General features: G+C 38.7%; 5 protein-coding genes across 5 annotated transcripts; 1 reads left to right on the top strand and 4 right to left on the bottom strand.

Moving 5' to 3' along the window:
• Positions 1-14,849: 14,849 nt before the first annotated feature.
• Positions 14,850-21,789, bottom strand: LOC131605225 (uncharacterized). The gene is made up of 2 exons (XM_058877607.1): positions 18,578-21,789; positions 14,850-18,321 (listed from the first exon to the last, which is right to left on the bottom strand). The coding sequence occupies exons 1-2, from the start codon at positions 21,787-21,789 to the stop codon at positions 14,850-14,852; spliced, it is 6,684 nt and encodes a 2,227-aa protein (XP_058733590.1).
• Positions 21,790-21,863: 74 nt separating this feature from the next.
• On the bottom strand, positions 21,864-24,070 carry LOC131605226 (uncharacterized). Its single transcript, XM_058877608.1, has 2 exons — positions 22,778-24,070; positions 21,864-21,893 (listed from the first exon to the last, which is right to left on the bottom strand). Exons 1-2 carry the CDS (start codon positions 24,068-24,070, stop codon positions 21,864-21,866), a joined length of 1,323 nt encoding a protein of 440 aa, XP_058733591.1.
• A 7,225-nt stretch (positions 24,071-31,295) lies between these two features.
• Positions 31,296-33,344, bottom strand: LOC131602125 (amidophosphoribosyltransferase, chloroplastic-like). Its single transcript, XM_058874130.1, has one exon. It carries the CDS (start codon positions 33,223-33,225, stop codon positions 31,519-31,521), a length of 1,707 nt encoding a protein of 568 aa, XP_058730113.1. The 5' UTR covers positions 33,226-33,344; the 3' UTR covers positions 31,296-31,518.
• A 5,754-nt stretch (positions 33,345-39,098) lies between these two features.
• Positions 39,099-40,272, bottom strand: LOC131605227 (serine/threonine-protein phosphatase 7 long form homolog). The gene is made up of 4 exons (XM_058877609.1): positions 39,791-40,272; positions 39,605-39,742; positions 39,435-39,525; positions 39,099-39,344 (listed from the first exon to the last, which is right to left on the bottom strand). The coding sequence occupies exons 1-4, from the start codon at positions 40,270-40,272 to the stop codon at positions 39,099-39,101; spliced, it is 957 nt and encodes a 318-aa protein (XP_058733592.1).
• Positions 40,273-40,464: 192 nt separating this feature from the next.
• LOC131605228 (uncharacterized) lies at positions 40,465-42,880 on the top strand. The gene is made up of 3 exons (XM_058877610.1): positions 40,465-40,717; positions 40,780-41,958; positions 42,051-42,880. Exons 1-3 carry the CDS (start codon positions 40,465-40,467, stop codon positions 42,878-42,880), a joined length of 2,262 nt encoding a protein of 753 aa, XP_058733593.1.
• The last annotated feature ends 29,209 nt before the right edge of the window (positions 42,881-72,089 follow it).

Raw genomic sequence — 72,089 nt, forward strand, 5'->3', positions numbered from 1 at the left:
GGACTAGATGAGATTGCCAAGAAGTATTTTGTGGATATATTCACGTGCAGCCCCAGCAGTGAGTATGATCCGGTTTTGAATGGTATTTCGCAAAGGGTTTCGGCAGAGGACAACAACAAGTTGACATCTCCCATCTCCAGGGCTGAGTTATATGTGGCTGTTATGGATATGCATCCGGATAAATCTCCCGGACCTGATGGTTTTAATCCGGGTTTTTATCAACACTTCTGGGAGGTTTGTGGTGAAGATATTTTCAAGGCAGCTTCGGAATGGTTAGAACGAGGCTACTTTCCAGATGCTATCAATGACACGAATCTTTGTTTGATTCCGAAGTGTGGGCAGCCAAGTAGAATGTAAGATTATCGCCCCATTTCGCTGTGTAACTTTATTTACAAAGTGGTTTCTAAAGCATTGGCTAATAGAATGAAGCCTCTCCTTGATAAGTGTGTCTTAGAGGAGCAATCAGCTTTTGTGGAGGGTCGTTCTATTTTGCATAATGCCATGATTGCGACCGAAATTATTCACTCTCTTAAAAAGAAGACGAAAGGAAGGAGAGCTCATATGGCCCTTAAGATAGATATCAGTAAAGCGTATGATAGGGTGGATTGGGGTTTTCTTAGAAATGTGATGTTGAAGATGGGTTTTGATTCGAGATGGGTTCATTGGATTATGATGTGTGTTACTTCGGTCCACTATTCTGTACTGGTTAACTCGGACACAGTAGGACCTATTGTGCCTGGAAGAGGACTCAGACAAGGCGACCCACTGTCGCCTTATCTTTTTATTCTTATCTCTGAAGGACTTTCTACTCTCATCAAGGGGGCCGTTGCTCGGGGAGATATCCATGGAATCCAAATTTGCAGAGGGGCACCTAGTGTGTCGCACCTGCTTTTTGCTGACTGTCGCACGCTCGCGAAAAATGAACAGAGTCGCCACCAATATATTTATCCCATAAGGGAAAGGAATATCAGAAAACCTAACAAAGGGTAAGAACAAGGTCTTGCGACCAGAGAATCAAGGTACGGGAGTCGGTTACGCAAGGGGAAGGTATTAGCACCCCTCGCGCCCATCGTACTCGATGGTATCCACCTATGTTTGTTTCTATCTAAAGGGTGTGTATTATGTCTATGTCTACATGCGAATGAATGCAAAAGAAATACGGGGAAAAGAAGGAATATTTACAAATGTGCTCGTTCAAGCCCCGCGACTTGATGCCTACGTATCCTTTTCAGGAATCAGAGCATCGTAGTTCGGCTCCATAGTTTTGTTTGTTTTTGTGTTTTTTTAGTTGGGCGGCGTTAACGTTCACGCTCTTGCACAAGGGGACAGCCTAGGATGCAATGGAGCGGAAATAACGGTGCCCTTAAGAAAGCGAGAGAAGAAAGAGAGAGTTTGAGTGTTTCGAGGAAATCCCTTAAGCAAGGTAAACTCGAGTTACTCTTTGGTTTGTGTTTTTTAGAGGTTGGGAACTTACGCCTGAATGGAACCCTTAAGCAAGGGAGCCCCAAGCACTCGAACATCCCTTAAGCAAGGGAAGTTACAAGCTTCCATTCCCTTTTTATTAGTCAAAGTATTTATTAGTCATTTTTATGAGTTTTCTTGGTGTTTTTTAAGGGGATTTTATTCAAGTATTTATTAATGCTTTATGGTTGAAAAATGAGAAGAAACTAGCCTAAGTATGAAGGGAATTTCTACCTAATGTTATCATGGTTTCTACCTAAGGTTAGGAATAAAAGAAACATGAAAAATGAAGCGCTAAATAGAATATCGAGAATAGCATAAGAACATGAAAAAGAGCAAGTTAAAAATATAGCACAAAGGTGAATTAAAAGTACTATTATTTTTTATAGATTTTTATGAAAGAAATTGAATTACAACAAGTAAAAGGACTAAAAGAAATAGCCTAAAATTACTATTTTTAGTGATTATTTTTATGAACATTTTTGTGAAGGAAATGAGTTCAAAATGATCAAAAGAATTAAATGAAATTAGTCTAAACTAGTATTTTTAATGCGCATTTTTATGTCGTTTTTACTCCCTAAAATCTAACAAAAGTAAGTGATTTTTATCATGTTTTTATTATCTAAAAAATAATAGGAAAAACTATGTACAAAAACTAATCCTACACATGGAATAATGGAGTCAGGGGGGGAATGTTAAAATTGGTGGTGAGATTATCAATAAGGGCGCAGGCCCTTTGGGAATGGCCCAATACACTTTTTTGTTTCAGATTTATCTTAGCCAAAACGTGTGGTATCAGGCCTTAGGGGGTGTGAATGCAAAATTGGCCCAAGATATTAATTCAGATTAACATGGCCAAACCAGATTTTGTGATAAAGTAACGTGACGATTCAGATTCAATTCCCCTCAACCTTCCCTCTCTCGTTCACTCTCACTCTCGCCGGATATCGCCTCCCGGCGGCGACCACGGCGGAGACACCTCCAAACACCAAAACCTGGCCTATTCCTGTTCACATCTTTCTCCCAATTCCGAATTTATCATCATCTTCCTCGATTTCCACCCGATTTACCCCAAAGTTGCAAACCCCAGGTTTAGCTAAGAATAGAATTAATGGCCCACGGAGCAAAATCCGGCCATGGAAGCCTAGGGGAAAGATTCACGAAGCTCCAATCTACCATACAAGCATAAGAAGATCGAGGGAGAGTTGAAGAAATGACTTACCTGAAGTGCAAGGTGCGCGAGATCGATGGAGCAGAAGACCAGATAGGAGATAATATCTAGCGTCCAGGTAATCTTCTTCCCCCTTGCTTTACTTTTCGTTACGAGCGATTCTCTTCTTCTCTCTTCTTCTTTCCGTTTTGAATTATTCTGGAATTTCTGTGTGTTGCCACTGCTGAGTGATTGTTGTTGTGCGTTGAGAGAGAATACCGAGGGAGATGATAGAAATTAGGCCTAGCACACCTTCATTCAGGGTTCAAAGATGGAACTCTGATGAAGATTGGTGGTTGTGCTTTGGTGAGAATGGAGAAGATGTGGTTGCAGAGAGTGAGAATGTTTGAACTGGGGTTTCACGATCCTTCCCTCAAAGTCTGCAAGCGAGACAATGATGGTGATAGTGCTTAGGTGTTCTTTTCTGAATGGTGGCACTGACTTTTATACAGTAATGATTGGGTAATCATTAGGAGTTCTTAGATGTGGGACTCAGAATTATAGCTTGCAAAGTGTTTTTTTTCAGTTTCTTGAATGTGGGACTTGATAATTGCCTAATTGTTTTTTCTGATTTTTTTGTGTTGGACTTTCAACTTGTGAAGCTGAATTGTGACTCGTGTATTCATTTTGTGCAGAACCAGAACAAACTCCAAAGCTTGTGTTCTTCTTTGGGTGATGTTTTATCAGATTTTCATTTTTTGCTAACTGCTAGCTACTAGTTCGGTTTGGAAGAGAGCTGAAGTCGCTTGAATATGTGTTGGTGGGATGTTAATCCTTGAGGTATCTTACTGCAGGTATGCTGAAAGTTTCATTTGATTTTCTTATTAATCATGTAGAGGTTGTATGGTATGTTAGTGATGACTTGGTTTGGGAAGTTTGATAAACTGTTAGTTACAAATAACAAGGGTGGGAAATGGTTACTGAACTGTGTTAGGGGGTTTCTCTTTTGTGAATATATACATGGCTGCAGTTTGGTTAATGTTTGGATACTGCAGAATTTATTGTAGCTCTGTTCTGAATGCGAGACGGTGTATCTGATTGTGTCAGAATTAACATAAGCTTGCTTGATTTGAATTGGCACAGGTTTTCTAGAAGGTATTGGCATGATGTCAAACTCTGAAGTGTGTGGCTTGGATGTTGCGAACTGTGAGCTAACCGTGTGATGAAGATGTGTGCATAGCTTAGCTTATGTTGAAGATTCTGATTTTAGGTGTAGATACATGATGTGGGGCTGTTGTCTTTTTCCGTTGGTTTAATAGATACAGGGCTGAGCTAGTTCCGTGTGTATGCTGCAGGATTACCGGCTGATTTTTCTCTGTCAGTGCTTGGTTAAATGCTAGGATCGGTTCCCGAAATTGCTAGAAACTAGAGGTGTTAGCTTGACGTTCTGTCGGTGAGTTGGCAGCTATTATGGTTAGGAATTGGAAAGAGGGTTAGAAATAGGTTTTCTCAACTGATGTTGCAGGGCTGCATTGGACTAGAAGGTGAATATTGGTTCTCTTTTGAATTTGCTAGGCTGCTGCAGATTTATATGTTAGAGAATTCGATGCCCTGTGGTTGCGTTGCCTTTTTCTTGTACTGAGCTGGGCATTTTCCGAATCATGTTGCTCATCGTATGTTTTACGAATTGCTTTATTGTAGACTGATGTAACTGAGATGTATAACATTTGTGCTTGATTGTATGCATACTCTGTTTGGGATTACACCTGCCAATGTGAACATTTAACTTGCAGTAGCCTTCTCTCATTTTCCTTTGTGTTTTTTTTTTGTCTTGGATCAAGTTGAAAGGGTATGGCTGCAAGTTCTGAATTGTTATGCTTTTCAGGTTTGGATGTGTGTTTGTGTATGCTGCATATAAGAGGCTCAAAAAGGAAAGATGGAATGTGAAGCATGGGATTACTGAATGCAGGTACGGCAGCGTAGTTCTGGGAGTGAAGAAGGATCGGTGGCTTAGAGCTTTGATCATGGGGAAGAAAGTGATGATGATTTTGAAGAGTGATAGGTTTAGGAGAGTCGACTTGTAAAAGAAAGTCAAAGGATCAATTGTATTTTTGTTGTAACTTTCTATGTCTTGGATTTTTGTAGTGGATTTTTGAATGGAACTTGTTTAGAATCCTTTTTTGTGTAATTTCTTTGTAGTGTAATGATGAATTTGGGTGTTGTAATGGATGTATTGGTTTTGGATATGGCTACTGTTAATAGGTTAGAAATTGGTTAAAGGTTAATGATATGGTTTGAGAATTTGTTATGGATCTATTAGGACAGTTGCGGATTTATGATGGTGTATGGCTGAAAGGGTATTCTCTTGCTTCGGTTTAATGTGCAGGATTTGAAATTGCTCCATTGTCTTTTTCTGTTTGGATTGTCTTGATGATAATGTAACGTGAAGGTGTATTTCAACTTTATGATGAATTTGAATGCTTTACTTCATACTTGACTTGTATTCTAAAATGACACATCATTATGGCATTTCTCTACAATTCCTTTGAATTAGACATTCAGAATATGCTTCCTTGAATTTTTACTTTCGCAAATCTTGCATAAGCACGGAAATTGAAGATGAGAACCATCAGCTTAATATGAACTTGGCTTCCAGATTCAGAGATGATTAGTGCTAACACAATGAGTAACTCCATGTCCAAATTCAATTTTTCAAAGGATCTCTAGAGCAATAACTTGCCTCGTGAGTAAAATGAAACCGGACCTCAATTAATGAACAAGCTCAAGTGTTGAGATTATGATTAATGAAGAAGCATCTTCAAGCAAACTTGTGTAAAGATGAAAGTCTCAAAGTACAGAGAAACCTTTGTTTCAAGATTATTGATCCCGTGTCAAACCATTAAATAAATGAATGTATGATGGGTTAGATGACCTAATGGAAGGTATGTACATGAATGCAAAGCCTAAGCCAGTTAGAAATTAAAGGGTAGGACAAATTTGGGGTATGACACTGACGACTGTTTTTTGTTTTGCAGGGCCAATATAGCGGAGGTAACAAATCTTATGGAGGTTCTTAATATTTATGCTAAAGCAACCGGACAGGATATCAATTTGAATAAATCAGAGGTTTTCTTTAGTCGCAATCTCAGCTTGCCGGCTCAGGAAGACCTATCCAAAGTTATGGGAGTCCGACATGTGTTAGGTACAGGGAAGTATCTGGGATTGCCTTCTATGATAGGAAGGAGTAAAAAAGCTACTTTTGCGTTTATCAAAGATCGAATTTGGGATAGAATTAATTCGTGGAAGGGTCGATCTTTGTCTAAGGCGGGCAAAGAAGTTATGATCAAGTCGGTTCTCCAAGCCATACCGGCGTATGTGATGAGTATCTACATACTACCTGAGGCGGTGATTAGTGATATTGAGAAGATGTTGAATGCGTTCTGGTGGTGTGGAGGGTCGAATAGGAATGGTATTCGTTGGATGGCATGGGACAAGTTAGCTTGTCCGAAGAGGGAGGGAGGACTCGGGTTCAGAGATTTTAGAGCTTTTAACATGGCCATGGTTGCTAAACAGGGCTGGTTTCTCATGAATAATCCGCAAGCGCTAGTGTCGAGGTTCTTTAAAGAAAGGTACTTTCCTACAACTACCTTCTTTAATGCTAATCTTGGGTATAATCCTAGCTATGTTTGGCGTAGTATATGGAAAGCTAGGGAGGTGCTAACTATCGGCTGCAGGTGGAGTAAAGGTGATGGTAGCCATATTAAAGTGATGAATGAACCTTGGCTTCGTGGAAGATCAGAAGGTTGTATGCAAGGGCCGCAACAACAAGGTACCTATAATTTGGTTGTTAAAGATCTGCTACTTCCTACCGTTAAACAATGGAATATGTGAGTGATCCGTGATCTTTTTGATTCTGTAGGGGCGGAGGAAATTCTGATGGTTCCGCTTGTGGAGGATGTTTTGGAAGATAGATTGGTTTGGAAAGAAGAACAGGATGGTCAATATAGTGTTCGGTCAGGTTATCGAGTGTGGAAGAGTAAGAAGAAGTATCCATGCCCGGAGCGTCATAAGATTGATTGGCAAGGTTTGTGGTCTATGCTTGCTCCACCCCGTGTGAAACATCTTATATGGCGGATTTGCTCAGGATGCTTGCCTTCCCGGGTTCGGCTTGTCCAACATCATGTTCCGTGCCCTTCTATTTTCCCGTTTTGTGAGGTTGATGAAGAGGATGAATGGCACGTTTTCTTTGGATGTCCGGAAACTATTACTTGTTGGAGGACAGCAGGTTTGCTTGATACTATTGCACCCTTCCTCACTAGATTTAATGATATAAAATTACTTCTTTTGAATATGTGTAGCAAGGTGGATAGGAAGGTGTCAGGTCGTGTTGCGGTTATGATTGAGACCTTATGGCATAATAGAAATAATTTCATTTGGAATAATGAAAAGGAGGAGGCGCCGAGACTTGGTTGGTTAGCTTTCCACAGATGGCAGGAATGGTATATGGCACAAGATAATTCGGATAGTGCGGCTGCCCCCCAGACTTCACACAGTTGGATGCCCCCCCCCCCTTTGGGATGGCTTAAGTGCAATGTTGATGCGGGGTTCAATAGTAGCTACCGAACCACAAATAGAGGGTGGTGTGTTCGAGATAATGTGGGGAACTTTATCCAAGCCGGTGTTGCTTGGGATAATGGTTACTTATCTGTTGATGAGGCAGAAGCGTTGGCAACGAAAGAAGCTATCCATGGTTCCTTAAATTATAATCTTGATCATGTCGTCTTTGAGAGTGATTCACAACGAGTGGTGCAGGCTATAAATTCCAATGTTATCGGAGTATCTGATTTTCATCTCATTATTCGTTCTATTCAGCTTTTATTACATAATTTTCAAAACTTTGAGGTAAAGTTTGTTAAGCGTCAAGCGAATATGGCTGCTCATTGTCTAGCAAAGGCGGCCAATTCCTGGTCTCGACGTAGTTACGTTAATTGTATACCTCCTTGTATTGAACCCATTTTATTGAATGAAAGAAGTTAATTTTGCTTTGGTCAAAAAAAAAAAAAATGCACGGTGTCGCTACCGCGAAAAATGGAATCAGAGTCGCCACTAATATATTCATCCCATCGCGGGAAAGGAATATCAGAAAACCTAACTCAGAACAAGAACAAGGTCTTTCGACCAGAGAACAGGGCACGGGAGTCGGTTACGCGAGGGGAAGGTGTTAGCACCCCTCACGCCCATCGTACTCGATGGTATCCACCTATGTTTGTTTCTATCTAAAGGGCGTCTAATGTCTAAATCCTAAATGCGAATGCATGCAAAATAAACACGGGGAAAAGAAGGAATTATTTACAAGTGTGTTCGCTTAGGCCCCGCGACCCAATGCCTACGTATCCTTTTCAGGAATCAGAACGACCGTAGTTCGGCTGCATAGTTTCCATTTGTTTTGTGTTTTTTAGTTGAACAGAGGTTAAGGTCGCAATCCACGATGCTCGACCTTTGGAGACTTACACGCCTACTTTTGGAAAGGACTTAACTTGTTCTTAAGCGCCTAACAAGGCAAAAGAATGAACTTGGGTTTGTGTTTTTTATGTAACTACATGATGAACAAAACTCAATACAAGGTTTCGCACCACTTCGTCACTTTGTTTTAATTTGAGCCTTTATTAAGTGTTTTAAGTGTTTTTGGTTGGGTATTTTTTAAGGGGATTTACTTTGCGATTTGAATCACATAAAATGTATAATGATCGAGAAGCAGATTAGGGAATGAATCCCACTCACTTCTATCCCATTATATAGTGACCGAGAAACAGATTAGAGAATGAATCCCACTCATTTCTATGCCACTAAGTGATTGAGAAACAGATTAGGGAATGAATCCCACTCATTTCTCTATCACTTTCTTAATGTGATTCGCCTCTTTATTTATTAGTGTTTTAAAGTTGAAAAGAAAAAGAATGAACAAGGGAACTAACCTATCCTCTGATCTAAGTTATTCTAATCTAAGTCTAATGACCCTAAGGTCAAGGATAACTATCCTAACCTATCTCAATTCCTCTTAACAAAGAAGGAAGAGTCTAAGGGAACATGGCAAAAGAATGGAGTTACAACTCCAACAAGATGAGAAGAGAGCCCTAGGGCAGTAGCAAACCAAGGAAATAAGTGTCTTAAATCAAACACAAAAGCATCATGACATCACACGAAAATATTCACAAAGAGCTACCAAAGTATCACATAAATCGTCACTTAACAATTAGCGAATAAACATCCACTAATCAAAACAAAAAGCAATTGAAAACATGAACAAAGCTTAAAGTCAGTAGCTATTAGTTCATTTATGGGTCCAAGACCTTATACCAATCTATGTTAGTCAATTAACTTGAAACAAACAAAGTTCTAACAAAACTATGCAAAACTAGGTCAAAACTAGTTAATAGAATTCAAATGGTGAATGAAGTTAGAAGAATGCAATCAAATGATGGAAGTCAGTAGCTAATGACCTCTAGAAGGTGTCTAAGCAATCACAAAACAAGTCAAGAAGTTTCACACAAAATTATGGGTCATTCGGACAAGTTATGGTGCGATCGTTAACCAAAGGTGAGTTATTTACAAGTAAGAAAGAAAAATCAAGTAAAATAAGAAAACATGACTTGAAAAATTCAACTCCAGGTCTTAGGTCCTCTAAACATCCCTACTTATATGTACAAAAAGAAACTAAGTCAATTGCATAAATGCAAAGCAAATTATAGGTCAAATTCACATGGTTATCCGTTTAGGAACGCACATAAATCGGGTATAGAGAACCTAATGAAAACCTAACCAAAACATAGAATTAAACTTTATTTTTTTCACACAATATGGTATATGAGTCTACTGATATCACACAAAAAATGGCAATTAAATTCTACTCCTAAGGTATTAAACAAAATTAATCTGCAAAACCGATCAAACTTAAAAAACACAATGAACACACTAAAGAAAATGATTTATTAAAAACAACAAACTAAGTTCTAAAAATCTAACAAAAATATCAAAAATTTCTACACACATTATTCTATTTAAAACATATTTTTATTCATTTTTTATTTGAGTGAAAACAGATTAATGAATCAAAAATTATGAAGGAAATAAAAATAACAAAATTCTAGAAACCTGTCTTCCAGGGGGTGCATTAGCAATTATACTTGAACTGAAATCCTTTAAAAACGCTTTTGGGCTTAAAACTGAAGGGTGCGGAAAGCGAAATTGGTAAACCCAGGATGAGAGAAACGAGTTCGTGGCCCACAATGAAAACAACACACACCATTTTCATTCTCATTCTATTTTATTCTTCATGTGTCAGCATGTAACATTTATTTATCATATGGGTTTGTATTAAAATGTGACATGAAAATAAATGATGACATATATCAATGGGTCAAGGTGGGTTTTAAGTTATAAAAGACAAAATAAAAGCTAGAGCCAATCATAGAGAGACACCTCACTTCCTAATCATTGTAATAAAACAAAAACACAAGAATAAAAGTATAAAGAAAAAAAGAAATGAGATGCATGCTGACGTGAACAGTACCATGGAGGGTACTGTTCATCGTCTCCTCCGATGAGCTACCGCCCCCCACGGCGGCGCCGGCGACGGCTGATTCCCAGAAACGACGAATGAGACCACTGTTCTCCTTGTTTTTTCGCGTGGATTCCGAATATGGATTCCGTTTTCCTTAATTCCTTCTCTAACACACAAATCGAACCAATCTTTATAAACCCTAACATTCAAAGCTTCCCCTAAATCACACAAAATTGGTACCCAAGCAATCCTCATGACACAAGGGATTCAAACACGCAAATCACACATTCATACAGAGACTATATCTTGCAAACCGAATCTATGTTCAAAGAAAGCATGTTCATGCACCATATGCAACACAATCAATGAAAACATGGTGGTCTAAATCCTAACCCAATCCCTGATGACGGGTTCCAGGCCTATACATGCTTCTAAAGCCATGGAAAGAATCACCTACTTGGAGAGATATTGATCAAGATTTGAGGAGAAATCCGAGTGCTCTTTTGTTCTTTGAAGATGATGATTAGTGCAACCTTTTGGTTCTTTGAAAGAGATGATGAAGATTGTTGGAGTAGTTATGAGTTTGTGGTGGTTGACAGTGGTGGTGATTGAAGGTTGTTATGGTGGAGATGAGATGTAGATGGTGGTTGAAAGGTGATGAAGATTTTGTTAGAGAAATCGGTTGGGAGTGAAGAGTGATGAGAGAGAGAGAGAGCAGAATGATGAGAGAGGGTTCTGTTCTGAAACTCGTTAGAAGAAAATGAAGCGTGGGTCTTTTCTGTGAAGAGTTTTTTTCTTTATATGGGATGTGCTCATGGAGCCTTATGGTAGAGTGAAGCGTAGAGGATTATTTCCTGTAGACTTAATGAACAAGTTGTGTTACTTGTAGTGAACTTTTTCTATGCTTTTTCGTTTTCAGAATTATGCATGGCTTAATATGGTATGATGATACATGGTGTTTTATACTTATGCTGCCGCAATCTCTAGTCTAGTTTTCATGTATGTATTGCAGCCAAACATTGCCCAATAAGCTCACTTTACGCGCTAATATCTCCGACCACAGTTCATCAATTTATTCATATTTATGTTCAACATGTAGAGGGGATGGAATAGAATGACATTGATGTTGGGAGCTTTTAGGAATAATGCTTGGAGCTCACTCAGAATTGCATTGAACCATGGTGTGCCATAGCTACCTTGGGCGTGCGCGCGTGACTTAGTCCTAGGCTGAGGTTTTTCACAACGCGCGTCTTAGCAAAGTCATGACTTTAGAGCTTTAGATCTTACTCCACATATGACAAAACGTCTTGATCTTCGCATCATTTGATAGAAGACATGGAATAGAACACGTTTGCCACGGAAGCAGTTCCAAATTCTCTCCACAATTCTCTAAAAACGGATTTGAATTCTGCATGCCAAGTGCTTGTAAAAATGCATGCCCATGGCCTGGATTCTGGCCCTTATCTTAGGCAGCACATGACTTGGTGAGGCCCTGACTTTGGGGCTTCGTAAACGATTCAAGGCGCATCCCAATGGACTGTTTTTGGTACCAATGAATGAAGGAGGTGGCAAAGAATAGAATGGCCTGAAGTTTGCCTTCAAAAGATCTTTGTAGTTCCTGGAAACTCAGTTTGAAAACAGCGCACCACGTGTTCGATCAAATGACTGCGCTGCCTAGAAGACTTGCCCAGCTTTTTTGCCTTGTATGCAGTGAGATTCTGCCAACTTCTCTCTTCCATAACTTTCAATCCATATGTCATATGAAAAAACTCCCAACTACAACATTGTAGAGGGCCATGAGATGGACATTTTTGGTGTTGAGCTTGTTTTGATTTGAGGCTTGTATCCACGTGTAAATTAGGCTCAAAGTCAGCTGCTTGACTATTTTCAAATCCTCAAATATTTTTCTAAGTGTTTTTTCTTTCTATTTATGGAAGTTTCACATTTCATCTAACTTTCCATATTTGGCAACTTTGGTTATTTTCTTGATTTTATTTATTTCTTTGACTTTCTTTGACCGATTTTCCACCAAAAGTCAACATTTGACCGTTGACTTTGACTTTGACTTTGACCAAAAGTCAACATTTTCTGATTTTTTTTTGATTTCAGATGAATTTTCCGATTAATCCGTTTCGGAACCAATTCTCAATCAACTTCCAACCAAATAAACTCCAGTGAATGATGTTTCTTCAAGACAGCCATATCTCACGTCCACAAACATCTCCTGATTAAATCCTGACCAGAAAGTCAACAGGGTTGAATTTGGTCAAAAACCCTGATCTGAAAGCCCTGATGAACCTGCAATTTGTATCTTTTAACCAGAGCTTTGACTCGGAGAGAATGAAACCCTGATTTTATGAGTATGCCAATGGAGATGATCCTCTTCAATAAGGCCTCAGATCTGATTCTTCTTAACCAAGAATTTCCCCAACCTCGGCCTCTTTTTGTCAATTTTCTTGAGCAGTAACTGTGATATGGATGAATGTGTTAGATGAATGACCTACATGCGGTATGTACATGAATGTGATATGAAAGCCAATTGGATATAAATAAATGGGCAAATTTTGGGGTGCAACAGCTGCCCCTATTCAATCTTCTTGGACCTGAATGTACAAACGATACAAGTTCTGGACATGAGAGGTGTAAGTGGATTGAATACCCGAAAGTACCATCAAAATTTGCATTCTGCGGTAAATCAAAGAGTGTTGACTGTTATCAAAGGATACCAGCCGAAGGTGGACCCTACACATGTTGCTAACCTCAGTTAGACTTCAAAAGGAAACACAATCTGAGAGTGACTTGATAAAGGATGAAACCAGCCGAAGGGGAATCCGATCCTGATTTGCTAACCTCAGTTAGACTTGAAAAAGAGACACAGCCGAAGGGTGACTCAATAAAGGATGAAACCAGCCGAAGGGGAAACCGATCCTAGTTTGCTAACCTCAGTTAGACTTCAAAAAGAGACACAGCCGAAGGGTGACTCGATAAAGGATGTAACCAGCCGAAGGGGAAACCGATCCTTGTTTGCTAACCTCAGTTAGACTTCAAAAAGAGACACAGCCGAAGGGTGACTCGATAAAGGATGTAACCAGCCGAAGGGGAAACCGATCCTTGTTTGCTAACCTCAGTTAGACTTCAAAAAGAGGCACAGCCGAAGGGTGACTCGAGATCTGAAAGAGTATGCCAATAATCATTGGACTTGGCTGAAGTATTGTTATTTATGAAACATAAGAACTACAAAGTCCCTTCAGGCCGGAAAGCGGGGTGTAATTCTACAAGAGTGACAATCATTCGAAATGCCACACACAAAGTGTGAGTTATCTAAATGATTGAGCTCAGCAAACGGGAAATCACCAAAGAAATAATGATCTTTGTGCAGAATGACTTTGTATCCAATCCACACTGGAGAGAGAAAGTGAGGCTGCTTCTGGGGGTATATTACTTTGTGCCTTTGGAGCACATACAGACTTGGTTTATGCATTGATGCATGTTTGAAATTTTTTATGGCGTAATGCTCCATATTCATGGAAATGCTACGCTTTTGAGGATGCAATGCGGATGCAATGATTACTATATGCAAAGTGCCAAATAAAGGCATTCGTGTGAACACCGGAGAAAGTCTTTTGTTTGATGAACTCTGTGGGGATTCTCTTTGTTTTCTTGGCTTTGTAAGGTCACCAGATGGTTTCTAGGACGACCCCCCAGTATGTCACTTCTGTGGGGGAGAACTTACACCGGAGGGGCTTTATCGTCATCTTGTTTGGAAACCTTGAAGATTGCACCTCCCCTTTTTGAACTTCCACATCTTTGTCGAAGAATAAGGGAATCTAATCAACACTGCGGAGCATTTGAACCTTGGGTGAGAGTTCCCCAGAGAAATGAACTCTGGTATTTGTAGGAAAGGAGACCTTTGGGTTCCATATTGACAGAGATGTTTGGTTGATACTTCTTGAAACGTAGGTACTGGCATCCGACTGTGCTGAATGATCGGAGATTCCTGTAAAACAAATCGAGCAAATATGCCCTAGGTACGATGGCTCTACCTCGTCCACCATCCCAAATACTCAAAAAAAAATTTTAAGCAATTCTATCTGCTTTAGATCATGTTCTTTTTGTAGGACTTCGATGTTAGAGATGCAATGCTTACCAAAATAATTGGACGTTTTTGTAAACAAAACGGTAACAGTAAAATGGTGTAAAAACAAAGTTTGAGTGAAATATCTTTTTATTAATGAAGAAATAAATGCCTAACATAGGCGAGTACATCAGGAAGCGGCCTCCTTAAGGAGGTGGGCCACCAAAAAGGAAAAACAAATAGCATTTACAAACATGGCAACGTAAGAAAAGATTCCATTGGGTTCCCATCTTGCTATGCCTTGCAGATCTTCGATATTCCTTCTGCTTTGCTTTCCGAAATGGGTGAATGGATTGATCCTTTGCCCTTGTGAGCCCTCCGATTATAGTGACTAACTATGCTCGAGGATCTAATGCACGACGCAGTCATTCGCTTTTTGTCCCTCTTTTGCCTGGACCGCCCTTTCGGGTTTTCAATCCACCAGGACCCCTTTTTTGCCTAAGTCGCCCTTTCGGGTTTTCAACTTAGCGGGTGTACTTTATTTCTTTTTCATTCTTTTTCCTGATCTTTTCCTTTTCTTTTATTTCTATTTTTGATCAGGTTTATGCGAAGTATTTTTTAACTGCGTCGGCATTCACAGGAAGTGGGAAGTCTTCGCCATCCATAGTTGAGAGGATCATGGCGCCACCTGAGAAGACTTTCTTTACAACATAAGGCCCTTCGTAATTCGGAGTCCACTTTCCCCTAGGATCGTTATGAATAGGCAGGATCTTCTTGAGCACAAGGTCACCAACCTGAAAGTGTCGAGGTCGAATCTTCTTGTCGAAGGCTCTCTTCATCTTCTTTTGATAGGCTTGCCCATGGCATATGGCCGCTAGTCTCTTTTCATCAATGAGGTTCAATTGATCAAATCTGGTCTGGACCCAATCAGCTTCGCTGAGCTTCACATCTGTTAATACCCTTAACGAAGGAATCTCAACCTCAACTGGGAGAATCGCTTCCATGCCATATACCAACGAGAAAGGAGTTGCCCCAGTGGAAGTGCGCACCGAGGTACGATAACCATGTAAAGCAAAGGGCAACATCTCATGCCAATCCTTATAAGTGACCACCATCTTTTGCACAATCTTCTTGATGTTTTTATAGGCCGCCTCAACTGCGCCATTCATCTTTGGCCGATACGGGGAGGAGTTATGATGCGTAATCTTGAAATTCTCGCATAATTCCTTCATCATCTTGTTATTGAGGTTGGATCCATTATCAGTGATAATCCTTTCAGGAACCCCATAACGACAAATTATATGGTGCTTGATGAAGCGAGTCACTACTTGCTTGGAGACATTTGCATAAGACGCAGCTTCAACCCACTTGGTGAAGTAGTCAATAGCAACAAGGATGAAGCGATGTCCGTTAGAGGCGGTGGGCTTAATTTCCCCAATCATATCGATGCCCCACATAGCAAACGGCCAAGGAGATGTCAACACATTCAGAGGAACCGGAGGTACATGAACCTTATCTGCATACACTTGACATTTGTAACATACCACCACATGGTTGAAACAATCATGTTCCAAGGTAGACCAATAATAACCTGCTCTCAATATTTTCCTAGCCATGGTATGTCCACTAGCATGTGTACCAAAGGATCCTTCATGCACCTCTTGCATGATCTTTGCTGCTTCGTGTCTATCCACGCATCTGAGCAACACAGAATCAAAGTTCCTTTTGTACAACACACCTCCAGCAATGAAGAACTTGGCAGATAGTCTCTTCAGAGTTTTCCTATCTATGAGGGAAGCACCCTCAGGATACTCTTGGGTTTCCAGAAATTTCTTAATGTCATAAAACCATGGTTTCTCATCAGGCACATTATCAATGACGCCACAGAATGCAGGTTCATCCAACCTTTTGATCACAATTGACGGCGCTTCATTGTCCCATTTGACTTTGAACATAGATGCTAAAGTGGCCAAAGCGTCAGCCAAGTGATTTTCCTCTCGAGGGATGTGATCGAAGGTGATCTCATCAAAGTATTGAACCAATTTCGCCACATGTTCTCTATAGGGAATCAAGTTGGGGTGGCGTGTTTCCCAATCTCCGTTGATCTGACTAATCACCAAAGCAGAGTCTCCATAAACTGCGAGATTTTTAATCCTCAAATCAATGGCCGCCTCAATACCATATATGCAAGCCTCGTATTCAGCCACATTATTAGTACAATCAAAACAAATCCTGGCCGTAAATGGAATATGAAAACCTGTTGGAGAAGTAAGCACAGCCCCAATACCATTACCCAATGCATTAGAGGCACCATCGAACACGAGCGTCCATCGCGCCCCTGGTTCAGGTCCTTCCTCTTGATCTTGACTTTCGGGAGTTTCTGCCACGCACATTATATCTTCATCGGGAAACTCAAAGTACATAGACTGGTAGTCGTCCACAGGTTGATGTGCAAGATAATCAGCAATTATACTACTTTTAATGGCCTTCTGAGTAGTGTATTGGATGTCATATTCTGTCAAGATCATTTGCCAACGGGCAATCCTCCCTGTCAATGCCGGTTTCTCAAATATGTATTTGATTGGGTCCATCTTTGAAATCAATAGAGTGGTGTGAGTCAACATATACTGTCTCAGTCGGCGAGCAGCCCATGCCAAAGCACAGCAAGTTTTCTCGAGTAGTGAGTATCTCGATTCACAATCGGTAAACTTTTTGCTAAGGTAATAAATTGCGTGCTCTTTTCGACCAGACTCGTCATGCTGACCCAGCACACACCCCATCGAATTCTCGAGAACCGTCAGGTACATAATCAACGGTCTACCTTCCACTGGAGGCATGAGGATTGGAGGCTCTTGCAAATACTCTTTAACCTTATCAAATGCCTTTTGACAATTGTCATCCCACTTTATTGCCTGATTCTTTCTCAATAGCTTGAAGATAGGTTCACACGTGGCGGTAAGGTGTGAGATGAACCTTGCAATATAATTTAACCTTCCCAAGAATCCACGAACCTGTTTCTCAGTTCTCGGCTCAGGCATCTCTTGTATAGCTTTTACCTTGGCGGGATCGACCTCGATACCCCTTTCACTTACGATGAAACCAAGCAGCTTTCCTGATCTCACTCCGAAGGTGCATTTATTGGGATTCAACCTTAACCTGAACTTTCTTAACCTTTCAAACAATTTCTTCAGATGAACCAGGTGCTCTTCTTCAGTATGGGACTTTGCAATCATGTCGTCCACATAGACCTCAATCTCTTTATGAATCATGTCGTGAAACGAAGTCACCATAGCTCTTTGATAGGTTGCCCCAGCATTCTTTAATCCAAACGGCATGACCTTGTAACAAAAGGTGCCCCAAGGCGTAATGAATGTTGTCTTTTCCATGTCCTCGGGCGCCATCTTTATTTGATTGTAACCAGAAAAACCATCCATGAATGAGAAAACTGAGAACTGAGCAGTATTATCTACCAATACATCAATGTGAGGAAGCGGGAAATCATCCTTCGGGCTCGCCCTATTCAGATCTCGATAGTCGACACACATTCGTACCTTCCCATCTTTCTTAGGTACAGGTACAATGTTGGCGACCCATGGTGGATAAACTGTTACGGCAAGAAAACCTGCATCAAACTGCTTCTGAACCTCTTCTTGGATTTTCTTGGACATATCAGGACGTGTTCTCCTGAGCTTCTGTTTGACGGGCGGAGAATTTTCTTTAAGGGGTAGCCTGTGCACAACAATATCCGTATCTAATCCAGGCATATCTTCGTAAGACCATGCGAAGATGTCAGAATACTCCTTCAACATTCCAATCAACTTTTCTTTCACATTCTCATTCAAAGAAGCCCCTATTTTAACCTCCCTTCTCATCTCTTCGGTGCCGAGATTCACCGTCTCAATAGGCTCTTGATGCGGCTCGATCACTTTCTCTTCTTGTTTCAACAATCTGGCCAACTCATCAGGCAATTCACAATCTTCTTCATCCCCTTCTTCAGCGGCGTAGATAGGGTTGTCAAAGTCATAACGAGGCATAGCAAGATCGTTGTCAATAGAATCTGGAGGAGAAGTGGATCTGCATGGATTATGATTTATGCTTTATTTTAGAATGGGGGGATGACGATGGATAAGAAACGTTGCCATTTTTTTTGATTAATTATAAATATAAAAGTAAAAACGAAAGACAGGGAACAAAATATTTGAATGCAAAAACGTCCTTTTATTAATGATTTTAACATTGAAAAACAACAAATGAGGCCCTACATATGTTCACTGTGTCTTGGGCATAACACAGGAATTATTGCATGATAAACAAAAACAAACATTATTACTTTTGATCAAGAGCAATTGAGACGATGTCTTCGGATGACCAGTTGAGAAGCTTCTGTCCCGGGACACACGGCTTGATCCATTCTTCAATGTCATAATCACTATCCACATCATCATCAGCAACACAAATATGATCCTTGACGATGCCAGCACTAGAGAACTTGATCGGAATGAAGGTTCCGGGCTTCTTGAAGGACCCATCAGAAGAACTCTGCCCCAACTGATATCCAATCCCACACTTATCCTGCTTGATTGGTAGATCCAAGACTCGGCCCCATCCTTCAGGATGACCAGATTCAACCACAGCTTTGGCTTCCTTTAGTGAAGACATAGGAGCCTCCAACTTCTTCTTTTCGACATAAGGGATCTTGATAGTCTGGACAGCCTCAAACGCTTGACAAGGTGTTTCGTGGACCTCCCCTTCCACATCAATATATTTGAAAGACGCAAGATGGCTTACCAGATGCTCTTCCTCCCCACATATCGTGACTATCTTCCCCTGAGTGGCGAATTTGAGTTTTTGATGCAGTGTGGAAGTCACGGCCCCAGCAGCATGGATCCATGGACGTCCCAGGAGACAACTGTAAGCCGGGTGGATATCCATCACAAAGAAAGTAATAGTGAAGAGTTGAGGACCTATCATCACTGGTAAATCAACCTCCCCAAACACCGACCTCTTTGAGCCATCAAAGGCTCTCACAGTTAATTCGCTTGGCCTTATCTCAACACCAGAATAGTCTAGCCTCATCAAAGACGACTTTGGTAACACATTCAAAGAAGATCCATTATTAACAAGAACACGAGATAGCATGGTCCCCTTGCACTCCACAGATATGTGCAAAGCTCTATTATGTTTTCTACCTTCAGGAGGCAAATCTGCATCAGTGAATCCCAATCCATTTCCAGCATTGATATTAGACACAACCCCTTCAAGCTGATTTACTGAGATCTCCGGAGGGACAAAGGCAGTGCCTAGGAGTCTCAATAAAGCATTTCGATGGGTCTCGGAGCATAAGAGCAACTGTAAGATCGAGATCTTAGATTGAGTTTGACTCAATTGGTCAACTACTTTATACTCACTTTTCTTGATGATCTTTAGGAACTCTTCCATCTCTTTGGCCACAGTATCTTCAGAATTGGAGCTTTGCCCCCGGCCCACTGTATCCTCTACCACTCTTTTCCCTTTTGCTTGAGCTAGAGCTTCTGCATCGTCATCACGAGTATTCTGGGGAGGGTTGAAAATACGACCACTTCTCGTCATTCTTCCAATGCCCACAACATTATCAACATCTTCTTTCTCAACCGGCGCTTTAACCTCATACTTGGCCCCTTGGTAGAAAACTTCTCCTCCATAATTCCATGGGATTGCTTTTTCACTGTTATATGGGACGGGACCAGGAAGTGTAATAACCAAAGGAGGTGCTCTTGTAGGAATTGGAATCTTGGCAGGAGTATACGGGATAGATGCCACATTAACTGCATTTTCAACCTTTTCAGGACGTCGCACACGCTCAAACTGTAGATACCCACTATCCATCAACTGTTGGATCCCATCTTTCACCTTATCACAAACTGATGAAGTGACCATGCAATTAGGACAGAATTCTCTACAACCAGCGTATAGTCTCATCCTCAACAATTCCTTCTTCAATAATGGCAACAATGAACCCAATTCGATCACATCCTTAACCAGGTGAGTGTCTTCGACAACCTCAATAGCATTTGCCGCATGGGTTCCATGGGGAGGCATAGGATTCTGAACAACATTAGGTCCTTGAGTAGGAGTAAACTCGATGGCTTTGGAGTCGAGAAGATCCTGGACTTTATGCTTCAACGCTTTACAGTTTTCGATATTATGTCCAGGTGACCCAGAGTGGAACTCACATCTTGCATTGGCATCCCAATTGGCAGGCAACTTAGCAGGAGTGGCCAAAGTCCTCAACTGGACAAAGTTCAAATCGAGGAGATATGGCAATACTTGGGCGTATGTCATTGGGATCGGATCAAAAGCTCTTTCTGGCAATTTCGGCCGTTGTTGGTACTGACGTGGCTGATACCCTTGTTGTTGATGTTGGAAGGGAGCATTTGGGATAGTCACAGCGGCTACTTGTTGATGAGCCTGATTTCTGCCACTACCATAGTAGGCAGCACTCGTTTCACCTTCTCTTTTCTTAGCAAACCCATTATATGGCTTCTTTCCACCAGCCCCAGAGGAGGAACTAGCAGCACTTGGATTCTGTATTCTACCAGCCTTAATTCCACTTTCAATTCGCTCACCAATCATAACCAACTCGGCAAAACTTGAGGATGCAGAGCAGGCGGAGTAGTATTGACCCTCCAGAGTGTTGGTGAACAGGTCCATCATTTCTCTTTCCAACATGGGTGGCTGGACCCTAGCCGCCAGCTCGCGCCATTTCTGCGCATATTCTTTGAAGGACTCATTAGCTTTCTGGGATAAATTCTGTAACTGAGTGCGATTTGGTGCCATGTCAACATTATACTGATACTGCCTTATGAAGGCATCAACCAGGTCTCTCCAACTTCGGATGTGAGTTCTCTCCAACCTCATATACCATTCCAAGGATGCCCCAGTCAGGCTATCTTGGAAAAAGTGCATCAACAGTCCTTCGTCCTCAGAGTATACATGCATTTTGCGATAGTAAGCTCGAACATGTGTCTTAGGACAAGTGTTCCCCTTGTATTTCTCGAAGTCGGGTACCTTGAATTTCGGCGGCACGCGGACGCCAGGAACTAAACCCAAGTCATTGATATCCATACCCAATCCTTGGCCTTCCATTGCCCTCATCCTTTCCTCCAAACCTCTAAACATCCTTCCAGCATCCTGTGGAAATCCCCATTCACTTTCAGGAAACAAATCCTCGTGTTGGTCTTCTTCCAACACGGGGATAGCAGCAGCCCTTCTGATTTGTTGTGTGGTTTGTCCTTCAAGAGTAGGCTGGGGAGGCCCCCGGGGATTACCTTGATTAGCAGCAGGAGGAATTACACCAGGTCCTGCGATCACAGGTTCACCATTGACACGAATATCAGCAGGATTTCTTTGCGGGGGGTCCGCAACAACCTGAGCAACTGTGTCCATCCTGATTCTGAGTTCTTCTTGGCGATCAGCCATGTTTTGCATGACTTCCATGAACTGAGCCATCTGAGCAGTAACCTGAGTTCTCATCTGGATAAGATCGTCCCTTAACTGATCCATTTGCAGTGAGTGATTAGCCCTTGTGTAGTAGCGATGTGTAGGCGGAGGTGCAATTGCTGAAAGAGAAAACCTGATCAGTCAGATAAGAACACCATCTGATGTACCTGTTTGTGCATGATGTGCATGAGGTGCATGTGTGCATATGATGTGAGGTGCCATTTTCAGAGTATCCAAAATATTTAATATTAATCAAGAATGTTTAACAATGTGACAAAAGATAAGCATCAAGAGGAAACAAAAAGGACTCAAATTTCATTAATAATCTCTTTTTGAGTTTGGGCATACCCATACATTGACAAGACAGTTCAAACAACAGAAAAGACAAAGGACCCCATCCAACAATCCTGGTGGTGGTCATGAAACACAAGCTCAAACACTAATCCATCTTGGTGTAAAACAAAGGTCCTCCTTGTTTAAAGTGCTCGTCGCTCCACTTCTTAGTTTCATCAAACATCTTCTTAGTCACTTCTCGATCTCTTCCTTTGACAAAACTTTGAATCACCACATCTTTGCGAAACAACTGCCCATCTAATATATCACAGTGGGCCACCAAGCTCTCACATCCTTTGCAATCAGGGAGGGTATTCTTTTCAGATGTACTTTCCATTTCTGCTATCTGGTTTCTGAGCTTTGCATTCTCTTCTGTTAGTCGAGCGGAACGGAGATGACTACCTTTGAGTTGTGTCTCCACGGCTAACCTTTGAGTAATTTCCTCTTCAAGCTTCTTCTTGATTGCTACCCTCTGAGTGGTTTCCTCTTCAAGCTTCTTTTTCAAACCCTTTACCTCGGCCCTAGCCTCTTTCTCTACTCTGAGCTTGTGAGCCCTTAAATCTTCTCTGTACTCTTGCTTGAGCTTTTCTTCTGCTTTCTTTACCGCTTCTTCTATAACCCTTTGATGGTCCTCAATGCGAACAGTGGTAACTCTTTCACCCTTTTCAGTTCTAGCCCTTTTTTGAACTCTGGAAGATCCTCCTTTCAGTATTTTAACCTCATGTGCTAATTCAGCCCTTTTCTGATCCACCAAGAAGTACTTTATTTTAGCGTCTTCCCCTTTTTCTCGCAACCTGATATTCTCCACATGTACTTGGTTGTACTCCTCAGCTGGTACAGTGGCAGTTAAAATCTCAGGTGGTTGTTCATATAGAGGGCTAACCTTCGGGAAAGGCAGCAGGCGCTCCTTAACTCTTTCTTCAACCCATTCAGTATAAGCTTTCTTAGCAATAGCATTCTTTCCCCCCAAGGTAGTTCGGTCTTCTGTATGAATTTTGTTCCACGCACTCCTTACTTTCTCTAAACCTTCTGGATCGGTTCCTTTTTCAAAACAAACGGACTCAAATATCTCTTTATCCAAAGGCTTGTCCTTCAGCACAAAACCCAACTGGCGCAGTGCTAGCTTCGGATTATAGTTGATAACTCCTTTTGTCCCTATGAGAGGAACATTGCCAAAACTTCCACATCTGGTTATAACTTGCTCGATGTCCGTTCGGAGGTGATACCAAACAATATCATTTGCAGTAAGTCCCATAATCCTTTGGGGCCACTTCTGTGAATCTCTTGTAGTGACAAATGCTCCGCTTTTAGGCAAATGTGAAGAAAACCATTCGTACAGTATTGGCAAACAACCCCCAACTGATCCCTTTTTTCCATACCTAGAATGGATGGCATAATAAGTGTCGGCCAACAGAGTGGGTACAGGATTTTGATCCATGAAGAGACAAATGGCAGTGAGATCAACAAAATTTGGAATATTCGGGAACATCACTAATCCATAGATCATGACGGCCAGGAGAGCATTGAATTCTTTCCACTTTTCCTTATCAGCAAGGGTTTCAGCTTCCCTCATCAGAAATTTCACATAGAATCCATGGGTCCCACCATTAGGCTTCCAATTATCCTTAACGTCCTTCATGCTCAAATAAAGAGCACCAGCAATGCGATCCATTTTGGGCTTCTCGGGTGCACACACAAAAGGAACCTTAGGTTGAACTTTGATTTGAAGAATGTGTGCATACTCTTCGAGGGTAGGGGCTAGTTGGTAATCTTGAAAGGTAAAGCAGCGCAGCTCAGAATCATAAAACTGAAGAAGAGTATAGAGACCCCACTCATCAATACGAGTAGTTAACATAAGCAGAATGTGGCCATAAGTCTTTCTGAATTCATCCAAATTTTGCCCAGTAACTCGGGTGCTCAATCGGACCAAAGGTGTTATATCCTCACGGTAGAAACTGCAAGAGAAGGTATGCTTCGTAGTCTTTTTGTTGACGGTCACACTGTTAGCCATTCTTGATGAGAAGTGTTGACTTTGGATACCTGAAAAATGGCATGCATATGAATATTAATCTCTTTTCTTTTCTTTTTTTTCTTTCCTTTTTCTTTTTTTTCCTTTTTTTTTGGAATTAAACATGCTATGATGATTATGATGCAATGAAAGCTCCTCCCCACATAGGAGAAGTGTATGTTTCTTCTGAACAGGATTGGATGTCGCAGGACCAAAATCCGGCATAGATACCGCAAACCCATGAGGACCATAGTCACCAACATAACAGAACAGTCACCAACGGTACCTGTCATGAATATCCCACCCCACTCACAGGTGAATCTAGGTCAAGGTAGGTCAAAAGGTCTCCAGCGTTAGCAACTCTCCTGAAACACCATCATTGTTGCAAATACATGCCAACAACGGTATCCCATTCGAGTCTCGGCTGGTCGTGGGTCTCATGATCGCAATCAACAGAACCTGACATTCTGTTGGCGTCATGACTATCCACTCTATCCTAGGTATCCTATGTGTCAACTCTGGCCTGGGTATTGGGCTTTTTACCTCATATAACATCCCACCCAACCTGCAAAACAGAACAGAAGACCCCAAGGAACACAGAATATAATCCATATGCATGATGTGCAAACAGAAATAAACATGATATGCAAGCAGAAAAGTAAACATGTAATGAAAACATATATACAGGATGTAAACATATAAACAAACAAACAAAGAAACACCCAATAAACAAACAAACAAAGGCTAGGATCGACTCGCTAAGAACGGACCAGCACAGGTCTAGCAACGTCCCCAGCAGAGTCGCCAGCTGTCGCTACCGCGAAAAATGGAATCAGAGTCGCCACTAATATATTCATCCCATCGCGGGAAAGGAATATCAGAAAACCTAACTCAGAACAAGAACAAGGTCTTTCGACCAGAGAACAGGGCACGGGAGTCGGTTACGCGAGGGGAAGGTGTTAGCACCCCTCACGCCCATCGTACTCGATGGTATCCACCTATGTTTGTTTCTATCTAAAGGGCGTCTAATGTCTAAATCCTAAATGCGAATGCATGCAAAATAAACACGGGGAAAAGAAGGAATTATTTACAAGTGTGTTCGCTTAGGCCCCGCGACCCAATGCCTACGTATCCTTTTCAGGAATCAGAACGACCGTAGTTCGGCTGCATAGTTTCCATTTGTTTTGTGTTTTTTAGTTGAACAGAGGTTAAGGTCGCAATCCACGATGCTCGACCTTTGGAGACTTACACGCCTACTTTTGGAAAGGACTTAACTTGTTCTTAAGCGCCTAACAAGGCAAAAGAATGAACTTGGGTTTGTGTTTTTTATGTAACTACATGATGAACAAAACTCAATACAAGGTTTCGCACCACTTCGTCACTTTGTTTTAATTTGAGCCTTTATTAAGTGTTTTAAGTGTTTTTGGTTGGGTATTTTTTAAGGGGATTTACTTTGCGATTTGAATCACATAAAATGTATAATGATCGAGAAGCAGATTAGGGAATGAATCCCACTCACTTCTATCCCATTATATAGTGACCGAGAAACAGATTAGAGAATGAATCCCACTCATTTCTATGCCACTAAGTGATTGAGAAACAGATTAGGGAATGAATCCCACTCATTTCTCTATCACTTTCTTAATGTGATTCGCCTCTTTATTTATTAGTGTTTTAAAGTTGAAAAGAAAAAGAATGAACAAGGGAACTAACCTATCCTCTGATCTAAGTTATTCTAATCTAAGTCTAATGGCCCTAAGGTCAAGGATAACTATCCTAACCTATCTCAATTCCTCTTAACAAAGAAGGAAGAGTCTAAGGGAACATGGCAAAAGAATGGAGTTACAACTCCAACAAGATGAGAAGAGAGCCCTAGGGCAGTAGCAAACCAAGGAAATAAGTGTCTTAAATCAAACACAAAAGCATCATGACATCACACGAAAATATTCACAAAGAGCTACCAAAGTATCACATAAATCGTCACTTAACAATTAGCGAATAAACATCCACTAATCAAAACAAAAAGCAATTGAAAACATGAACAAAGCTTAAAGTCAGTAGCTATTAGTTCATTTATGGGTCCAAGACCTTATACCAATCTATGTTAGTCAATTAACTTGAAACAAACAAAGTTCTAACAAAACTATGCAAAACTAGGTCAAAACTAGTTAATAGAATTCAAATGGTGAATGAAGTTAGAAGAATGCAATCAAATGATGGAAGTCAGTAGCTAATGACCTCTAGAAGGTGTCTAAGCAATCACAAAACAAGTCAAGAAGTTTCACACAAAATTATGGGTCATTCGGACAAGTTATGGTGCGATCGTTAACCAAAGGTGAGTTATTTACAAGTAAGAAAGAAAAATCAAGTAAAATAAGAAAACATGACTTGAAAAATTCAACTCCAGGTCTTAGGTCCTCTAAACATCCCTACTTATATGTACAAAAAGAAACTAAGTCAATTGCATAAATGCAAAGCAAATTATAGGTCAAATTCACATGGTTATCCGTTTAGGAACGCACATAAATCGGGTATAGAGAACCTAATGAAAACCTAACCAAAACATAGAATTAAACTTTTATTTTTTTCACACAATATGGTATATGAGTCTACTGATATCACACAAAAAATGGCAATTAAATTCTACTCCTAAGGTATTAAACAAAATTAATCTGCAAAACCGATCAAACTTAAAAAACACAATGAACACACTAAAGAAAATGATTTATTAAAAACAACAAACTAAGTTCTAAAAATCTAACAAAAATATCAAAAATTTCTACACACATTATTCTATTTAAAACATATTTTTATTCATTTTTTATTTGAGTGAAAACAGATTAATGAATCAAAAATTATGAAGGAAATAAAAATAACAAAATTCTAGAAACCTGTCTTCCAGGGGGTGCATTAGCAATTATACTTGAACTGAAATCCTTTAAAAACGCTTTTGGGCTTAAAACTGAAGGGTGCGGAAAGCGAAATTGGTAAACCCAGGATGAGAGAAACGAGTTCGTGGCCCACAATGAAAACAACACACACCATTTTCATTCTCATTCTATTTTATTCTTCATGTGTCAGCATGTAACATTTATTTATCATATGGGTTTGTATTAAAATGTGACATGAAAATAAATGATGACATATATCAATGGGTCAAGGTGGGTTTTAAGTTATAAAAGACAAAATAAAAGCTAGAGCCAATCATAGAGAGACACCTCACTTCCTAATCATTGTAATAAAACAAAAACACAAGAATAAAAGTATAAAGAAAAAAAGAAATGAGATGCATGCTGACGTGAACAGTACCATGGAGGGTACTGTTCATCGTCTCCTCCGATGAGCTACCGCCCCCCACGGCGGCGCCGGCGACGGCTGATTCCCAGAAACGACGAATGAGACCACTGTTCTCCTTGTTTTTTCGCGTGGATTCCGAATATGGATTCCGTTTTCCTTAATTCCTTCTCTAACACACAAATCGAACCAATCTTTATAAACCCTAACATTCAAAGCTTCCCCTAAATCACACAAAATTGGTACCCAAGCAATCCTCATGACACAAGGGATTCAAACACGCAAATCACACATTCATACAGAGACTATATCTTGCAAACCGAATCTATGTTCAAAGAAAGCATGTTCATGCACCATATGCAACACAATCAATGAAAACATGGTGGTCTAAATCCTAACCCAATCCCTGATGACGGGTTCCAGGCCTATACATGCTTCTAAAGCCATGGAAAGAATCACCTACTTGGAGAGATATTGATCAAGATTTGAGGAGAAATCCGAGTGCTCTTTTGTTCTTTGAAGATGATGATTAGTGCAACCTTTTGGTTCTTTGAAAGAGATGATGAAGATTGTTGGAGTAGTTATGAGTTTGTGGTGGTTGACAGTGGTGGTGATTGAAGGTTGTTATGGTGGAGATGAGATGTAGATGGTGGTTGAAAGGTGATGAAGATTTTGTTAGAGAAATCGGTTGGGAGTGAAGAGTGATGAGAGAGAGAGCAGAATGATGAGAGAGGGTTCTGTTCTGAAACTCGTTAGAAGAAAATGAAGCATGGGTCTTTTCTGTGAAGAGTTTTTTTCTTTATATGGGATGTGCTCATGGAGCCTTATGGTAGAGTGAAGCGTAGAGGATTATTTCCTGTAGACTTAATGAACAAGTTGTGTTACTTGTAGTGAACTTTTTCTATGCTTTTTCGTTTTCAGAATTATGCATGGCTTAATATGGTATGATGATACATGGTGTTTTATACTTATGCTGCCGCAATCTCTAGTCTAGTTTTCATGTATGTATTGCAGCCAAACATTGCCCAATAAGCTCACTTTACGCGCTAATATCTCCGACCACAGTTCATCAATTTATTCATATTTATGTTCAACATGTAGAGGGGATGGAATAGAATGACATTGATGTTGGGAGCTTTTAGGAATAATGCTTGGAGCTCACTCAGAATTGCATTGAACCATGGTGTGCCATAGCTACCTTGGGCGTGCGCGCGTGACTTAGTCCTAGGCTGAGGTTTTTCACAACGCGCGTCTTAGCAAAGTCATGACTTTAGAGCTTTAGATCTTACTCCACATATGACAAAACGTCTTGATCTTCGCATCATTTGATAGAAGACATGGAATAGAACACGTTTGCCACGGAAGCAGTTCCAAATTCTCTCCACAATTCTCTAAAAAAGGATTTGAATTCTGCATGCCAAGTGCTTGTAAAAATGCATGCCCATGGCCTGGATTCTGGCCCTTATCTTAGGCAGCACATGACTTGGTGAGGCCCTGACTTTGGGGCTTCGTAAACGATTCAAGGCGCATCCCAATGGACTGTTTTTGGTACCAATGAATGAAGGAGGTGGCAAAGAATAGAATGGCCTGAAGTTTGCCTTCAAAAGATCTTTGTAGTTCCTGGAAACTCAGTTTGAAAACAGCGCACCACGTGTTCGATCAAATGACTGCGCTGCCTAGAAGACTTGCCCAGCTTTTTTGCCTTGTATGCAGTGAGATTCTGCCAACTTCTCTCTTCCATAACTTTCAATCCATATGTCATATGAAAAAACTCCCAACTACAACATTGTAGAGGGCCATGAGATGGACATTTTTGGTGTTGAGCTTGTTTTGATTTGAGGCTTGTATCCACGTGTAAATTAGGCTCAAAGTCAGCTGCTTGACTATTTTCAAATCCTCAAATATTTTTCTAAGTGTTTTTTCTTTCTATTTATGGAAGTTTCACATTTCATCTAACTTTCCATATTTGGCAACTTTGGTTATTTTCTTGATTTTATTTATTTCTTTGACTTTCTTTGACCGATTTTCTACCAAAAGTCAACATTTGACCGTTGACTTTGACTTTGACTTTGACCAAAAGTCAACATTTTCTGATTTTTTTTTATTTCAGATGAATTTTCCGATTAATCCGTTTCGGAACCAATTCTCAATCAACTTCCAACCAAATAAACTCCAGTGAATGATGTTTCTTCAAGACAGCCATATCTCACGTCCACAAACATCTCCTGATTAAATCCTGACCAGAAAGTCAACAGGGTTGAATTTGGTCAAAAACCCTGATCTGAAAGCCCTGATGAACCTGCAATTTGTATCTTTTAACCAGAGCTTTGACTCGGAGAGAATGAAACCCTGATTTTATGAGTATGCCAATGGAGATGATCCTCTTCAATAAGGCCTCAGATCTGATTCTTCTTAACCAAGAATTTCCCCAACCTCGGCCTCTTTTTGTCAATTTTCTTGAGCAGTAACTGTGATATGGATGAATGTGTTAGATGAATGACCTACATGCGGTATGTACATGAATGTGATATGAAAGCCAATTGGATATAAATAAATGGGCAAATTTTGGGGTGCAACACACGGGAACATGTATACAATGATGTGTTTGATATATTTATTGTTCATAAAACACTGAATTTATTTTGCACACACTAATCATAATGATGTTTAACCTAACGGTAGGTTATTAATCCCTCCATTTTTTTATAAATAAATTTTGACTTTTTAAATTCATTGGATAAATAATATATCTGGACTATATACACTAAATACATCAATTATTCAATGAAACTAATAAATTAAAGTTTATTTATAAAAGAGAATGGAAGGAGTAAAAAAAAGAACAACTTTTAATTTGTGTAGAATTAATGAAGTTGTTACATTGTTTGATATGAATAACTAATCTAATGAATCTTCATCTCAACAGAAGAAGTGTGGTCAGTGTTGAGTATTGTTGTCATTCCATGGGCGATGATGAACATGTTCAGGTTACCAACATACAACTTCGATGAACATGTTCAGGTTACCAACATACAACTTCAATGGCGATGTGTGAATTATGTTATCGTTAATTAGTTAGTATTGTACTAAGAAAACGACCGAGTTAAACGTTATTTTGATCACATTTGTTTGCTTTATCTATTCAAATTTGATTCATATCAAGACATGTCATGATATCACGGCGTGCATGGTTAAATTTGATATTCAAACTTGATTCATATCAAGACATATCATGATTTCACGACAAGACATATCATGATATCACGACGTACATGGTTAAATCCGATAAAGAAGTAACTAGTTTGTGCAATCTATAATTATGTGCTTTCTTTATATTTTTAATCTATGTATCATGCTATCGAATTTGGTTTGACTTAAAGGGATTATTTTATGTTCTATTGTTCTATTTTTCAGTATCAAAAGAGTTTCTAAAATATTAAAAAGGGTGGCAGAAGGATTTCCAAAAAGTTACTACTATAAACTTTTGCTTAGTGATGGATAAAACAAAAGGCCCAAACAATAAAACAGTAAAAAGACTCTGAGATTTAACTCACTTTTATTTAAGATTGATCTTTGACCTTGAATTGAAGTGCAAAATTACAACAATTGTGAACTTTGGCCAGTACATTAGTTCAATTAATAATAGTAAACAGAAATTGAAAAAACAAGGACAGGGTTTGTTGAGAGAAGATAGAATAGAATTTGCAATTTGTGGCAAAATCAATGGAATCTCAAAAGGGAGAATATAAGAAAGCAAAAACACTAGAAACAAAGTATACTAAAATGGTATATACAACTTTTGAACTAATTTTCATGCAGCAAGATTAATACTTTTTTATACTGTTCATTTTAGTTTGTGATTTTGTGTTTGTTTAAAATGATGATTGCACTTTCTTTCACCTACCAAAGAAACAAATATATACAATAGAAGAGATGAAAATGAAACGCGCAAAAAGTTATAATCCAAAACTGTGGGACTACAAGTTGTTTTTGAAGAGAAAAAAAACATGCAAAGTTCTTAAATCACTAATCTTAGTTCTAAATAACAAAAGCTCCAAAGATCAGAATGAACTATATGGAGCTCACCAGTGTGGTTAGATCACACAGATAGCCTTAACATTAAGAACTGCAAAATCAGAAACAGGAAGTAAAATTGGTCAAGCACCAGTAGAAGCTTTCACCTCTTTTGGATTTCGGTTAGCTTGAACCCAACCGCCGTCAATTTGTTCCAAACTTCCATTCAAACCATCATCGACAAAGTCACCGACCCGTTTAACCTTGAGCTCTCGTGGTTCAACAGGGTATTTTCCAGAGAAACAAGCATAACAGAAATTAGGAGAGTTATTCCCCAACATGGTATGCAAGCTATTCATTGGAAGAAAAGCGAGTGAATCTGATCCGATAAAATCCCTTATTTCTTCAACACTCATCCGGTTAGATATCAACTCCTCGGAGCTAGGTGTATCGACTCCGTAATAACAAGAACCGATAATCGGTGGACATGCGATTCTCATGTGAACTTCTTTTGCACCTGCTTCTTTAAGCAACCTCACAATCTTTGAGGATGTTGTTCCCCTCACAATTGAATCATCAACAACAACAACCCTTTTACCTTCAAGCACAGCACGAACCGGCGAGAGCTTCAATTTCACACCGAAATCCCTAATTTTCTGAGACGGCTCAATGAAAGTCCTTCCTACATAGTGTGACCTAATCAACCCTTGTTGAAAAGGAACACCGGCTTTTTCAGCATAACCAAGTGCAGCAACAACACCAGAATCAGGCACCGCTATCACAACATCACAATCAACAGGACTCTCAGTAGCAAGTACCTCACCGAATCGTCTCCGCGACTCATACACAGACCTACCAAAAACAACAGAATTAGGCAAAGCAAAGTAAATATGCTCGAAAATACATTGCTTCGGCTGCGGATGAGACATCAGACAGAGCGACTGAATCCCGTTATCGTCAACCACAACAACCTCACCAGGGAACACTTCCCTCTCATAAGTAGCCTCAATCAAATCAAGAGCACAAGTCTCAGAAGCAAAAACAACAGCACCATTACTTCTTCTCCCCATAACCAAAGGCCGAAACCCGAAAGGATCTCTCACAGCAACAAGCTTATCCTCAGTAACAAACACAATAGAATAAGCCCCTTCAAGCTTCTCACATGCATCAACAATTCTCAAAATAAAAGGTCTATGCTTTGAAGTAGCAATCAAATGAAGAACAACTTCAGTATCAGAAGTAGTGTTAAAAATTGAACCTTTTTCTTCAAGCTTAGCTCTCAGAGTGCGATAGTTAACCAAATTACCGTTATGAGCAACCCCAACAGAACCAAAACGGTACCCAGCAACAAAAGGTTGAACATTTTTCAGCATGGATTGTCCAGCAGTGGAATAACGAACATGGCCAATAGCTAGGCTTCCGGGTAACTGATCGAGCTTAGATTCGTTGAAGACATCGGAGACAAGGCCAACGCCGGTGATGGATTGGAGGATGTTGTTGTTGACGGTGACGATTCCGGCGCCTTCTTGGCCACGGTGTTGGAGAGCATGTAGGGCTAAGTAACAGAGACGGGAAGCTTCTGAGTCGCCGTATATGCCGACAACGCCGCACTCTTCACGAGGCTTGTCGTCTTCGATGAAGACATCGTTGTCTTGTGGGGATGTTTGGTTTTTGTGTGAGATGATGATGTCGGAAAGTGGGTTTTTGGAGGAGAGTGTGAAAAGGGGTTTTGGGGTGTTGTTGGGGATGCAGGGGAGAGTGGGTTTAGGGAAGAAACGGGTGTGGTTGAGAGGGGGGGAGAGAGGGGAGGGTTTGGAGAGGGAGGAAGAGACGGTTTGAGGTGCGGCCATTGGAGAGGGAAAGCGAAGAAGAGAAGAGGAGAGGGAGCAGAGAGAGAATAGTGAGATGATGATGACCAAGTCAGTTGTGTCTAGGTTTTCGGAATTACTTTAGGGCGCCCAAATGCTTACCACTCCTTTTTCTTGTTTTTTTTCTTTTCTTTAATAGTACATTTTTAAATATTGATATTTGTATAAGTTTCTTCCATTTATATTAATTAGTGAAATTTATAGTAGCAAAACCTAGTTCAATTGGAAGATAAAAAATGTTTAGTCGAAAACTTGTAATTTGATTTCTTTTCATTGCTCATATTTTAAACTATACTTACTCTCCGGATATATTTGTGAGAATTTAAATATAGACGATCGTAGGTTTTCCTTCATTCTTTTTGAAGCATTGTTCCAGTGGGATTTTATGTGGCATTGGAGGATTCGCTCTCAAGAAAGACATGGACAATACAATTACTCAGACATTAACAACTTGGATGAATTCACATCATGATTGTTAGAGAGTAGACGATCAACAGTCTCCCCCTGTCTTGGGGGAGGGTTACCATTTTTTAGGGTTTCTTGAGCCATAGGACAAAGGGCCTCTATAACGTAAAACACAAAGCCTTTTACCTCACATAAGTTTCACTTTTTCTACCGCCATAAACATGACTTAATAGGGTATTTCACCATTGTGAGCAAGTACTAACAACCCTTAACTACAAAGGTCTCTGAGTATCCCCTACCCGCATAGGGATACCACACACTCCTGTACTTTTTGTGAAGTACAGAGACTTCTATCGCAGGGTGCTAGTAAAACTAACATGGGTCACATCTTTTTTTATAATCGTCGTACTCACTACAACCCTTTTTTCTTATACCCAACAATTCCCAGCCTTCGTCAAAAGAGAGATTCATCCCCTTCGTCAAAGGACAATGGTCGTAACAATGATGTTAGTGCCAGGGCATAGATGCGTGCCACCACGGATGAACTTTGTCGTCAGAATCAAAACCTAGAGGACAATGTCCTCAACATCCAAAATCATTAACAAGAGACCAATCCCTTAGAGGATATGGAGGTGTTGGACCCCTAACCACTTTCAAACAAAATATGGCAAAGTTTTATGGGGGTGGTGATCCTTATGAACATGTCACCTCCATCAACACATAGATGGCCATCATTGGAGCGCCTGGCTTTCTGAAGTAAAAATTAATATTTGACACCTTTAGGGACGCAACCTTGTAATGGTATATGGGTCTGCCCCGAGCCTTCATCGCTAGCTAACCATAGTTGGTGAAAAAAATTGTACACCAGTTTACTGCCAACAGGTAGAGAAAGATGTTCACCACCAGCATATTTAATAGATGACATGGTCCCTCAGAGTCGTTGAGGGACTACCTCGCCCACTTCAATAAAACAACCATACGGATAAATTTCAAAGACTCGCCCAAAGAAGTGAGAGAGACACCATATATTCATCCAAATCCTTAAGGTGATTGGTGTATAGGTCCTCTCACTTATAAAGTGCTCAACCTTCACTTTTCCGAGAAATGTGGGACTTAGAACTCACAATTTTTTTTCAATACAACTTATGTCTGTTTCTTAACAGTTTGATAAAGCTTGATAAAAACCATTATTAGATATTGTTTGACTAGAGATCATCAGAGATTACACCGAACATCACGTGAGATTAGGTGTTTTCATAAGCTTTGACATATTGATCTCCCAAGCATAAAAACTTGATCATCTTGATTATAACTTTAGATGAAGACTTTACATCACAATGTTGTCATCATCAAAACGATTGAGATCCTCTAATTAGTGCAGTCATTGTATCTGCAGGCACATAGATTCACATTCTTCCACTTTTTGATGATCAAACCACATATCTCATGAAGGTGGACAATCAAAGAAACAAATGTAACAAATTGGAGTGGTTAAAATCCCTTTAACAAATATAGAGAGTATATCTTACTCCCTTTGAGAGTATAATTCTCCCTCATTGACATTATCAAAAAGGCAGAAAAAAGATAAACTGATATAGGAATAAATCTAAGCACATAGTTTAAAATTTTTAAATAAGAAGGGAAAATAAGACATAGATTTTGTTTTTTATAATCTCAATAATTCATTAATCATAAAGAGAATTTGGTTACAAAAGGGAAAACAAATGCAAGGAAAAGACAGAAACAATCAACAATGAAAGAAACAAACATGCAAACAAGTGAAGACTACTCATTTTCCTCCTCCTCATCATTAATAACAACTTTGATGGTATCGTTATCTGTGTAAGCTTACGTGCTAGAAATTGATCTTCTTGTTCGCCCTTTTTTTCTCTTTGATGAGAGTTCGAAGGAAATCTTTATTCAGAGAGGTCTAAGGGATTCTGTAATCAAAACCTTTAGAGTTGAAGGTCTTCCTACTGAGGTGCTATCTATTGAGCTTGAATTTGAACGACTCCTCTAGTTTTGGGAGGTTTTTAAGTCAACACTCCATTGTTGATCTCAATCCTTATTTGTCTCACTGCATCATTTCCTATCTCGACTGAGTTTTCCTTAAATTCCTCATCCTCAACGTTGAAGCCAATGTACTTCAAAAAAATTTGATACCAAATGACAATATGGTAACCATATAACTCCATTTCTCTTGCTCACCATCATGTGATGAATCACTGTGTTGGCCCAATTTGTCTCAACTTTATCGGACAATAACCAAGTTACAACAACATCAACTTTTGATAACAATCCCAAGCTTTTTTTTGAACACGAATGTGATTCATCATATATTGAATAAGACGAACGTTTGGGCGCACACTGTCCATAAGAAAAATATGTTTTTGTCTAATAATCTAATAATTAAATTTTCACTTCTAAAAATAAATAAATAACATATCATAAGTTTGAACTCGCACATTTATAATAAGATATTATTGTACAACTACTCATTGAGATATTCTAATAAAATTAAAAATAATTTTTTTAATTCCAATTTAATAAAAACTTTTGACTATGCAGCTATCAATATTTTTAAATAATAAAATATAAATTTAAAAGTTTGTATATACAAATTTAATCATTTATGTATTTTGTTAAGTAAAGTCAATTAAGGCTTTGTTTGGTAAGTTATATTTTGAGCTTATAGTTTATAAGTTTATATGATAATAAAAAATCTGTTTGGTAACAGTCTTTTCATCACGAGCTTATAACTTATTTTACTAGCTTATAACTTATTTTTCAGACACTATTTAAATAGCGGTTTAACTTATAGGTTATAGCTTATCATCTTTTTCTTTTATTAATACTCTTATAAATTTTAATTATTTTAAATGTGCATTTGATTATTAATTAATAAATGTATTTTTATGTTATTTTACATTTATCAGCTAGTTAAACTGCTAATTTTATGAAACACTTTAATTAGCTTATCAGCTATCAGTCATCAGTCATCCGCTATAAGCTATCAGCCATCAGCCATCAACCATCAGCCATAAATTATCAACCATTAGCTATAAGCTAGCTTATCACCCAACCGCTAATTTTACCAAACAGAGACTAATAGTGTGCGAATATATGAAATGTAGGACACACTTCACTACAAGACAAAGAAAAATTAATTTATATATACGAAAACTCACTTTACAAGTGTGTTCGCGGTGCGGTTTGGCGGTTTTGACGCTAAAAATCATTAAAATCGCAAGAGAAAAAACCTACGGTTCGGTTTGATTCGGTTGACTTTTTCAAAAATAAAATTGAACCAAGCCAAACCAAACTAACACGGTTTGAGTTGGTTCGGTTTTTTATAAAAAAATTATTGAGTCATACATACACCTATAGGGGAAAATATAATTTTGTGTTTAATCATTCATATATTACTATAAAAAAAGTTTATAATTGTCCAACTAAATCTATAATTTAATACATAAAAATGCGTCTTACAATTTTATCTTAGGTCTAAAGAATGATATACATGAAATTAAATTCGTAAATAAATATTATTAAAAAAGTACAATAAAATATATTTTGTCAAAATAGTATTTATAAATGAATAATATTTTGTTTTTTGATGATATATAAATTAAAGTAAATATCATATACTAGTTGATTTCTCTAAAAAATTATATAATTACTATATATTAGTTAGTAAAATTTTGTAACATAATACGGTTTGGTTTGGTTCGGTTTGTAAAATACAAACCACAAATCAAACCGATCTGCGCGACTATGTTAAAAATGATTCAAACACATCTGAATAAAATACGGTTTTTTATAATTTCGATTCGATTTTACGATTTTGTATTGGATCGATTCAATTTTGAACACCCCTATCACTTTACACGCTAAATACTTACATTTTTGCATAGAGTTAACAAAAGGTATACATACACCTTTTGTAAACAATTTTTAAATTAATTTTGCATTTTTTTACTTGACATCTTTATAGTAAATACTGAGAATTTTTTCCCCACCTGCCACAGTTGGGAAATTATCTTCTCCAAATGCCACACTCTGAAAATAAATTCCCAGAATGCCCCAACTGAAGTCCATGTCGCCATTCAAGATGGAGAAAAGGGTGGGTCCCATCTGCTGAATGGACCATGTCGCCAATCAGGGTGGAGACATGGTGGGCCCCACCTGCAAAGTGAAGCATGTCGCCATTCAAGATGGGGACATGGTATTTTCTATTTTTTTCGTTTTTGTTAATTTAAATATTTTTGTTTTGTATAAATTATTTTTATCATATATATTTATATTATATAAATCCAATAAATTGATTAAATAGTTTAAAATCATTATTTTAATTAATTAAAAATTAAATTAATTCTTTTAAACATAATTAATACTAGTTATAATTATTTTTAATTAATAAAATTATAAAATATTTTTTAAAACATAATAATAATATTAATACAACTTAATATGTATAATAAATAAAAAATAGTAATTTAGAAACAAATATTTTTAAACTGAATAATATAATATTAATACAACGATGAATACAAAATATTAATTTATAAGCAAATATTATTAAACACAATTAATACTACTAATACAAATACGAAATTTCATTTCATACAAATAAAAAATCAGTGATGGCGGTGGTGACGATCCAAATAACCATCAGTACCACATTGAGGTGCTCGTCGCTCACGCTCACCACAACGTAATTGTTGTTCTTCTTCAGCTTGAGCAGGGTCGTCTTGTTCTTGTGTTTCTTGTGTTGGAGGTGGAGGAGGAGACCAAATTTGACTTATCATATCAAAATTATTGACGACATAATCACTGACATTAAGATCAAAGTTTAATTTTGGGGTGGATTCTGTTTGCGACGGGTCATGGTGGATCACGGTTGGGACGTAAGAAGTGGTGGGTGGTTGAGTGTGTGAGGTTGAAGGGTTTTGTTGGATGTAAGGGGAATCAAAGTTTGGATTCAGAATATGTGTGAATTGCATGGGTGGATGAATATAGGTCTGTTGGTGTTGGGTTTGGTAGTTATAATTTGTTTGAGAGTGAGATGGAGTGTATTGTGTGAAGGAAGAGTATTGTGGGTCAACATAAGGGCTAGGAGTATGTTGTTGGGAATAATTGGGGTTAGGATGTTGTTGTTGGAAGGGTTGGGGTTGAGGTTGTTGATGGAAGGATTGGCGTTGAAGTTGTTGTTGAAAGAATTGGGGTTGATGTTGTTGTTGAAATGGTTGAGGTTGAGGTTGAGGTTGTTGTTGAGGTTGTTGTTGTTGTTGAGACCCACTTAGAATTGAACGCGGGCCAGTGAGAAAGTGTTCGTACGATGCATATATGAATGAAAGCGACCTATACCAATGCATGTACTGTGTTGATGGTTTTGTCTCCTCTTGTAATTGTGTCCCCTCCAATGTATATGAGGCCCTATCTGTCCAACATTATTGTTCGTGGCGGTATAGTTCTGTCCATGGAGTTTTGCGGGACTTGTTTGTATTCATCTTGTGATGCTCTTTGAGGCACACTGGTGTATCGGGTATATTTTGAAGATAGCCAAATTGAAGCTTCACTCGATCACTTTGATGCATTTCAACGATATGAAAACAAATTATATACGTTTTTGCACTCCAAATCGAACTATCTTCATCTTGTGGGGGCGCAAATCTTAGATACGGCCTCCAAATAAACTGACAAGTAAAATTAATTAAATAAATTTGTTAGTGTAACGAAATAGAGTCAAACAAAATATATTCTCAAAAGAGCTGAAGAATAGAAACCTGATTTGGCTGCATGTGATCAATTAGGAACCGGTATCCTTGGAGATAGTCACGGGGGTTGTTCTTGAAGTTCTTGCCTTTAACGCACCATCTAAAGGAAATATAAAAATATAAAATTTATTCAAAAGTAATTGAAAAAAATTAAATATTAAAATTAAATTATATTTTACCTCGCCGCATGAGGAAATGTTGAATCGAACGCAGTTTTAGGAGAAATAATAGGCATGCTTGTAAATGCCCAAGCTTGAAGAAGTAAAAGACATCCTGATATTTCTTTTACTTTGAACTCACAAGCTTTGCACATCTCCCTGTACAAGTATCCCAAAACACCTTAACCCCGACTATATGTTCCATACTGATTAAAATCAAAGAGGAATTGTGACCATTTTGGGTGGACGTGGCTGCCGCTTTTGTCGGGAAACAAAAGTTGTCCAATGAGAATCATTATATAAATTCGAGCATGTCTCGTTTTATGCTCTTCTGTTGGTCTATTTGCTTCTGCTTGATAAATGCCTTTAAGCCATGTCAATCTTACAGCGGAACCATGTAAAGCATTTTGTGGTGGTGTTTCCCCTACAATTGCAGGCCATACATCATCATCTAGCTCAGAAGGACCATTTAATTGCGTACCTTCAATAGGAAGGCCTAGTAACATGCTAACATCCTCCAATGTGATGGTGCATTCACCAGTCGGAAGATGAAAAGTGTGAGTTTCTGGCCTCCATCTTTCTAATAACGCCAAAATTAAACGGTTGTCGATTTGGGTTGAGTGTATATTTGTTACGTGGTATAAACCTGACGAAATTAGATACGGGATGATTGCAGAATATGGCTCCATCTTTTATGCAATCCATATCAATCAATATCAATCAATTGTAATCCATATCAATCAATTGCAATGGCACAAAATAAAATACCTTGTATCATTCATTTCAATGGAAATATCGTTATACATGAGAATATTGGGGTAGTTTTTCAGAATACAACTACCATTCTTGTCAAAGTTCATCGCAAATGTGATTTAGCGCACATGACAAAAAAAAAAAGAAGAAACAATGCAAAAAAAATATCAGATATATTTTATCGATATCCAATAATAAATGGAGCACGTGATAGTGTCACATACAATAATGCGAAGATCGAAGATGATGAAGATGTTACTTCAATGCTTAATTGTCACACTAGGTTCAGTGGTGGACATCCATTGGAGTTGTATGTTTGTTTTCATGAGGAAGAGGAAGTTTATCCTACGCAATCGTCCCAAATACATCAATATCAACAAAGTCAGTCCTCCATACACGGGAGCCATCCCATGCCCAACATAACGAGCAATTGTTTCTGGAAGAAGTGGTTGATGATGATAGTGACTCTGATGATGCCAGACAACTTGATTTGTTTGGTGGTTCTAGTGACGATTCAGGTGATGTAATTATTCCCTTGTCCCAACCTTCTCCAGTACTTAATTTATACAACCAACCATATCACACGAGAAATCATGTTTCCTTCGATTCTACTGTGCCTGTCTTTGATTCCATAGACGGCGGTCATGATTGTGGAGGTTTAGAGGAGGGCATGAAGTTTGAAAACAAAGAAAGTTGTATGTATGCAATCCGTCAATATCACATTAAAAATAATGTTGATTACGAGATTTATAAGTCTGATACGCAACGTTTCTTGGTTAGATGTCGGATCGAAGGATGCGGCTTCACATGTAGAGCATCATTACGAAAGGGGTGTGGTAAATGGGTTATTAGAAGAATTGGTGGACTACACACTTGCATGGCGTCTGCTATGTCACAAGATCACATCAAGCTTGACTCAAATCTTATCGCTCAAAGCATCAGAGCTCTTGTCAGCGACGACGCTTCAATCAAGGTGAAAACTATTATTGCTCATGTTCGTACAACTTTCAACTACACGATATCTTATAAAAAAGGATGGCTTGCAAATAACAAAGCAATCGAGTCTATTTATAGAAACTGGGAGGCTTCATACAACGACCTACCGCAATGGTTGTTAGTCATGCGAGAGCATCTTCCTGGAACCGTAATAGAGCTGGAAACACTGCCTGCATATTTAGATGATGGAACACAAATTAGTGGTGCAAGAATTTTCCATCGCCTTTTTTGGGCGTTTCAACCAAGTACCAGAGGTTTCGCCTATTGCAAACCAATTGTACAAGTCGATGGCACATGGTTGTATGGAAAATATAGAGGAACAATGCTAATGGCTGTTGCACAAGATGAGAACGTTAACATTTTCCCAATCGCCTACGCATTGGTTGAAGGTGAGACCGGAGGGGCTTGGAGTTTTTTTCTTAAAAATTTGCGGCTGCACGTGACCCCTCAATCTGATATATGTTTGATATCTGATCGACACGAGTCTATAAAGAGTGCATACAACAACCCAGACAATGGCTGGAAAAATCCTCCTTCAGTGCATGTGTATTGCATCAGGCACATCGCTCAAAATTTTATGCGAGCGATCAAGGACAAAGACCTCCGCAAGAAAGTTGTAAACATGGGTAATTTATTCTAATATTTTTTTAGTGTTTTGTTCTTCAATCTGTAAACTCATATTTTTGTTATATTAATATTTTTAATATTGCATATACAGGGTATGCTCTAACGGAGTCTACGTACGCTTACTATCGGGTGGAAATCCGACAAACAGGCATGGAAGCTTTCAACTGGATAGAGAATCTTCCAAGAGAAAAATGGTCGCGAGCTTATGACGGTGGAAGACGATGGGGTCACATGACAACCAACCTTGTGGAATCATTGAACTCGGTGATGAAGGAAACAAGGAATTTACCTATTACAGCACTTGTAAGATCAACATACTTCAGGATGGGAACATTGTTTTGGAGGCGAGGTCATAATTGGACAAAAATGTTGTCATCAAAGAAGGATTTCACGGATAATTGCATGAAAGAGATGCAAAAAGAAGTAGAAAAATCTCACAGTTATAATGTCCTGAGTTTTGATCGTGAGAGAAACTATTTCGTCGTCCAAGAGACAGTTAATAATAACGAGTGCCGGACACTTACTTATTATAACGTCGACCTCCAAAAACAAACACGTGACTGTGGGAAATTTCAAACTTTTCACGTGCCCTGCTCGCATGCCATTGCAGCTTGTTCTCATGTCCGACTCAATTATCAGATGTTTATCCCTCCTATATTTAGAGTTCAAAATATCTTCAAGGTATACGAACAAAGCTTCATCGGTGTTCCCAAAGAAGATCAATGGACTCCTTATCAAGGTGATATTCTTTTACACAATGAAAGAATGCGACGAAACAAAAAAGGTCGCCCAAACAGCACTCGCATTAGGACTGAAATGGACACCGTTGAGAAAGTAAAAAGACGATGTGGAATCTGTCAAGGATTACATATGCGGAAAAAATGTCTGCATCGGCCAAATGCAGCAGGCCCTTCTAACTAGTTAAACATTCTTGACTGCTTTAGAGATGTTGTTGTATTATTTAGTATTAATTATGATTAATAATATTTGTTTTTAATTAACATTTTTTATTAAAGTTTATTTCGTATTAAATAATATTTAGTATTAATTATGTTTAAAAAAATTAATTTATAATTATAATTAATTAAAAAAATGATTTATACCATTTAAATAATTTATTGAATTCATATAACATAAATATATATTAAAAATATAACAAAAATATTTAAAATAACCAAAACGAAAAAAAAATAAAAAGGCCTTGTCTCCACCTTAAATGGCGACATGCAGACTTGTGGCAGACAGGGCCCACCATCTCTTCATTCCAATTGGCGACATGGTTTTTGGAGCAGATGGAGCCCACCCTTTTCTCCATCTTGAATGGCGACATGGCTTTAACTATGGCATTCTGGGAATTTATTTTTAGAGTGTGGCATTTGAGGAGTATAATTTCCCAACTGTGGCAGGTGGGGAAAAAAATCAAATACTGATCAATGATCAAATAGGTCCAAAAGGCCAGTTGCAAACATAACCATCAAAGGTGGACCATAGCTCAGTCAACTAGACAAGGAAGGATATATATAATCCTAAATGTTTCTTTTTTCTTAATTTCTTCTCATTATTACTTCATCTCTGGATGATGATGTTGTATAAACAATAATTATGTACTTTATGTGAATTTATCATCAAAATGGCTATCAGCAATGGCAAAGCAAATATGATAAGGATAAAATTGGCTTTTTATTATAATATACTATAAAGTTAATGCTGACTACCTGATACAATCTATATCAATTTTCTCTTGGTGCATACAAGTCAAATCAGAGTGGCACTAAATTATATTTTAAAAACTTTTATCAAGTTGGATAAGGTCGATTGGATGAAATCAGAGGTAGAAGAATTCATTTATTTGAGTTAAAAAAACTTTATTTAAAGGAGACAATTAAAATAAATAAAGAAAACATGTCTTGAAGCATTGCAAATTTAAATAAAAGATAGAGCAGCGAAACATTATAATTTAAAATACTAAAAAAAATTTAACAAATAGTTTTATTTATTCCTGGTGCAATTAATCACATAAAATCTATTGGTATAATGAGACTTTTTGAGCCATATATCCCTAATTTAAATAAAATAAAAAAAAAAACCCAAACACACTACTTATAAAAAATTAGAGTGCTCTATTTTTAAAATTTTCTTAATAGTGTATAATATTGAATGAATCTGACTTTCGCCCATTCAATTTGATACACCTACTTTTTATTTTTTATTTTTTATTTTTTGTTATTTATTATTTAATGAATTAAATATTTTTAAATTAATGTAATAATAAAATAATACTTTTAATGATATAATATTTAAAATAGACAAAATGAACGATGCAATTTAGTAAAATAATTTTACACTATCTACCAATCACAAACCATGTATCCAATTAAATCACTCTTTTATTTTAATTTTTTTAATGACATGACAAGTTGATGATTTTTTATTCGATGACAGTGTAAAATTATTTTACACTGTCAGTGCATATTCATTAAACCCTCTAAAATAATATAAAACCAATTTAAAATATTTATTTTTAAATAGTCATAGAAAAATAGTCATGGACGATGTTTATATTTGGAAAAATAGTCATACACGATTAATAGTCGTGGAAAATTTATATTTAAATATGATCAAGAGATTATAATAAAAAATAAAAACTTAATCAACGGTGTTTTTGAAATAAGTGATTGTCGATTCTACATGGACGAGATTTGGACTAATGTTTGTCATAACCTAACTTTTTGAATCAAACGAGTTTGAGAAGACCGTGGAGTGTCAAACGATAAATCTTGGTCACGTTGTGATGTGTGTGGGAATGTAGGAAATGTTAGGAATTCAAATAAAGAATTTGGTAAATTCTCAAAATCAAAATTCAAGACATCATCGTCCATTGATGCAAAATTGTTTTGGAATTGTGTTGGTTGTGTGTTGGTGGTTGGGTAAGTGGGATCAATTGAAGAGACATGGTAGTCGTTATGTATGGATGTTGTAGGTATTAAGAGAATGAATGGTTAATGTTGTGTTGTTGGGAGTTTGAGTTATTGAAGTTTTGTTGAAGTATTTGAGTGTATTGAATGAGTGGTCAAAATGTGGTTTGTTGTTGCGGTGATTGGTAGTGATAGTTTGTTTGAAAGGTTCGGGTGTAAGGAGTTTGTTGTTAAAACCGGTAGTACAAAATGTTCATTGTTGTGTGGTTTGGGTGTAGTTGTATTGATGTGGATTTTTGGTGTATATTGGTGTTTGTAGAATATGTTGGTCATGATATGGTTGAGTTTGGATTGGTAGCAACTATGTGTTTGAATATGGGTTGTTGGAAGAAGTAGTTTGGGATGAAAATGTGTTAGGTAGCCATGTTTTTCTTCTTGTGTTGGGTAGCCTTGTTTTTTTCTCTATCAGCTTAAACAAATATTGTATCTTAGTTATGTCGCACGCTCGCGAAAAATGAACAGAGTCGCCACCAATATATTTATCCCATAAGGGAAAGGAATACCAGAAAACCTAACAAAGGAAGGAACAAGGTCTTGCGACCAGAGGATCAAGGTACGAGAGTCGGTTACGCAAGGGGAAGGTATTAGCACCCCTCGCGCCCATCGTACTCGATGGTATCCACCTATGTTTGTTTCTATCTAAAGGGTGTGTATCTATGTCTATGTCTAAATGCGAAATGAATGCAAAATGTAGGGAAAATAAAGAATTGTACTCGCACGGGCCCTACCCCGCTGCCTACGTATCCTTTTCAGGAATCAGAGTTACCGTAGCTCGGCTCAAGATTTTCTGTTTGTTTTTGTGTTTTTTAGTTGGGCGGAGTTAACGCTCGCGCTCTTGCATAAGGGGACAGCCTAGGATGCAATGGAGCGGAGATAACAATGCCCTTAAGAAAGGAGAGAAAGAGAGTTTTTGAGTGTTTCGAGGAAATCCCTAAAGCAACGGAAACTCGAGTTACTCTATGGTTTGTGTTTTTTAGAAGTGGGAACTTACGCTCGAATGGTTCCCTAAAGCAAGGGAGATCCAAGCACCCGAACGTTCCCTAAAGCAAGGGACGTTCAAGCTTCCATTCCCTTTTTAAGAATTTTCACTTTGATTATTAGTGTTTTAAGTATTTTCTTGGTATGTTTTAAAGGGATTTTTATCCAAGTATTTATTAATGTTTTATAGTTGTAAAGAAAAAGAATGCAAAAAGGGAACTAGTCCTAATTTCTACATCTATGTTATATGAATATTCTAAAAGAAAGTGGGGAGGAAAAAAAACAATTAAGCAAAAAATATTCACAAAAGGAAAGGAAATTAAACTCTAAGCTATTTATGGGAATATTCACAACCAAAGGCATTTTTATTCATGTGAGAAACCAATTTGAATTAACAAAGAAACTATTTATTTATATGGTTTATCAACCAATTAAAAATCAAGGGAAACAACGATTAAAATTTTCAATTAAATTCTGAAAAGTCTCATTGAGTGAAAAAACTATTTTTGATTTTTATTTAGGCAAAAAATGAATTAACAAGCAAAAGAAAATAAAAGCAAAATCAATTTTATTTATTATAGCAAAACGGGGGGGGGGGGGGGCAGAAGTAATTTCGGTACGAACTAAAACCAATCAAAGCAAACTGGGCCAGAAAAACAGGGGTGTGGGAATAGCAAAAACGCTCAGGGCCCATGTACATTGGCAGGTGGTGTAGTAGCAATGGTGGGGCGCAGTCAGGAAACACTACAGGCCTGTGTGATTCGCGGCCCATCTACCATCTATTCCAACTCATTTCTATTTTTTTTTAGTTTATTTCATTATTTAATTTCAGCCTGTGTGTTATCAATATTCAGAATATGGTTTTTTATTGAAACGTGACATGAAAAAGTATCCCAACGTGATATCAATGGGTCAAGTGAAATTTAAGTGGAATAAGGACAAAAACAAATCCCAAGCCAATCATAGCATGCCAACTCATCGTCTCATGATTAAAGTAACACAAAACAAGCCAAAAATTGGGAACATGGGCCAAAGCATGGATGCCACGTGCGCGAAACAGGGACTGCCATGGATTAACACAGACGCCGGAGCTAGAGCTCCGGTCGTCTTCTCCGGCGATCGCCGCCGTCAACCACCACCTATCGCGCCCAGAAAAACTTAGAACGGACACCAATCGCCTCAGATTTCGACGCTGAATCCGAATCCCTACTCAGTTTCAACTAGTTTGTTCTCTATCAGCCTACCCGAGAGTACGTATAGGAACTCTAACCAAACAAATTTCTACTAAAATGCACAACAAAGGCGCCTGAGTAATCCTCATGTCGTAAAGAACTCACATACACAAATAAAACGTTCAAATGACAACCACATCATACTAACCGAATCCCAGTTTAAAAGTCACCTATAATATGCGTCACATGCTTTGCAAACATGGTGGAGTTAGATCTATCACATGCTTCTATAATACAGGAGGATAGAAAGCTTACATGTTTGAAATCTTGAAGCAGGAGGAATAACTCTACGATATGCCTTCTTTTCCTTAGTTTCTCGACGCTTCACTTCGAATCTTGTTCATTTGTATCGAGGAATAAACTCAAGATCTTAGAACTAGATGTTCATATTTGCCTCTTCAAGAACTCGCAGCGATTGGAGCGTGGATTAAATCACAGGTTAGTGAAGGTTACGAAGCTCGAAGACGAACACTAGGCGAGATTCAGAAAGGAGATGCTGTGACGATGGAGCTGATGAAGATTGGTGGATCTCTTGGACTGTTGAAGATGATGATGATGATGAGAGTTGATTATGGAGTTTGATGAAGCTTGATGAAGGACCGGAGAAGATTGGCGGTGGTTGAGGATTCGGTTACGGTGGTTGTAGCAAGGTGGTGATGGTGGTGGAAGAGCGACGGTGGTGGTGGAAGAGGGAAGATGGAGGTCGTTAGAGTTGGTTAGAAAGTTTGTTAGGGCAGTTACGCTGGTTATGATGGAGAGAGATGAGAGAAGAGTGATGAGAGGAAGAGAGAAAACTGGGAAAATGGAGAGGAGAGAGTGAAGAACGAATCTGGAAAAAATGGAAGTCCCCGTGAAGTGTGGAGAGCTTTGCTATATATATGGTGAGGTGTGATGCATGAGAGATTGTATCATGAGTGTGGGACTTATCTTCATAGAACTTAATGAACAAGGATTGTGTAGTTATGGCATGGTTCATTTCACTTTTCACGTAGCAGACCTTATGCATGGCCAAATATGGGAATGGTTACATTGCATGGGAACCTCTTTTTTAGGATAATGACAACAGCCCATGGTCATGACTTTACAAGCATGTAGATTCCTCTCTAGACCTCCATTTAATTCAAACTTAAGCCCATTGTAATGAGGTGATGAGAGTGAAGAATTATGGTGTTGATGAGTCCTTAAGATGTGGCTTGTATCTCACTCACAATTGCGTTGAAGTCATGAAGATTCAATCCATTAGCCTTGGCGCGCATGACTTGGTCCCTGCTAGCCCAATGCTTCCCCGAATGTGCATCCCCCAGGGCATGACTTTAAGGCCTTCTATCTTGTTCCAAACTCCTCCAAAAGATTTTATTCTTGTGCCATTTGAAAGAGGACATGGGAGAGAAAAGACTAACGTCAGAATTGACTCCAGATGTTGCTTGTAATTCTCTGGAATTAGCTTCAAAAATGGCGCACCACGTGTTTGATAAATTGCTCGCACGTGCCCTGGAATTTTGCCTAGCCAGATGCGTAACTTTGACTTTATGAAGATGAGACTTTGGGGCCTTGTAACTGATTCATTCTTTGTCCAAATGGCTTGATTCTTGTTTTGTTGGATAGAGCACATGGAAAGGATTGGAATGATACCAAGTTTGCGTTCATGGCACTTCTGTAGAGCTCTAAAATTGGCTTGAGATTTGGCATGCCATGTGTTTGTGAAAATGCCAGGTCATGACCTGACTTGTGACCTGGAATATGACTTGGTTCAAATGAGTTTCCAGCAACTTCACACCACTTTAACTCTTCATACAAGCTTCAAATGAAAAAGTGTCCAACTACAAAGTTGTTCTACCCCATGAGAGGAACAACTTTGATGTTGGAAATATTTCCAGAAAATGCCTTTTGCCACGTGTAAGTCAGGGCTGAAGTAGACTGCTCATCAAGATTTAAAGCATCAAAAAATTTTCTAAGTGTTGGAAACTTGTCTTTTGTCTTTTTGCAACTTTTTGTCGAACCCCCGATTTTATCCGTTCTTCGACTTTTCTTGATTAATTTTCCACCAAAAGTCAATATTTGAATAATTTTCCCGATTTTGACCCAAAAGTCAACTGTTCCGATTTTTCCGACTATTGATGAAATTCCCGATTAAATCTCTTCCAGTCAAATCCAGTCAAACAAACACATCCACATAGTCAGTATGAGAAGCTTTTCACACATAGAAACCATTCCTGATTAACTGTTGACCAGAAAGTCAACTGGTTGAATTTGGTCAAAGAAACCCTGTTTTAAGGAACCAGATGATTTGCAAGCTTGCACTCTTCAATCAATGCCCTGATTTGAAGCAGAGAGACACCCCAATCCAGGAGGACTTCAATGAACATAGAGCCACATGATTATACCTCAGTTTTCTTATTCTCTGATCAAACTTCTTTGCAATGGAGTTTTTCTCTTGCTAGCCTTTGAATAGTACCAATGATATGCATGCCTGGGTATGAATTATGACCTAAGTGATGTATGTACATGAATGCAAAGCCTAAGCCAGTTAGAAGTAAAGGGGTAGGACAAATTTGGGGTATGACAGCTGCCCCTATTTAATCATCTTAAACCTGAAGGTGAGATTGGCGTTAGCCTTTCGAACATTGAAGGTTGAAGAAGATTAAATATCAAAGTACCAGAAATTTGTCCTAAAGAGAAGATGGCGTAAGTGTTATCCCCCTCTTTTTTTTTTGATATCTGCTGGGGAAAGAGAATTTTTGTTTTTCTGGTGGAGAAATATACAGTGAATAATGGATTCGAATGGTGGTAGTATGTAATGTGGTAGCGGTGCCAATACAGGTTTTCAAAGAGAATGGTTGTATGAAACAATGACTGAAAGGAAATAGATCTCGTGCGATCCACGACTCAACATCGACTCGACAACAAAAGAGGAAAGAAAAGATCTCGTGCGACCTTCAGGACAAAAACAGAAAAGGATCTCGTGCGACCTAAGACTCGACATCGGGAGAAGACCTCGTGCGACCTCCAGGGTAGAATAGACCTCGTGCGATCTACGACTCAACATCGGGGAGAAAACCTCGTACGATCTTCAAAACTAAAAGGAAAAGGTCTCGTGCGACCTACGACTTAACATCGGAAGAAGACCTCGTACGATCTTCAAGACAGAATAGACCTCGTACGATCTAATACTCAACATCGGGAGAAGACCTCGTACGATCCTCAGGACAGAATAGACCTCGTACGATCTAAGACTCAACATCGGGAGAAGACCTCGTACGATCTTCAGGACAGAATAGACCTCGTACGATCTAATACTCAACATCGGGAGAAGACCTCGTACGATCCTCAGGACAGAATAGACCTCGTACGATCTAAGACTCAACATCGGGAGAAGACCTCGTACGATCTTCAGGACAGAATAGACCTCGTACGATCTAAGACTAAACATCGGGGTTCGGTTTCGAAATGGTTTGCCAAGTTGAAAATTGGGCTTTGAAAAAGGTTTGCCAGGTTAGGAACTGGGCTTTGAAAGGGTTTGCCAGGTTAGGAACTGGGCTTTGACAACACGGTGGTTGGACTTGAAAAGTTTTCCCGTACGGGGGAAGGGACCTCGGAGACTAGTGACGACTAGACTCGATCAAAAGACGTAATCACGAAGATGTTGATGTTTGCGAAGCATAAGAATTACATTAATCCCTCAGGCCAAAGGCGAGGTGTAACTCTTCAAGAGTGGCAATCGCTCGAATTGCCACACACCAAGTATGGTTTATTCAGACGCTTGAAAAATGAAATGGGTTGAATGTCCACCCTCATTCGCACTCTAGTTTGCACGCAGCACACGGGAAATAACCACGACGAGACTAGTGACGACTAGACTCGATAAGAAGATGATAGTAACCATTGGAGATTACGGAGATATTGATGCTTGCGAAGCATAAGAATTACATTGATCCCTCAGGCCAAAGGCGGGGTGTAACTCTTCAAGAGCGGCAATCGTTCGAATTGCCACACACCAAGTATGGTTATCCAAATGATTGAAAAAAGAGATGGGTTGAATGCCCACCCTCATTCACGCTCTAATCTGCACGCAGCATACGGGAAATAACCTCGGAGACAACGATTCTGACGAAGAAAGACATTGCATCCGATCCATGTTGGAGAGAGAAAATGAGACTTCTTTTGGGGATTGAGGATACCAGGTATTGGCACCGTGGCTTGGGGAGATTTGTAATGTGGTAGCAGATATCAATCGGAGTTTGTAAGGACAACTTTTTATGTGGGGGAGTATCGTCATCTTGATTGAGGGATGATTTGTATTATTTGGCTTATGCTTTGTATGCATGTTTGAATTTTTCTATGGCGTAATGATCCGCTTTGACGGATATGCTACGCTTTTGAGGATGCAATGTTATATGCAGTGAATACTATATGCAGAGTGCCAAATAAAGGCATTAGTGAGGTAAACACTAGGGAGAATCCCCTTAGTGTTAAGGACCATGTGGAGGTGCCAATAGATATTGGACTTTGATTTGTAAGATGCACTTTTCCTTGACTTGAAGAATGATTTCTGACTTCTCACCATGTGCCACTGCTTGGAGGATTTTCAGCTTAAGGAGATTCCCTTGATTCACCATGTTGGGGATGAGAAATCCAGATAAGGAGCCTTGATTAGGGAGGTAGGATAACTCCTAAGAGAAATAAACTCTTATGCTTGAGGGATGGAACAAACTCTCGGGAGAAATAAACTCCATGCTTGGGGAGAGACCAAGATTCTAGGAGAAATAAACTCCTATGGTCATGGAGCGACAAAAAACTCAGAATTGTGCCCCAAGCTTCGTGACTTATGGAGGAATTTGCCCCAATGGATCTTTGGAGAGATTTGTCAAATCTCGACGTAACTGCCCCTGATTGGTCGGATTTGAGAGAGATTCCTCGACTTGATTGCCCCAGATATGCCAAATTTGAGAGGTCAAACCTCGATTCAATTGCCCCTGATTAGGTACATCTTACTAGAATCCCCAAGCTTTCTTTGTTTTGAAGTCAAACAAACATGGAAACAACTTTACCACGCTCAACGGAGTCTTCAAACTCTTCCCCACAGAGTAATCAAAGAACTCATCAACTATTCATGCCCAACGGATTTCTTTAGAGAACCTGCCCCTTGACGGTCAACATTTGAGATGATTAGCCTTTACTCCTCGGAGTTCTCAAGTCTCTTGTACCTCGGTATGATCAAGTTGCTCGTTGATTCTCATCTTTGAAAATTTCCTTGATGTTAAGCACATATTTCGCATGCAAAAGAATGTTAATTCTAAGAATGATAATTCCAATGCAAAGCCTATGTTAGTCTTGAAGTTGTAAAACTTTCTATGAAATGAGGTTGCGACCTCTTGTGACCGAATCACTAGTTGACACAACCTCGATTTTTGCATGTGGAAGATAAAGCAAATGTACGATACCAACATAAATATGTATCACGCTTCATTGGGAGTCAGTTAAATGTTGTCTCATCAGAGTATGCTTTCAAAATAAACCCTACTTCAATTAGGACTTTTAAGGGTTGTAATTCGGCTGTGTTCACGGTTTTTTAGAAAACAAAGGATTTTTAGGCTCAAAATTATTTGGTGCCCACCCCCTTCGTGATGTTCTCCATTCCTAGGTTCAATTAACTCGACATGAGTGTTCATTCCTCACAAGGAATTTGGAATGGTTGAGGAATCAATGAGGTTTTTTGGACATGACGGTCGCTCACCTTTTATTCTTCTGATTCATTGTCACACGACTTTGTTCTTGCTTGGCAAATTTCATTATTATTTTTTTCTTTTGCCATTTTCTTTTCATCTTTTTTTTTTATTTTCATTATTTTTTGCCATTTTTTTTTCTCTTTTTTTTGAACAAGTCGTGTGACCTCGCATAGTCTTTGATTTGTTGGAGGTGATTGCGACTACCTCACTCCTTGATTGATGAGGGATAACCATTGTGGCATCGTCATCTTTTGACCCCTTGATGGAATAAGGATAATCATTGCGGTTTTGACATTCCTCAACCTTTTGGAGGATAACCATTATTGTATCCTTAGATGCATACCCTTTTGGTGAGTTTTGAACACTCGATCAAGTTAAATGAACACTACCCTGCCCCAAGGTTAAAATAAGGGTTTTTTATGATTAGAAAAGAAACTCCTACTTCAAGGCTCGAAGGGGTTATCGAGGGTTTATCTCCCTTATATCTCCAGTGTTTAGGGATTTGAAACAATGCCTGTACATCCTCAGTAAGGTTTTTATTCAAAAACACACGATTAGAGATTTTGCTTTTTTTTTTATCATTCTCCCTCAGCTTTTTGCCTAAGCAAACAATTAGTAAAGTTGGTATCGTAATGCCAAAAACATTTTATGAGAGAAAACGAAAGGGTTTCTTCAAGACAAACATAAACAATGTATTATGATTTTCATTCAGAAATTAACAAGTTTTTACATGCTAGCAATGCTTAAACAAACAATGAAATGTTATAAATGAGAATGCAATAAAGAAACTAAATGAATGCCATTGTTGAGGAGACTTGATTCCGTCTGGACTTGTTGAGCTTGAATACTTTTTGCAGTTCTTTCCAAACACTTCAGATTACTCCAAAAGAGAACTCCAACGAAGTCACCCATGAGTCGTAAACTTTTGCCTTGCTTTAGGGATTCGAGCAATGCGAGTGATGCAATGCTCAAGATAAGAGTACGTCTTGCTTATCCCTCGTGCGGGAGCCCCAAGCATAGTTTCTAGAGTAGTAATCGCCATCATAAATGGAAGAATCTTGTATGATCATCAACTCAAGAGAGCTACTTGTGGTGAAGAAGACCCAATACTAGAATATTAACCAATTGTGATTCCAACAAACAAGGAAACGAATGAGCACAAGGCAATAGAATCACATCAATTTGTTTCTCATATTCTTCTTGTCTCTGTTAACTGGCAAGGCCACTGAGAAGGAGATCCTGAGAAAAGGCAACTGATATATGAAGTAGAACCTTGAGAATGAGAAGCATTGTGAAGAACACTCTTGATTATCACACGGAAGAAGATTCTGACGAAGTCACGCTAGAATTTGTAATGCTTTAGGGATTCGAGCAATGCGAATGATGCAATGCTCAAGATAAGAGTGCGTCTTGCTTATCCCTCGTGCGGGAGCCCCAAGCATATTCGTTGAAGAAGTATTTGCCATCAAACATGGAGGAACCTTGTGTGGTCACCAAACTTAGAGAAGCTACTTGTTGCAAGGAGAGCTCAAACACCAACTGAAACACCAACCTCCACGGATACAACTGAGCACAAGAACCTTGAGAATGAGAGATGCTTCTACAAAACATTCTTGATTACTTTTTTGAAAAAGATTCTGACAAAGTTGCTCGAGAATTTGTGGTGTTTTCATTATTATTATACCAATGAGTTCAAACGAGGAAGTAGCCTTCTACAAAACAAGAAACACTGAAATGAGAATACAGAAATGAAATGATGATTGCCATAGTTGAGGAGACTTGACTCCTTCTGGGCTTATTGCTTTTTGGTGATACTTTATGGAATACGGACATTCGCTTATGCATGAACTCTTCATTTCATGTGCAGGCCGTTTGAGGTGAATGATATTGCTTTGGAGTCAATGAGATCTTGGACTTTGTGTTTCAAAACATTACAATCCTCAGTTGAATGTCCAGATGTCCCAAAATGGTACTCACACCTTGCATTTAAGTCATATCCTTGAGGAATCGGTGTCGGAGGGGGCTTAAACTCCCTTAGTTGGACCAAAGAATCCTTGAGCAAATGAGAGAGCAGTTGACTATAGGTCATAGGAATTGGGTCAATTCTTCTTGGTGGTCTCCTTGGCATTTGTGGACCCTGTTGATGGCGATGATTCAAGTACCCATTCTGTTCAGGTGTCTTCCTCTTTTGATCTGGCTGTGAAACAAACGGAAATTGATGAAGTGGAAAATCTGGAACCCAAGATGGTGCATTGTGCTTCTGATTTGAAGTAGATCCTACATAGAAGTATGAATCAACCTTTCCTTCCACCATATATGGAACCCTTTTGCCTTGGACAATCATACCCTCGGGGGTGAACGAAATCACTTTTGAGTCAATGAGATCTTGAACTTGATGTTTCATCGCCTTACAATTCTCGACATCATGGCCAGGTGCCCCGGAATGGAACTCGCATCGAGCATTGGCATCAAAATTGGGAGGAAGCTTTTCAGGCGTAGCCAACTCTCGTAGCTCAATCAACTGAAGTTCCCGCAGGCGAGGAAGCAACTGAGCATAAGGCATCGGGATCGGATTGATAAGCCTCTGAGGTATCTTAGGCTTTTTCCCACACATTTGGTCTCCTTGATTCATTCTAGGGGCATGAGCATTTTGACGTGGAGGCAATGGCACTTGAAATTGAGGGAGAGCTCCCTGAGGCATCCCATGAGTGAAAAGAGATCCTATTGGGGAGAAGGAATCAACAACTTCTGTTGCAGCAGCAGGAACAACATCACCTTCCTTCCTTAATACCGTCTTCAGAACTTCCATGACCAAGCTCAATTGAGTCTTCAGCTGACTGTTTTCCTCTTTTAGTATACCCTGATTATGGATCAATTCTTGCATTTCCAACATAAGATGACCCATTTGTTCCCTCATCTCATTCATTTCCTCACGGAGTTGTTCCATAGTTGATCTCGGAGCTCGTGGCGGTGAGAAGTCAAATCTGTTGATGATCTTGAAATCTGAATAAAAAGGGTCCCATGAGTCTTCGAGAGAACCATGAAATGCATGATAGTATGAATGCATGTTTCATTTATGAGAGATCCTAAAGTCTTTTCGCGCTTTCCTTTTTCTTTTTCTTTTGGAATCCAGGCCTTTTTTGTATATAATATCTTTTCTTTTCCTTTTTTGCTTTCCTATTTCCTTTTTTCTTTTTCTCTCTCTTTTTGTATATATTTTTTTTTTTTGGAAATAGACTTTAGGATCCCTCATAAATGAAGTGGATAAAGCGATGATGTTATGCAATGCAAAAGCACGGGATCGAGGTCCATATAGTCTTAGTAGCATATGTACAATCCTCGGAATGACTGATATAAAACCTCCTTGCAGGCCAAATGTCACAGGATCAAAGGTTCGACGCCTTTTTGAATACCAGAATATCAAGCACCATGAGAACAGACCAAATAAAGGTCCGACCTCAAATATGAAGAAGCAATGGTATGTAGGAGTCAAGGTTTCCTGTCCCACCCCAATCTCACGGGTATGAAGTCTAGACACGGACAAGTGGTCCCTAATGGTCACTAGGGTCTAAAGTTCCCATGGGGTACAAAGTGTTTGAGGCAACAAGCGTGCCAGACACAGTGTTCCATGAAAGAACCTCGCCCAGTTGTGGTACCCCATGTCAAGCTCGATCGTAGCAAGGGCTACGAGAGTCTACATGAGCATCCACGCTAATCCTATGTGTCACTGGCCTGGGTAGTGGGCCTTTTACCTCATACAAACCCCCCACCTGCAAAACAGAACAGAAGACCCCAGGGAACACAGAATATAATCCATATGCATGACGTGCAAGCAAAAATAAACATGATATGCAAACATATATATACAAGATGTAAACATATAAACAGAACAAAGAAACACCCAATAAAAGAAACAAACAAAGGCTAGGATCGACTTGCTTAGGTGGTCCCCAGCAGAGTCGCCAGCTGTCGCACGCTCGCGAAAAATGAAAGAGTCGCCACCAATATATTTATCCCATAAGGGAAAGGAATACCAGAAAACCTAACAAAGGAAGGAACAAGGTCTTGCGACCAGAGGATCAAGGTACGGGAGTCGGTTACGCAAGGGGAAGGTATTAGCACCCCTCGCGCCCATCGTACTCGATGGTATCCACCTATGTTTGTTTCTATCTAAAGGGTGTGTATCTATGTCTATGTCTAAATGCGAAATGAATGCAAAATGTAGGGAAAATAAAGAATTGTACTCGCACAGGCCCTACCCCGCTGCCTACGTATCCTTTTCAGGAATCAGAGTTACCGTAGCTCGGCTCAAGATTTTCTGTTTGTTTTTATGTTTTTTAGTTGGGCGGAGTTAACGCTCGCGCTCTTGCATAAGGAGACAGCCTAGGATGCAATGGAGCGGAGATAACAATGCCCTTAAGAAAGGAGAGAAAGAGAGTTTTTGAGTGTTTCGAGGAAATCCCTAAAGCAAGGGAAACTCGAGTTACTCTATGGTTTGTGTTTTTTAGAAGTGGGAACTTACGCTCGAATGGTTCCCTAAAGCAAGGGAGATCCAAGCACCCGAACGTTCCCTAAAGCAAGGGACATTCAAGCTTCCATTCCCTTTTTAAGAATTTTCACTTTGATTATTAATGTTTTAAGTATTTTCTTGGTATGTTTTAAAGGGATTTTTATCCAAGTATTTATTAATGTTTTATAGTTGTAAAGAAAAAGAATGCAAAAAGGGAACTAGTCCTAATTTCTACATCTATGTTATATGAATATTCTAAAAGAAAGTGGGGAGGAAAAAAAACAATTAAGCAAAAAATATTCACAAAAGGAAAGGAAATTAAACTCTAAGCTATTTATGGGAATATTCACAACCAAAGGCATTTTTATTCATGTGAGAAACCAATTTGAATTAACAAAGAAACTATTTATTTATATGGTTTATCAACCAATTAAAAATCAAGGGAAACAACGATTAAAATTTTCAATTAAATTCTGAAAAGTCTCATTGAGTGAAAAAACTATTTTTGATTTTTATTTAGGCAAAAAATGAATTAACAAGCAAAAGAAAATAAAAGGAAAATCAATTTTATTTATTATAGCAAAAAGGGGGGGGGGCAGAAGTAATTTCGGTACGAACTAAAACCAATCAAAGCAAACTGGGCCAGAAAAACAGGGGTGTGGGAATAGCAAAAACGCTCAGGGCCCATGTACATTGGCAGGTGGTGTAGTAGCAATGGTGGGGCGCACTCAGGAAACACTACAGGCATGTGTGATTCGCGGCCCATCTACCATCTATTCCAACTCATTTCTATTTTTTTTTAGTTTATTTCATTATTTAATTTCAGCCTGTGTGTTATCAATATTCAGAATATGGTTTTTTATTGAAACGTGATATGAAAAAGTATCCCAACGTGATATCAATGGGTCAAGTGAAATTTAAGTGGAATAAGGACAAAAACAAATCCCAAGCCAATCATAGCATGCCAACTCATCGTCTCATGATTAAAGTAACACAAAACAAGCCAAAAATTGGGAACATGGGCCAAAGCATGGATGCCACGTGCGCGAAACAGGGACTGCCATGGATTAACACAGACGCCGGAGCTAGAGCTCCGGTCGTCTTCTCCGGCGATCGCCGCCGTCAACCACCACCTATTGCGCCCAGAAAAACTTAGAACGGACACCAATCGCCTCAGATTTCGACGCTGAATCCGAATCCCTACTCAGTTTCAACTAGTTTGTTCTCTATCAGCCTACCCGAGAGTACGTATAGGAACTCTAACCAAACAAATTTCTACTAAAATGCACAACAAAGGCGCCTGAGTAATCCTCATGTCGTAAAGAACTCACATACACAAATAAAACGTTCAAATGACAACCACATCATACTAACCGAATCCCAGTTCAAAAGTCACCTATAATATGCGTCACATGCTTTGCAAACATGGTGGAGTTAGATTTATCACATGCTTCTATAATACAGGAGGATAGAAAGCTTACATGTTTGAAATCTTGAAGCAGGAGGAATAACTCTACGATATGCCTTCTTTTCCTTAGTTTCTCGACGCTTCACTTCGAATCTTGTTCATTTGTATCGAGGAATAAACTCAAGATCTTAGAACTAGATGTTCATATTTGCCTCTTCAAGAACTCGCAGCGATTGGAGCGTGGATTAAATCACAGGTTAGTGAAGGTTACGAAGCTCGAAGACGAACACTAGGCGAGATTCAGAAAGGAGATGCTGTGACGATGGAGCTGATGAAGATTGGTGGATCTCTTGGACTGTTGAAGATGATGATGATGATGAGAGTTGATTATGGAGTTTGATGAAGCTTGATGAAGGACCGGAGAAGATTGGTGGTGGTTGAGGATTCGGTTACGGTGGTTGTAGCAAGGTGGTGATGGTGGTGGAAGAGCGACGGTGGTGGTGGAAGAGGGAAGATGGAGGTCGTTAGAGTTGGTTAGAAAGTTTGTTAGGGCAGTTACGGTGGTTATGGTGGAGAGAGATGAGAGAAGAGTGATGAGAGGAAGAGAGAAAGCTGGGAAAATGGAGAGGAGAGAGTGAAGAACGAATCTGGAAAAAATGGAAGTCCCCGTGAAGTGTGGAGAGCTTTGCTATATATATGGTGAGGTGTGGTGCATGAGAGATTGTATCATGAGTGTGGGACTTATCTTCATAGAACTTATTGAACAAGGATTGTGTAGTTATGACATGGTTCATTTCACTTTTCACGTAGCAGACCTTATGCATGGCCAAATATGGGAATGGTTACATTGCATGGGAACCTCTTTTTTAGGATAATGACAACAGCCCATGGTCATGACTTTACAAGCATGTAGATTCCTCTCTAGACCTCCATTTAATTCAAACTTAAGCCCATTGTAATGAGGTGATGAGAGTGAAGAATTATGGTGTTGATGAGTCCTTAAGATGTGGCTTGTATCTCACTCACAATTGCGTTGAAGTCATGAAGATTCAATCCATTAGCCTTGGCGCGCATGACTTGGTCCCTGCTAGCCCAATGCTTCCCCGAATGTGCATCCCCCAGGGCATGACTTTAAGGCCTTCTATCTTGTTCCAAACTCCTCCAAAAGATTTTATTCTTGTGCCATTTGAAAGAGGACATGGGAGAGAAAAGACTAACGTCAGAATTGACTCCAGATGTTGCTTGTAATTCTCTGGAATTAGCTTCAAAAATGGCGCACCACGTGTTTGATAAATTGCTCGCACGTGCCCTGGAATTTTGCCTAGCCAGATGCGTAACTTTGACTTTATGAAGATGAGACTTTGGGGCCTTGTAACTGATTCATTCTTTGTCCAAATGGCTTGATTCTTGTTTTGTTGGATAGAGCACATGGAAAGGATTGGAATGATACCAAGTTTGCGTTCATGGCACTTCTGTAGAGCTCTAAAATTGGCTTGAGATTTGGCATGCCATGTGTTTGTGAAAATGCCAGGTCATGACCTGACTTGTGACCTGGAATATGACTTGGTTCAAATGAGTTTCCAGCAACTTCACACCACTTTAACTCTTCATACAAGCTTCAAATGAAAAAGTGTCCAACTACAAAGTTGTTCTACCCCATGAGAGGAACAACTTTGATGTTGGAAATATTTCCAGAAAATGCCTTTTGCCACGTGTAAGTCAGGGCTGAAGTAGACTGCTCATCAATATTTAAAGCATCAAAATTTTTTCTAAGTGTTGGAAACTTGTTTTTTGTCTTTTTGCAACTTTTTGTCGAACCCCCGATTTTATCCGTTCTTCGACTTTTCTTGATTAATTTTCCACCAAAAGTCAATATTTGAATAATTTTCCCGATTTTGACCCAAAAGTCAACTGTTCCGATTTTTCCGACTATTGATGAAATTCCCGATTAAATCTCTTCCAGTCAAATCCAGTCAAACAAACACATCCACATAGTCAGTATGAGAAGCTTTTCACACATAGAAACCATTCCTGATTAACTGTTGACCAGAAAGTCAACTGGTTGACTTTGGTCAAAGAAACCCTGTTTTAAGGAACCAGATGATTTGCAAGCTTGCACTCTTCAATCAATGCCCTGATTTGAAGCAGAGAGACACCCCAATCCAGGAGGACTTCAATGAACATAGAGCCACATGATTATACCTCAGTTTTCTTATTCTCTGATCAAACTTCTTTGCAATGGAGTTTTTCTCTTGCTAGCCTTTGAATAGTACCAATGATATGCATGCCTGGGTATGAATTATGACCTAAGTGATGTATGTACATGAATGCAAAGCCTAAGCCAGTTAGAAGTAAAGGGGTAGGACAAATTTGGGGTATGACAAGTTATAGGTTCTCTGATCTATTTTTGTAACTTACACTTATGTTTATATACTCATGTGATTCGAATGACATTATTCGGGTCTCACTGTCGCAAAGACATCAATATGCGTCAGGGTGGAACATGACTCTTTGTTAAATCAACAACGTATTTCCGCTCATATGCACTTAGAAGACTAGCAAACACATGAATTTCAAATCTATCATGTAAATCATGGCTGTGAAGTCCACATTTAATATCAATATTTCATCTTGAATCATCTTTAGACGAAGTTAATTTGATTTTGAATGAACAACCACACTTTTTACTAACATTACGCGTTGCATTATCTATTTACTGTATTTTTCATCTTTATCACAACCAAATATTAATTTATTGCTTCTTTCTCTCTTTCATGTTTCGATATTTGAACGAGTAATGATAACATTCATTTAATGTCTAATTTCAAGCTTTTAATCCACATTATCACCCCTTCTCGTGTATCGAATTTTTATGTAGTCAAAAATGCATCAGTGATATATACACAAATTTTATATTTATCGCATATATCTAAATGGATCCATATATCCGTGAAACATAAATAAAAGTTAAACAAATGTGCATACCAGATTACTTATAGATAATTTATCTGGTGAACAAAGATGAAATTAGCCGAAAAATTTATAACAAGTTATTTGATATATATATTATAACACTAGATAACTATGTTATAAGTCATTCGATGAACAAAACTTTATATTGGAATATTTGAAGAGAATTTCTTTTTCCACCTTGTAGGGGTGGAAAAAACCTCTAAACACCCCAAAATACCCTTTAGAGATGCATCTCCGAACGCACCAAAAAAAAGGTGTTTTCGGAGATGCATCTCCGAAAGCACCCTTTATGCGTTTGAAAGGTGTTTCAGGGTGCATTTCCGAAATCACCCTGATATTGATTTTTTTTAATAAAATTCATCAAAAAGGTGATTTTTTCAAAAAAAATCATTAAAGTCTACTGCGATAATAAAAATGCGAACGAGAAATGATAAGAAATATTAAACGATAATAAGCACAAAATGTTGTTCTGAAAATAGTAAAATATAATACATAAATTGTTTTGGAATAAAAAAGCATAGCCTACTACGTATGCATAATCCTTACCCCCTGACCCCTCCTCTGCCTCCTGTATCCCACCGCAGTCGCTGTCTCGCTAACCACCCACTCCATGATGGCCACCGCCTCAGGTATGCCCCTATCAATGATCCCTAAGTCCAAAGCCTCCTGCCCAATCCGCTGACAGATCGACAAGACATTAGTGGCATGGTCATCCTCGGCCTGCTGGTTCTCCAAAATCTCCTCATGAGTTGGCCTAGGTGGACGTCTAGGAGCATCCAATATTATGATAGGGTGTAACACTGTGTAGAACCGATAGTCTTGTGGCACCATATGATACTCCCAATATTCAAAGATGTCATCGAGGTCCTGACGGACAATGGTGTCGGGAGCAGCCTGAGATGGAGATCAGGGTATCATTTGAACATAGCCAAACTACCGCATGCATCGCTCCGGCAGATACCTGACCATAGTGTCGGTTCCACATGCCATCCACCCGGAGTACAAATAGATGGAGTCGAATGGGATAATCTCTCTGTGATCCTCGAACGACGTCCATAGAATTGTTAGAACAAGATTTGTTCTGATCAATTATCTTAGTTTTGATTATAACAATAATATGAATTTTGCTTAAGATAATATGGTACTCTAATCCAATGCAATTTCCTTTTCAGGAAATATATAAAGAGTATGCATAATTCAGCGCTCAGAAGCTTTGTCTCAAGGGTTCAGCATGCAACATCAGAACATGGTCTGGCAAGACATCAGAAGATGGTCGAAGCAGAATCAGAACATGGGTCTATGGAAGCATCAGAAGAACATGAGATCAGAAGCACTGAAGTTCTGATGGTATCACGCTCAGAAGCACTTCAAGGTCAGAAGATCAGAAGATGCTTTGCACCAAGCTGTTTGACTCTGATGATATTCAAACGTTGTATTCACAAACATCAGATCAGAAGGAAGTACACGTGGCAAGCTACGCTGACTGACAAAAGGAACGTTAAAAGCTACTAAAGGCAACGTCAGTAGACACAGCGTGAACAAGGCTCGAGGTAGTTGACAAAAGCATATAACATTAAATGCGATGCTGTACGGAACACGCAAAGCATTAAATGCACTCAACGGTCATCTTCTCCAACGCCTATAAATATGAAGTTCTGATGAGAAGCAAGGTTAACGATTCTGCACAAAACAACTCATATTAACTTGCTGAAACTCTGTCCTATTCAAAGCTCAGAATCTTCATCCTCATCAAAGCTCACTACATTGCTGTTGTAATATATTAGTGAGATTAAGCTTAAACGTTAAGAGAAATATCACAGTTTGTGATTATAGCTTTTAAGAAGCAATTGTAATACTCTTAGAATTGATTACATTAAGTTGTAAGGAACTAGAGTGATCGTGTGGATCAGAATACTCTAGGAAGTCTTAGAGGTTATCTAAGCAGGTTGTAACTAGAGTGATCGTGTGGATCAGAAGACTCTAGAAAAGTCTTAGAGGGTATCTAAGCAGTTGTTCCTGGAGTGATCAGTGTGTGATCAGAAGACTCTGGAAGACTTAGTTGCTGACTAAGTGGAGAACCATTGTAATCCGTGCGATTAGTGGATTAAATCCTCAGTTGAGGTAAATCATCTCTGCGGGGGTGGACTGGAGTAGTTTAGTTAACAACGAACCAGGATAAAAATAACTGTGCAATTTATTTTTATCTGTCAAGTTTTTAAAGCTACACTTATTCAAACCCCCCCCCCCCCCTTTCTAAGTGTTTTTCTATCCTTCAATTGGCATCAGAGCGCCGGTTCTAAGGTGCAAGCACTTAACCGTGTTTAGAAAAGATTCAGGAAGAGAAAAACGCTTCAGTAAAAGATGGCTGATGAAACTGCAAAGTCTACACCTGCATCTACATCTGGCTCTGCTGAGCAACACAACGGTAACAATGGTTATACTAGACCGCCGGTATTTGATGGTGAAAACTTTGAATACTGGAAAGATAAATTGGAAAGTTACTTTCTTGGTCTAGATGGTGATCTATGGGATCTTCTGATGGATGGTTACAAACATCCAGTAAATGCCAATGGCGTAAAGCTGACAAGGCAAGAAATGAATGATGATCAGAAGAAGCTTTTCAGGAATCATCATAAATGTAGAACTGTTTTGCTGAATGCTATCTCTCATGCTGAGTATGAGAAGATATCTAACAGGGAAACGGCCTATGACATATATGAGTCCTTGAAAATGACTCATGAAGGAAATGCTCAAGTCAAGGAGACTAAAGCTCTCGCTTTAATCCAGAAGTATGAAGCCTTCAAGATGGAGGATGATGAAGACATTGAAAAGATGTTTTCAAGATTTCAAACTCTTACTGCTGGATTGAGAGTTCTTGACAAGGGATACACCAAGGCTGATCACGTAAAGAAGATCATCAGAAGCTTACCCAGAAGATGGGGTCCTATGGTGACTGCATTCAAGATTGCAAAGAATCTGAATGAAGTTTCTCTGGAAGAGCTTATCAGTGCCTTGAGAAGCCATGAAATAGAGCTGGACGCAAATGAGCCTCAAAAGAAAGGTAAGTCTATTGCATTAAAATCCAATATCATGAAATGCACTAACGCTTTTCAGGCTAGAGAAGAAGATCCTGAAGAATCAGAATCTGAAGAAGAAGATGAACTGTCCTTGATCTCCAGAAGGCTAAATCAACTCTGGAAGAACAAGCAAAGGAAGTTCAGAGGCGTCAGAAGTTCAAAGAAATTTGAACGTGGAGAATCTTCTGATGACAGAAGATTTGACAAGAAGAAGGTCATGTGCTATGAATGCAATGAGCCTGGACACTTCAAGAATGAATGTCCAAAACTTCAGAAGGAAAATCCCAAGAAGAAGTTTCATAAGAAGAAAGGTCTTATGGCAACCTGGGATGAGTCAGAAGATGATTCAGACTCTGAAGATGAGCAGGCTAACTGTGCGCTGATGGCGACAGAAGATGACGGATCAGAATCTACATCAGAATCAGATTCTGAAGAGGTATTTTCTGAACTTACTAGAGATGAGTTAGTTTCCGGTCTAACAGAACTTCTGGAATTCAAGTCTCAGATTAGTCTCAAATACAAAAAGCTGAAAAAGCTATTTGAATTTGAAACAAAGAAGCTTGAGTTGGAAAATTCTGAATTAAAAGAAAAACTTTTAAAATTATCCAATAATGTTGGATCTCCTTCTGATTCAGAAAAATCCACTCCTAGTCTAAACCATATTCTGAAAGAATATGATTTAAGTTTCAGGAAGTTCTTATCTAGAAGTATTGGCAGAAGTCAGCTAGCTTCTATGATATATGCTGTGTCTGGAAACAAAAGAGTCGGCATTGGTTTTGAGGGTGAAACCCCATACAAACTTGAACCTGTTGATGAAATGAAATTCACATACAAGCCATTGTATGATCAGTTCAAGTATGGCCACTCCCATGATATTAGGCACACTTCACATGCTCAAAGTTTTCACATAACACACACCAAAAAGCATGTGACACAACCTAGGAAATATCATGAAACTCACATTAAAAATTATCATGCTGTTCCTCCTATTGCTTACAATGTTAAACCCAAGTTCAATCAGAACTTGAGAAAATCTAACAAGAAAGGACCCAAGAAGATGTGGGTACCTAAGGATAAGATTATTCCTAATGCAGATATCCTTGGCTGCAAAAAGGACAAAGCACAACATGTCGTGGTACCTGGACTCTGGATGCTCACGACACATGACAGGAAGAAGGTCTATGTTCCAAGACCTGGTGCTTAAGTCTGGAGGAGAAGTCAAGTTTGGAGGAGATCAGAAGGGCAAGATAATTGGCTCTGGAACCATAAAGTCTGGTAACTCTCCTTCCATTTCTAATGTACTTCTTGTAGAAGGATTAACACATAACCTCTTATCTATCAGTCAATTGAGTGACAATGGTTATGATATAATCTTTAATCAAAAGTCTTGCAAGGCTGTAAATCAGAAGGATGGCTCAATCCTATTTACAGGCAAGAGGAAGAACAACATTTATAAGACAGATCTGCAAGATCTTATGAGTCAGAAGGTGACTTGTCTTATGTCTGTTTCTGAAGAGCAGTGGGTCTGGCACAGAAGATTAGGTCATGCTAGTTTGAGAAAGATTTCTCAGATTAACAAACTGGATCTTGTCAGAGGACTCCCTAATCTGAAATTCAAATCAGATGCTCTTTGTGAAGCATGTCAGAAGGGCAAGTTCTCCAAACCTGCATTCAAGTCCAAGAATGTTGTTTCTACCTCAAGGCCACTAGAACTCTTGCACATTGATCTGTTTGGCCCAGTCAAAACAGCATCTGTCAGAGGGAAGAAATATGGATTAGTCATCGTAGATGATTATAGCCGCTGGACGTGGGTAAAATTCTTGAAACACAAGGATGAGACTCATTCAGTGTTCTTTGATTTCTGCATTCAGATTCAATCTGAAAAAGAGTGTAAAATCATAAAGGTCAGAAGTGATCATGGTGGTGAATTTGAGAACAGATCCTTTGAAGAATTCTTCAAAGAAAATGGTATTGCCCATGATTTCTCTTGTCCTAGAACTCCACAGCAAAATGGAGTTGTAGAACGAAAGAATAGGACTCTGCAAGAAATGGCCAGAACCATGATCAATGAAACCAATATGGCTAAGCATTTCTGGGCAGAAGCAATAAACACTGCATGCTATATTCAGAATAGAATCTCTATCAGACCTATTCTAAATAAGACTCCTTATGAATTGTGGAAGAATAAAAAGCCCAACATTTCATATTTCCATCCTTTTGGATGTATATGCTTTATTCTGAACACTAAAGATCATCTTGGTAAGTTTGATTCCAAAGCACAAAAATGTTTCCTTCTTGGATATTCTGAACGCTCAAAAGGCTACAGAGTATACAATACTGAAACATTGATTGTGGAAGAATCAATCAATATCAGGTTTGATGATAAGCTTGGTTCTGAAAAACCAAAGCAGTTTGATAATTTTGCAGATTGTGATATTGATATATCAGAAGTTGTTGAGCCAAGAAGCAACGCATCAGAAGCAGAGCTTCTCAGAAGCAAAGAATCTGAAGATCAAGTATCAGCTTCTCTGGAGAATCTAAACATTTCTGAAGAACCATCTGTCAGAAGATCATCCAGACTCATCTCTGGTCATTCAGAAGATGTCATTCTTGGAAAGAAGGATGATCCAATCAGAACAAGAGCATTCCTTAAGAACAATGCAGACTGTCAATTAGGTCTTGTATCTTTGATCGAGCCAACTTCTGTTGATCATGCTCTAGAAGATCCAGACTGGATAATTGCTATGCAAGAAGAACTGAATCAGTTTACAAGGAATGATGTTTGGGATCTTGTTCCTAGACCAGATGGATTCAATATAATCGGTACAAAATGGGTCTTCAGAAACAAGCTCAGTGAGAAGGGTGAAGTGGTAAGGAACAAAGCCAGACTGGTGGCTCAGGGTTATAGTCAGCAAGAAGGGATTGACTATACAGAAACCTTTGCACCAGTGGCCAGGTTAGAATCTATTCGTCTATTAATTTCATTTGCCACTCAACATAACATCACTCTCTATCAGATGGATGTTAAGAGTGCCTTCTTAAATGGTTATATAGATGAAGAAGTTTATGTCCATCAACCCCCTGGTTTTGAAGACTCTATGTCTCCTAATCATGTTTTTAAACTAAAGAAATCGTTGTATGGATTGAAACAAGCTCCCAGAGCTTGGTATGAACGCTTAAGTTCTTTCCTTCTGAATAATGGTTTCACTAGAGGAAAAGTGTGTCGCACCCCAATTTTTGCCCTACGCATTTCGTTCGTTTAGGCATGCCACATTCATATTTCGTGTGTATTCATCGTTTGAAAATTGACTTTTATTAAAGTCAACAAAAATATGTGTAGCATTTTATGTTCATTTGTATATTCTTTTTTATTCAAGAAAATATGTGTTTAGTTTAATTCTACTTAAAAAAATAATATATTAAAAAAATGTTTAAGTTTAGGTTTTAAGTTAAAATTTTGTTTATTTATTGAATATTATTTATTTTATTTATTTATTCTTATATTTATCATATTAATTGATCTTCTTTTTTATTTAGTAAAAAAAATGCAATAAAAAAAATATATAGAAGTTTTTGTATTTTTTTAGGTAATTTAGGCCCAAATCACTAGCCCATTTTACATTACCACAAAAAATAGTACACAAAAAAAAAGAAGAAAAAAAACAAGTTTTGTCTCCACGCCTCTGCTCTTGCTTCTGCATTCTGCTACCTCTCCACCAGCCTGCAAAGCCGCCCAAAAACCTGCAACCTTGCTGCTTTGCTGCACACAATACTACAAACCTTGCATCAAAGTAGTGTAACAAAACCTGTAGAGAAAAAGTAACAAAATCAGAATTCCAGAAATGTTCAAAAAACCTCTCCAATTTCCCCCCCAATTTTCATCTCAAACTCTCATCCAAACCCTGATTTCATCCTATATAAAGACCTCTCAACACTCAGTAAGGGGGGGAGCCGCACGAGGAGAAAAAACCCAGCCACCACTTGTCTAAGAGATCTCTCATTCTCCAACCTTCTCTGAGATTCGAAAAAAAAAAGAAAAGAGTTACTGTTCACGTAACAAAATAGTCATTCTCCTACACATCTTCATTTGTCTCCTTCACATAACTACTTCCTCCTACCTCACAATACTACCACCACTCTAAAAACAGTGACACTTTGCTACAACATGAAACCCCCTTTGTAGTACCATCACAAAACACCATATACACCACACAAACAAAACATGAAATTACATAACAACAACCATCAACTCCTCGCCATCTTTGGAACTCCGCGTGTGTAGCAGTTGCAACACTACAGTCCGCTTCAAACCACACTGCTAGCCTGAAGTCACCGGAAAATATCGTTGTTTTCCAACATTCCTCCGTGGGTCTTCATTTCCGAAAACCATCGTTGTTTCGGTATACTCCTCTCTTTTGATTTCGTTTGTGTTTCACTGTTGATTTAATTAAATTTATGTTGTGTTGTGTTGGTTTTACTTTGTTAAGATTGAGACATTGAGAGAAAAGATTTACCTTTCAAATTTTCAGCATTGTTTGTATTCTTAAGCTTTTGTTATGATGCTTGTAATTAGTCTTGGTTTGTGTTTGTTCTGTATTAAAAAAAATGAGTTAGAGTGTGTGGTTTATGCTTGTTCTTATTTGAATAACGTGTATATGTATCATTTCTATCCTACTGTGCATAACGTGTATGTGTATATATATATTTTTTTTTATTTAACTTGTATATAATGATTAAAAACCTTGTTTTATTTAATTCGATCATAGAGTGATTTAGATTTGGATCCACTATGTTGCTTAGGTCTACTCATGTTAACATCTTTTTAGTTTAGGATTTTTTTTAGAATAATTATGATTAGTGTTAGATTTTAGTTTAATTGTTTTTATTAGTAGATTTTCAAAAATATTTTCTTTAATTTATTCAAAAATGAACTTTCAAATAAATTCTAACACTTGATCCAACGTCAAGTTGTTAATACAAAAACCTTTTAAAACTTTCTTTAAACCATACCGAAAGATCGAGTGACAAGAAGTGTACACCTCTTTAATACCTCGGTTCTTTTGGATTAAAATACTAAATAAAAAGCTTTCTTATTTAAATCAAAGTGATCAGGTGACAAGAAGTGAACACCTCTTGAATACCTTGATCCTTTGAATCAAAACACATTAATAAAATCAAAGTGATCAAGTGACAAGAAGTGAACACCTCTTGAATACCTTGATCCTTTGAATCAAAACACATTAATAAAATCAAAGTGATCAAGTGACAAGAAGTGCACACCTTTTGAATACCTTGATCTTTTGAACTAAAACACATTAATAAAATCAAAGTGATCAAGTGACAAGAAGTGAACACCTCTTGAATACCTTGATCCTTTGAATCAAAATACCTTAATCAAATCAAAGCGATCAAGTGACAAGAAGTGAACACCTCTTGAATACCTTGATCCTTTGAATCAAAACATATTAATCAAACCGAAAGATCTTGTGACAAGAAGTGCACACCTCTTGAATACCTTGATCTTTTGAATTAAAACAAATTAATTAACCTGGACAACAAGTGACAATGGGGCTAGCTCCTGTTCAATACCTTGGGTAAAGACGCGCTAGGTGCACACCTATGCTCAATCCTTTGCTAAATGTCCGTTTAAAACACAACTTTAATTTCATTCAACCTTTTTGCCTTATGGCTTTTAAAACTTTTCTCATAAACGAGACACTCATCCAATTTTCAATACGAACATACTTCCACATGTGAAGATCGAATATCTTCCACTCGAATGCGATGATGGCCAAAATCATGTCTTATCTTGATTTAGTCATCCATTCTTGTAGTGATATCATATCCATGTGCGCGTAGTATTTCCATTTGAAAGCGATCGAGTACCTCTCGCTAAAATCAACCAACAAACATTTCGTGGTTCTTAGCCCGAACTACGATTGCTCTGACTTTCCCATTGCACTAAGGAATACGTAGGCACAAGATACAAACGTCTTGGCGAGCATAATAATAAAAAATCTCTTTTTCTTCATAATAATAAAAACCTTAAAAATCCTTTCTTTATCTTTTCTCGATTAATAAGCTTAAGAACACAATCATTACGCTAACACTCAAACACGAAACTAACTAAATGGGTCCCATCGAGTACGATGGAGGTAAGGGGTGCTAATACCTTCCCCTTGCTTAACCGACTCCCGAACCCTAATTTGGTTGCGATGACCATCTTATCCATTTTCTTTTTATTCGTGGGTTTTATCGATATTTTCCCTTTCCTTCTTGGAATAAATAAAGTTTGGTGGCGACTCTGTTGTACTTCGAGCGCGCGATAACGCTCGAGTCACATTTTTACCGGTACAAAGTGGACACTACTCTCTTTTGTAAAACCTTTAAAAGGGATATTTTAATTTGTCAAATATATGTAGATGATATTATTTTTTGGAACATCTAATGCTACACTTGGAAAGAAGTTTGCTGAGTCTATGCAGGCTGAGTTTGAAATGAGCATGATGGGAGAACTCAAGTATTTCCTTGGAATACAAATAAATCAAACATCAGAAGGAACGTATGTTCACCAAACCAAGTATGTGAAGGAACTTCTGAAGAAGTTTAATCTTCTAGACTGTAAAGAAGCCAAAACTCCTATGCATCCAACATGCATCCTAGGTAAGGATGAGGTAAGTAAGAAGGTAGATCAGAAGTTATACAGAGGTATGATTGGATCTCTTCTATATTTGACTGCTTCTAGACCTGACATTCTGTTCAGTGTTTGTTTGTGTGCTAGATTCCAATCAGATCCTAGAGAATCTCATTTAACTGCTGTTAAGAGAATTCTAAGGTATCTGAAAGGTACTACTAATGTTGGCTTAGTTTACAGAAAATCTAAAGAATACAACTTAGTAGGATTCTGCGATGCTGACTATGCTGGAGACAGAATTGAAAGAAAGAGTACTTCAGGAAGTTGCCAATTTCTTGGAAGTCATTTGATCTCCTGGTATAGCAAGAAGCAAGCAACTATTGCTCTATCAACAACAGAAGCAGAATATGTCGCTGCTGCTGGTTGCAGTACACAGATGCTCTGGATGAAGAGTCAGTTAGAAGATTATCAGATATATGAGAGTAACATTCCTATATTCTGTGATAATACTTCTGCTATATGTTTATCTAAGAATCCTATTCTTCATTCAAAGGCTAAACATATTGAGATTAAACATCATTTCATAAGGGACTATGTTCAGAAGGGTGTTATATCTT

The sequence above is a fragment of the Vicia villosa genome, linkage group LG5, assembly GCF_029867415.1.
Source record: "Vicia villosa cultivar HV-30 ecotype Madison, WI linkage group LG5, Vvil1.0, whole genome shotgun sequence".
NCBI lineage: Eukaryota > Viridiplantae > Streptophyta > Magnoliopsida > Fabales > Fabaceae > Vicia > Vicia villosa.

Bases quoted from the DNA above. Each gene is read 5' to 3' on its own strand.
- LOC131605225 (XM_058877607.1), bottom strand. From the start codon at position 21,789: ATGGATCAGTTAAGGGACGATCTTATCCAGATGAGAACTCAGGTTACT. The intron at 18,322-18,577 runs GTAATAATGTTT...TAATCCATGCAG, and splicing joins TCAATTGCTCTTGATCAAAA to ATCCACTTCTCCTCCAGATT.
- LOC131605226 (XM_058877608.1), bottom strand. From the start codon at position 24,070: ATGGCTAACAGTGTGACCGTCAACAAAAAGACTACGAAGCATACCTTC. The intron at 21,894-22,777 runs GTTAAAATACTG...ATGCACAAACAG, and splicing joins GGGCTGAATTAGCACATGAG to GTACATCAGATGGTGTTCTT.
- LOC131602125 (XM_058874130.1), bottom strand. From the start codon at position 33,225: ATGGCCGCACCTCAAACCGTCTCTTCCTCCCTCTCCAAACCCTCCCCT.
- LOC131605227 (XM_058877609.1), bottom strand. From the start codon at position 40,272: ATGGAGCCATATTCTGCAATCATCCCGTATCTAATTTCGTCAGGTTTA. The intron at 39,743-39,790 runs GTATGGAACATA...ATACTTGTACAG, and splicing joins TTCCTCTTTGATTTTAATCA to GGAGATGTGCAAAGCTTGTG. The intron at 39,526-39,604 runs GTAAAATATAAT...TATTTCCTTTAG, and splicing joins ACATTTCCTCATGCGGCGAG to ATGGTGCGTTAAAGGCAAGA.
- LOC131605228 (XM_058877610.1), top strand. From the start codon at position 40,465: ATGACAAAAAAAAAAAGAAGAAACAATGCAAAAAAAATATCAGATATA. The intron at 40,718-40,779 runs GTCAGTCCTCCA...TGTTTCTGGAAG, and splicing joins AATACATCAATATCAACAAA to AAGTGGTTGATGATGATAGT. The intron at 41,959-42,050 runs GTAATTTATTCT...TTGCATATACAG, and splicing joins CAAGAAAGTTGTAAACATGG to GGTATGCTCTAACGGAGTCT.